The 72089-nt window shown below is 37.6% G+C and overlaps 1 protein-coding gene across 1 annotated transcript; it reads right to left on the reverse strand.

Moving 5' to 3' along the window:
- Window positions 1–14344: 14344 nt before the first annotated feature.
- On the reverse strand, window positions 14345–55851 carry cabp7a (calcium binding protein 7a). The gene is made up of 5 exons (XM_084114850.1): window positions 54848–55851; window positions 21122–21265; window positions 19155–19267; window positions 16480–16630; window positions 14345–15518 (listed from the first exon to the last, which is right to left on the reverse strand). The coding sequence occupies exons 1-5, from the start codon at window positions 54954–54956 to the stop codon at window positions 15388–15390; spliced, it is 648 nt and encodes a 215-aa protein (XP_083970976.1). The 5' UTR covers window positions 54957–55851; the 3' UTR covers window positions 14345–15387.
- Window positions 55852–72089: the final 16238 nt, after the last annotated feature.

Genomic DNA, 72089 nt, shown 5'->3' on the forward strand with positions numbered 1-72089 from the left:
TTATTTTGAATAAGTAATTAGCCTACTTCATGACTGCTAAAAAGTATCTGGACGTATTTGTCATGTTGTCATTATCATGTGACCTACCACCAGCCAGTTACATCGCTTCACTGCCATTCATAAATCCTCTCCTGTGGCCTCATAGGACAGTATAAAGTGTCCATCGTATGCACACTTCAGAATCTCGCCGGAAGTAGTAAGTCGTCCGGGTAGCGATATTTCGGGTACTTTCTGCCGACTCTTTTATGACTACTGTGAATTTGAACATAGTCTACTAATCTTATCACATGCTATTTTTCGCCTATTATAAGGGAAGTATGCGATTTTGACCACTGTCACCCATAAGAAAGTCTCTGACTGGCCGAGTCCTCTTAACAGTTTTTTTTTTTTTTTTTACAGCAAATAGCCTAATTATGTATAAATATTTTACACTTTAAAAGATAGGTCTATATATGTATTTTTATATTAGAATATTTTTAGAGTAGTTACAGTGTTTCAAAGAGAATTTGAAGATTAGATTTTGAGGGAAATGCTCTCAATGTCATGAAAATTATGTCACAATGCAATAACCTTTAAACAGCATTCATTTTGCTTATGTTAAATATTATTTCATATTTATCCATGTTCATTTTGGGGACCTTGACATTGTCTTGACATGTTTCATAAAGTGTTATTTGTGCTCTGGTAACGCAAGCTATATAGTAGCCTAGCTCTTGCATATAAATTATGATCTTGTGTCTCCCATTGGTCACTGATATGTGTTTGTGTTGTATTGAAGACACTCCTTATAATCATGTACTTTGATGTGTTGCCTCGCCTTTCCCTACACCTTCGAGCTTTTGTCTTTTCTCCTTGCCTGAAATGCCTTGTTCTGTAATCCATCCATTATACAGGTCTCATTTTGTCTCTGTTTCTTCCTTTGCCAAGTGCTCCTCTCGAGAGCTTGGATTTGCGGCTTGGTTTTTCCTTCCCACAAGCTTCTGCACATTGGTCCTACCAAATGGATTTGAAGAATTCCCACTTCTCAGTACCTGACCTTGTTGTTTACTGTCACTGTTTTCGGAGTGGAGGGAACAGTTCTCCCTCTTGAAGAAACCCTGGAAGAATGGAAAATTATCTAGTTCTTCAGAATTTCTATTAGTGCTTCTGTGCATGTCGCTGTGACATGACCTCTATTTCATCTTGCAGTGGATGTGTGTGACGCTGGAGCTGAGAATTCCTATATTTTTTTGTCTATACTTCCAGCTCATTTCCAATGCATGCCGCTTCCTTTGTAGGCAAAAGCTTCCTGCTACCTTTATTTCACATATGATTTACAGAGATATGTCATACAGTGAGGAAAATAAGTATTTGAACACCCTGCTATTTTGCAAGTTCTCCCACTTGGAAATCATGGAGGGGTCTGAAATTGTCATCGTAGGTGCATGTCCACTGTGAGAGACATAATCTAAAAAAAAAAATCCAGAAATCACAATGTATGATTTTTTAAGTATTTATTTGTATGATACAGCTGCAAATAAGTATTTGAACACCTGAGAAAATCAATGTTAATATTTGGTACAGTAGCCTTTGTTTGCAATTACAGAGGTCAAACGTTTCCTGTAGTTTTTCACCAGGTTTGCACACACTGCAGGAGGGATTTTGGCCCACTCCTCCACACAGATCTTCTCTAGATCAGTCAGGTTTCTGGGCTGTCGCTGAGAAACATGGAGTTTGAGCTCCCTCCAAAGATTCTCTATTGGGTTTAGGTCTGGAGACTGGCAAGGCCACGCCAGAACCTTGATATGCTTCTTACAGAGCCACTCCTTGGTTATCCTGGCTGTGTGCTTCGGGTCATTGTCATGTTGGAAGACCCAGCCTCGACCCATCTTCAATGCTCTAACTGAGGGAAGGAGGTTGTTCCCCAAAATCTCGCAATACATGGCCCCGGTCATCCTCTCCTTAATACAGTGCAGTCGCCCTGTCCCATGTGCAGAAAAACACCCCCAAAGCATGATGCTACCACCCCCATGCTTCACAGTAGGGATGGTGTTCTTGGGATGGTACTCATCATTCTTCTTCCTCCAAACACGTTTAGTGGAATTATGACCAAAAAGTTCTATTTTGGTCTCATCTGACCACATGACTTTCTCCCATGACTCCTCTGGATCATCCAAATGGTCATTGGCAAACTTAAGACGGGCCGTGACATGTGCTGGTTTAAGCAGGGGAACCTTCCGTCCCATGCATGATTTCAAACCATGACGTCTTAGTGTATTACCAACAGTAACCTTGGAAACGGTGGTCCCAGCTCTTTTCAGGTCATTGACCAGCTCCTCCCGTGTAGTTCTGGGCTGATTTCTCACCTTTCTTAGGATCATTGAGACCCCACGAGGTGAAATCTTGCATGGAGCCCCAGTCCGAGGGAGATTGACAGTCATGTTAAGCTTCTTCCATTTTCTAATGATTGCTCCAACAGTGGACCTTTTTTCACCAAGCTGCTTGGTAATTTCCCCGTAGCCCTTTCCAGCCTTGTGGAGGTGTACAATTTTGTCTCTAGTGTCTTTGGACAGCTCTTTGGTCTTGGCCATGTTACTAGTTGAATTCTTACTGATTGTATGGGGTGGACAGGTGTCTTTATGCAGCTAACGACCTCAAACAGGTGCATCTAATTTAGGATAATAAATGGAGTGGAGGTGGACATTTTAAAGGCAGACTTATAACAGGTCTTTGAGGGTCAGAATTCTAGCTGATAGACAGGTGTTCAAATACTTATTTGAAGCTGTATCATACAAATAAATAGTTAAAAAATCATATATTGTGATTTCTGGAATTTTTTTTTTTTTGATTATGTCTCTCACAGTGGACATGCACCTACGATGACAATTTCAGACCCCTCCATGATTTCCAAGTGGGAGAACTTGCAAAATAGCAGGGTGTTCAAATACTTATTTTCCTCACTGTATATAAATAGTTTTTTCTGTCTTTCTTGCTTTTCTGTCCTACAGTATACGTGTGGCTGCATCTCGTATTGATTGATGGAATAAATTCTTAATATAAACGATAAGCTTTTGTCAGATTTGTTCCTCTGTGCCACAAGATATCAACATGGCAGAGACCTGTGTGAAGCTCATTTCTATTCTTCACACTCAGTCAGCTAGCTTTTTATTTATTTCCTTTTGAATGATTTCATTTCAAATTGTTATTATTTGTTGATTTATTTGTCTTGCAAACCCTGGCCTATAGGAGTTTTGAATTAATAAACTAAGTGAGTAGCAAATACATAAACAACCTGGATATTGGTATGTCTCAATGTTTTCAAAACCCTCAACTCTTCATACATTTTCTGACTGAAAGTGTTGGGGAATATACTTTTAAAATGAATGTTACAATCACTGATCTATAACAGAGAATATACACAGAAGAAAAGGTTCTAGAACCTTAAAGGGTTCTGTCAGGCAATTCATACACAACCTTTTATGGATTCCCATCATTGGATCATTTTATGGATTTAATTATAATTAATTAATTTTGTTCAATTAATTTTTTATTTTGATTATATTTTATGAATTAAACAGCTCATAAACATACTTTATCACTAGAAAAAATAATAATAACCTGTTAAACCTGAAAGTATTAAGCAATCATTAAGACATTTCTCCTTAAAAAGAATATTTTTACCTTAAAGGGTTAGTTAAGTGAACTAAGTGAACTAACCCTTTAAAGGGTTCTAAATATTAGGGTTGTCGTGATACCATAAACATATCTTACAAAACTATACCAGCTGAAGTATCACGATACCAATCATGATACCTTGCAGTATTGTATTAATTCATAATTACAAAATTTTCATAAATACATTGATGTAAACAAAAACTAGTAGATTCATTATAATTAATTACTGGTTATTGTACCAAATGAAGTTAGTGTAAACAGAAATTGCATAAATAATGTTATGATTTTAATATTTTACAATTATAAATATAGATTAATTAAGAAATAATTAGAAAAAAATAATAATAGGCCTACTTTTAAATGGGAAATTAAAACCGCCAGTAGGTGGCGACAAGTCTTAATGATTGAGTCACTTAATCATTCGTTCAAAAGTTCTTTCAAAATGTCTAATTCATTCAGAAATGAAATGTTTTTATGAATGGTTCATTTAATCGTTGGCTTGCCGGAATCTTTAAAAAACACAGATTCAGTGTGTTGCTCGGAGAAGTGTGGCATCGCCAGTATTTTGAAGCATTAGTATTGCGATACTGTACTACCCTATCGGTATACCGTGCTGTGCGACCCTACTAGCCTATAACCGTTGAACCTTTTTTTCCGTGATAGATCACAGGTTACAATGTTACTCATTACAAAAAGTAACTAATTTTGTAGCACATATAACTATTTTAGGAAAATGCATTTTTCATGATATGACCTCCACTACGTGACTGAGAAATAAATAGAGGACCTTAACTTTTATAAAACCTCCTAACTCTGGGCATTTTCTGACAAAAACTTTTTTTCTCAGGGACTAAAACTCCCTTGACTTCTATTTGATACCAAGATTAAACCTGTATGCTACAAAAAGAAAATCTTTGAATTAGTGCATTTGTGGAAACAAAACCCATATGAGAGAGCACTTTGTCTCCCTGATTCCTCCTGAGCTCTCTGATTTGATTTCTCGGGATGCTTGTTTCTGACATTCTCTAGAAATAAAGTGGCAGCTCAGGCGTTTTGTTGGAGAAACACCTGGCACTGAGAGAAAACAAACAGACACAATAAAAACGGAAATGTTCCAATCAGACAGCAAAAAAGACACAAACACTATGAGTTGCTTTCACCTGCTCTCTTTTCCCCCATATTCTCCTTCTAGGTTTCATTCTGTGTTGGTTTTAAATTGTAATATTTCACAATATTACTGTTTTATTGTATTTTTGATCAAATAAATGCAGCCTTGGTGAGCATAAGAGACATATGTACTGTACTTACCCCAGAATTTACACACATTCATATATTTTTATATTTGTAAATATTTCTTTGTCTATAATCTTTGTTGATTCACAGCTCAGATTGGAGCACTTGGGCATTGTGTATGACAAAGACGGATTATGAGCATCATGGGGGCTTTTGATTACTATTTAGCCCCCAAACTATTCAAGATACCATTGATTTATGTGACCAAGTAGAAAATATGTTTTCTATAGCCTGTGGGAGAGAAATGAGAAGAGAAAGGGGACCCCGTCGAGGATTAATAGGTAGTGCTATCATTTGTAGACAAGTTCGCCCCAGTTTCCAATCTGGAATCTAATTGCATGTGGAAAAAGCACCAGAAATAGACGGATCCTCACTGCCACTTAACAGCCCACAGTTATAATAGCAGGCACCCATGATATCAAACCCCATCAATGTTATATATTTACAGGTTCAAAAGCTAGTGGTTGAAGTCCTGAAGGTTTACTCGCAGTATGCTTGAACACACACCTGGAAAGACACATATGAATAGTATGACATTTTTACCCAGGATGCAACAGGATCTATTTTGGTTTGCAGAGAATATTTCATGTGATATTTCCAATACCAGTATCTTCCATGGTCTCACAAAGAAATATCACTATATTGTGATTATTTCATCATAGAGCTCGTGTCAATGGCTATCTTGGACAGTTAGTGTCGTTTCATTGCTATTGATTTTTAAGAATTTCTTATTTCTGACCTCTCGCTCTCCCTTCAGATGCTGAAATGAGAGACATATTAAAATTCTGGCCATACTGAAGGTTGCGCCCCAGTTCTTGGTGTCAGTGCCAATTCAAACCTTTTTTTTTTCTTTTCTTTTTTTGCAGTGGAGAAGCTCTTGGTGACATACAAGTAGTCTAGTCAAATTGTCAATAAATTAGATTTGTCTTGAAGTCTTTTTTTTATGAATCCTTAAAAAAAAGTATCACTGTTTATTATTATATTTATTATATTTACTATTAAATATTTTAAGATCAATATTAAGTAATATTAACTGTTTTCAACTGTTTTTGTTTTTGTTTTTTCATTCAGCTTGGAATGATTTCTGAAGGATCATGTGACTGAAGACTGGTGCTGAAAATTCAGCTTTGATCATGGGAATAAATTTCAAAATGTATTTAAGTTCAAACTTTTATTTTAAATACTAATTTTACACAATATGACCGTTTTACTGTATTTTTGATCAAATAAATGCCTTGGTGAGCATAGGAGAATTTATACATATCTGATCTTTTTTTCTAATTATTTAAAGTTGTTTATTGTCATGCCCTGCTATTAAAATCTTACTTGAATGCTTCTCTACAGACTATGACAGGGCAAAATACAATAGACAGTACTGATATGTGCAAAAATGTACATTTGCAGAGATAATATTTTTTTACAGATGCAACTCTTTTTTTAAACTGTAGGGAGTCATAAGCATTTTCTACAATAACCACATGTCCATCTATAAAGAAAAGAAGTGATAATCAGATCCTAGCAACCATCTAGCAAAGCCCTAGTAACCACCCAGAACAACTTAGCAACCACATGGTAACACCGCATCGTGGCTGTGAATTTTGCACCTCTCAGTTCAAATTAATTTGTGAATGGAGTTAACATAACATGGAGTTGTTTGTAAAGTTCTTGCCCTTGAAAATTAGAAAATACCAAATAAAGAAAGAGAGCAAGAGAAAGATTGAGACTGAGAGAAATTGGGGGAAGGATTTGGGGGGAATTTATTTTTTCTCCTTGAACTGAGTATGACATTGAATCAGTGTTCTGCTTCGATTCGTCTCTTGTTTATCACAATGGACTCTATTATGAGGTTGATCCACCGACTGCAATGAAGCACTAAAGCACTATTTAAAGAGAGTCGAGTTCCTTTCTGTGTTTATTAATTGAAGAAGCTCCACAGCTACGTAAACAACTTGTTTGTTGAGATTAAAGCCATTGCCTCTCAACTCTTCCTTTTCTGTCGTCTCTTTGTTCTCTGCAGTTTACAATCAGATTCCCATTAAGTCAGATCCACTTTGTTGCTTATTCTGGCCATGAACTGCTCCTTTAAAGATTATTTGACCAATGTGTAAACTTAAACATCCAACCACGGTTTATTTTGTTTCATTGTAGGTTTAGGGTTGTTTGTCTGAAATAGTTGATACAATAACAGATTGACGTTCAAATAAATAAATAAGCTACAATAATATTTCAAAACTATTTTTATTTTAGGTATAGGCTGTATTTTTAATAATTATAATATAATCATAGTTTTTATTTTTATATATATATATTATTTTTTTTTAATATATTTTAAGAAATTGTAAAACACTAATTTCTTTTTCACATATGTTGCTTCTAAAATACATCTTATGACTTAACCCCCCCTTTTTTGCATTTATAGTTTTTATTACATGAAAGTAATTCATAGCAAGTAATGTGCATTACGTAAACAGATTACTTTTTGATGTTACGAGTAAAGTAACGCATTACAAGTAACGTGCATTACGTAATAAGATTACTTTTTGATGTAACGAGTAAAGTAATGGATTACAAGTAACATCCATTACGTAAATAAACTTTTTGATCTAACAAGTAATGATTTTAAAGGACCATTAAATCCCCCAATCACTAAAGTGGGCCAACACCTTTGCCTCCAGCCATAGAGGGCGGTGTTGTCATGGAATACCTGAAAAAGGTTTTCACAAAAGGGGACTCTTATAGACTGGGTAAACCCAGCCTGATCTGCCGGCGATTTGATTTCGCCCTGCAGCTCAGGCTGGAAACCTGTACATTTATCTACAATGCTTCCTTTACAAATTTGAAGGAACCAATCACAAACTGGCTTATCCACCTGGCGCGCTATTGGCGGGTTTAATCCAATCCAATTCCAGAGCCGTTACGGCTCTGTCCAATTCCTTTTAACCTCTCGACAAAGCTCAATGGCTTCTTTTTAGCAAACAAATCACTGGAGTGGGTGTAAATACCACTAACTTTCATGTTTTTTTTCACAACCTGCAAAAAACGCTCGATTCCATTGCTGCTTCTGCAAACCGCTGATCAACACGTTTGGTTACACCAGAGAATGTCTAATAAGGCGAGAAGTTTCACTCTCACTACACTTCCGGCTTCTGAACTGGTTGCAGTTCCACTCTGATTCCATATGAGGGCGCTCACAGGACGAGTGCAGAATGAATGGAGGTCTATGGCGCTATACACACCAAAATCCACTTTTCTCAGGATATAATTTTTTTTGTGTCTAGTAATTTGAATGTTGTATTCGAAAGGAGATGCAAAGAAATTACACATTGCGGGGTGTTAGATTTTTTAGAGTCACTTATTTGCTTTAAAAAGTCTTTTAAAGTGTCAATGACGTCATACACATCGTACGACCAGAGATACTGCTTTACGGCAATCCTTCAGTGCGTTCGCGCTCTGCACTTTCTTTTCACTCGAGGCATGGACAACACAGCTGACACAGGTAAATACACATGCTAGAAGAGTTTTTGTTTTGTTTGTTTCTGGTCCCGCTTCGGATGCCACGATGCCATCAAGCGGTATCTCTGGTCGTAATCAGTCCTTCACTGACCAATCAGCGTTCATTAGCAGAATGCTAGCGTGTTATGGGCAACAACAACTCAACTTGTAAGAAATCGAAAGGACATAAGTACTCGTTCATTCAACTTTTGACCTATAACCCATGTTGAACTTGCAAAACCTAGAATCAAATCTGAGATTTCTCAACGGCAATCGGATGAAAGAGACACATTTAGCCGTCTAGCCCCATAGACTCCCATTCATTTTGCACTCATGGGCGATCGCCCCCAGTGGAACTCTGGTGGAACTACAACCAAAATTCGGTACAATAGGACTTAATAGGGAGTGGGCAGGCTCTCCGTAGACGGGCTCTGGTTACACGTTTCCTGCCTGGAGTTTTTGCGTCGCTCTGCAAAGTACGTTATCCGGATCGTTGGTCTGATTGGTTGAGGGACTATCGAATTGCGTACAGAGTCATTTGAACTATGCCCGTTGATCACGAGCAGACTCCCCAGACTAATGTTCAATCTTAAAAGATTGAGCTTGATCTGGTGATAGCCAGACTAGGACTCTTACTAAACCTGAGCCAAATGTTGCCAAAGAACTCTTTATTTGTTTGTGGTTTGGTTGATTAATGTTTCTCGCTGAATACTTAATGTGGACACTTTAAAGGGTTAGTTCACCCAAAAATGAAAATTCTGTCAGTAATTACTCACCCTCATGTTGTTCCAACCGCGTAAGACCTTCGTTCATCTTCGGAACATAAATTAAGATATTTTTGATGAAATCTGAGTGCTGGATCACTTCTCCATAGGCTGCTAGGTGACCGAAACTTGCTGGCCCAGAAAAGTTATTAAAGAGATCGTTAATATAGTCCAAGTGACTACAGTGGCTTAATCTTAAGTATATCAAGCGACGAGAATACTTTTGTGCGCAAAAACAAACAAAAATAACGACTTTATTCCACTATTCATTTCCATCTCTCTGGGCCTCGTAGTGTTTTTGCGCTGCGCGTCTGTGTTACACATCATCACGCATCATACACATGACCAGCGTCGGCCAATAGTGAGCCTACGTGGTGACGTGTAACACAGACGCGCAGCGCAAAAACACTACGTGAACCAAGAGGCCCAGAGAGAAGGAAATGAATAGTGGAATAAAGTCGTTATTTTTGTTTGTTTGTGCACACAAAAAGTATTTTCGTCGCTTTATATACTTAAGATTGAGCCACTGTAGTCACTTGGACTATATTAACGATAGTCTCTTTAATAACTTTTCTGGGCCAGCAAGTTTCGGTCAGCAGCTGCATCAGCGATTGGTTCTTTTATTTAGAAGGCGGGACATATTCCACCATTGCCTATAGCGTGTTGTAGTTTTAAGTAGGAGTGAACCTTCTTCCTGTATAGTATTTGCCCTTAAAGGGATAGTTCGCCCAAAAATGATATTTAACCCATGATTTACTCACCCTCAAGCCGTTCGAGATGCATATGTCAATCCTTTTTCAGACAAACACATTTTCAGTTATTTTAGAAAATGTCTTAGATCTTTCAGTGGTTATAATGTGAAGCTATGGGGTCCACATCGTTCAAGTCCCAAAATGTGCATGCATCCTTCTCAAAAGTAATCCATCCGGCTCCAGGGGGATAAACGAAGGCCTTCTGAGGGTAATCCGTGCGGTTTTGTCGTAAAAATGTACATTTAAAACTTTATAAACGAAAATAACTGGCTTCCGGTAGCGGTCGACGTGCGTTCACGGAGATGGATGCTGGCGTATGACGTAGGACGTAGCGTAGGAAGCGTCGTGACGTAGAACGAACGTGACCGCGCAGCCAGAGAGCAGAGCAAAACAAAACTCTACGTTCGTTCTACGTCACGACGCTTCCTACGCTACCTATGTCCTTTTCCACAACATATAGGCTATAATGACAGCTGTATGACAGGCAGTATTTAATATAATTATTTGTAAATATATAATGCAAATTATCCTGTATAACTGTATAAATGTACAAGCCTAATAGATTTGTATTATTTTATTGATTAAATTATGTTAATGATTTATGTTAATATGATTTAATTTAGTTAATTATCTCGATTTCTACTTTTTTAAATTGTGATTCAAATGTTTTGCAATGATTTCACATTATAGGCCTACATAATTAAATAGCAGCTCCACCATGAAAGCATAGTTCAGACAAACACTATGTTGCACATTACTTGCTGTCTCTTCTGATAAATCAACACCACAATGGAGTTCAGTTATGTAGGACTTTAACCGGGCATTAACTCTCCGAATATCAAAACTTCTCTTTTAATTATAGTCCTGCCCACCAGTGGCTAAAACTGATTAATCTCTGTGCTAGGAAAAGAGAGAAAAATCGAACAGCATAAAGGGAACAGATATATAGTCTCTTGCCTTGGATTGGAAGTATGACAGTGTACTAGAATTAGGAAACTGATAGCATCGTCTATCTAGAACCTGTGATCAGTAAACAGGCAGGTTCTTCACAGAGATAAAGGGATTTTCTCAAGAAAGAAATCGAATATGTCAGATTTGTATTGAGATCAGGATTAGTTATCGTCACTACAGTAAGATGTGGCAACATGTGATTGTGATTATGTCAAAGGATTAGGCTACAACAAACATCTAATTCTGATAATGAACTGTCAGTTATGAGTTACTAATGAAATTATGAATACATTATAGGCACTTTCCTGCGAATATAGGACTACTATGAAAGCTTTCCACCACGGAATAAAAAAAAAAAAGGTAATGTGTGACCTTTTCATACAATTGCAAGGTTAAATTTCATTTATTTATTTTTTTTAGATATAAACTTTTTAATTCTGAGAAAAAGGTCAGAATTACAAGATAAAACCTTGCAATTACAAGAAAAAAAGTCAGGATTGCAAAAGTTTATATCTCGCAATATCTGACTTTTTTCTCAGAATTGTGAGTTCACAAAAAAAATAAAAATGACAAACTGTTACCCCACGAAGCATGAAGCTAACATATTTTTTCCCCTTTTCTTTTACCGATTTAAAAAAAATATTGAATTATTATTATTATTCATTGTATACACTTTGTGTATTTACTTTTAATGTTTACTTGTTAGTAGTAAATAACTATTGTTATTTACTTTTAATGTTTATTAGGAAAATGGCACAAATTAAAGTTTCAAACTTTTGTGAGCAATATTGGTAACAAGGTTCCAAAACTGCAAACATTCTATAAAATTCTATAAAATAGTTTCAGGCTCTATTTTGTAAATATGTAAAAATTGCACATTAACACAACAACATTAACACAACAAAACCAGTGTAGACGGTTCTAGTTTTGTTGTTCAGTATCATGATGCTATTTTTTTCAGTCTGTAAAGGAAAATTTGTTTTTAAGTTTCTTCGTCCAGTGTATTTTGGTATTATCTTTATTCATTTGGAATACAGTACAATGTCACAGGTGGATACACAGATTTTGTGCACTCGGTAAACACACTTCACAAGGTGAAATGAATGTATAACGTTACATTGACCCTCCTCAGAGAGCGCAAGTTGCACTAATAAACATAAGTATGGCACATTGATTATCCACATTCAAAAATAGTTCATCCCAAACAGAAGTATTTTCAGACCTGATAGGAACACCATGTCATCACTGTAAACAATATTCTTTATGATCTGATATGAAAAACAGCATAAGGCAAAGTAAGAAACGTCACAGGACAACATTCAACACGCTTGATGTCTCAAGTATCGAAACAGGCCGAAGGACGGCCAAATACTTGTTTACATAAATTAAATGTGTGCAGAATTTGTGTGCATGTCTCTTTAGAAATACACAGAAATGTGGCTCACATTTTGAATAAAGCCTATGTCATATATATTGCCATCTCTTTAACAAAAATAATGATGCTCTACATGTACAAACATAAACATCTTGATAATTCATGTAATACAAAAAATCTGGCTATAATAAAAATGACTTCAATGCAAAATTACTACAAATCTTGGATACTAAAGTGCTCTACAGATAATAAACTACTGGTCTCTATGACTAATGAGAAAAGAGAACCATCCTTTTTTTGCACAGTCATGTACAAACCAACATTCTCATTAAAATCCACAGTTATATGTAGTTAGCATTTGTCAACCCACATTTCCTAGTCGCTTTCATGTATTGCTTAAATATACACTCGATATTTTCCTCCCCAGGAAACAACAAATCTCATAAAAGTGTATGCGTTTTAGATACCCTTTTTCATGGTGCCAAGTAGACATGAAATACTTACATATAATATATGCTTTAGGATATAATGTACATTATAATGAACCATATATTTTGAATGTTTCATTTGAGTCCCAATTAAATAGGGAACATAAGTTTCATGTACAGGTGTCCCCCAGTAACAAGCATAACGTGTGTCTTTTATGAGAAATGTCTCACAAAGAAGCTTTTAAACAAAATATGTATCCTGTTGACATCAAGCAAGGCAAATCAAGAAGGAATCTGTTTGAATTTCATTTGTCTTGGGTCTCAAGAGAAAAGTAAATTTGAGTTACGTAATCAAATTACTTTTTTCCAGGTAACTAGTAAAGTAACTCATTACTTTAAAATTTACAACTAAATATCTGAGTTACTTTGTCAAATAAATAACGCAAGTTACTTTGTTTTCCCATTTATTGACTGACGGACAGTTGAGAAAAACAAATTCAGTATTCCTCAAAATGAATATGTTGAACTGGATAGTCAAAGGTCAGCAGCAAAGTCATTGGTTAATAAAGTGAGATTAAATACATAAAGTATATTTGTGTAATTTAACATATTTAATTATTACAGGTTTGCTTTTCTCTGTTTAGTTATACCAACAAAAGTATTTCTAAAGGCTAGAGCAAGTAGAAATAGATCCTTAAGCTAAGTTAACACTATTTATAGTGTGATACATCTAAAACCAAGCATTCAGCAAGGCTCTGCTTTTGTTGTCAGTCTTTAATTATTTTCTTTTCTTTTCTTTTTTTTTCTTTTTATAAGCAGCTATTGTGAATAATTCATTCTGTTGGATCTGATTTACTAAGCACAAATAAAACTCTGGGGCAGATGGGGTTACCAGCCAATCCGGTAATGATATAATGAGAATTTCCTTATCAGCCAAGTGCTATTCTAGACGAGTTTTATATAATAGGCTATTCTCTGGTTAAAGCGAGTGCGGCTCGGGAACATTATTAGCTTTCTCATTTCTATTAATTAATAAGTAATCGTGCCTGTATAATGGAGGAAACCTGTACAATGTTGTCCTGTGACTCCTCTTTGACTGTCACTCGATCGTAGTGCTTGAGTGAGCGTTGAGACATGTTTCCATCCATTGCATATTTCATTTATACCTGGACATCCAAATGTAAGAGTTTCATGGTGCTGTAACTAACAGCTAAATCAATTCATGCCCTGGGCTGAGTTGAAAACTAATGTTATGTCCTGGAAAATGCCCTTTAACAGAATGACACACTAGCTGATACATATTCAAACCCTGACATTCACATTTTAAACATTATTCACACCTTAGATACTCTGTTTCGTGATCATCAAGTCAACCTGCTCACAAACTTATGCTTCCCAGGAAAACACTGAACGACGTCACAAATGGCACATTCATATGGACATATGAACAATATATTTTGAAATAGAAGTGAAACACTGATATACCACAGTGTTTGCTGTCAGATTATATTAATACACATATTCCTTATACTGCAAACTAATAGAAACATCATGATCATCCATGTAGGTTAGGCGACAAGCTTAAATGGACATCGATTTGGTTCAGAAACAACCATTAAATAATTTCCTGATATGTCAGAAATCAAATACTCCTTTTATCCTGTGTCTTACGTAATCATTTGGTATAATTGCCTGCCAGTCGTGTCATTTCAATTCAAAAGCTCCTAATTATCATCTCTACGTGACAACTACAGTGCAAATGTTTGCAAAATGTAACAGTTACATTTGCACCGGCGAGCGTTGTTGATCATTCAGAACAGAAAGCCTGAAAATGCATAGTGTATTTCAGGTGAAAAGAAAATCATTTGTATCCACATACTAATACTGTATGTCACTAGTGGTATAGCATCACTTTTGGGTTGTTTCACGCCCCCTTTGACCAGATGCAGTACTACTACAATCATCTCAGGCGTGTGCAACAGGTAAAAATCCACGATAGTTACTCGACAAACACAAGACTAACATTGCATGACATGAGCATGCCCTAAACAGCCCTTATTCTCATGCAAAGGGATCAGTATACTGGATGTAAAATGTCAGAAACGACCTCCGCTCCATATCCAACACTTCACATGTGTGAGACGGGTCCTTCTCCGGAAAAATTTGTTTTGGGATCTAATATATAGGTGAATGGATGCACAGCGGAACTCTACTGGTGCGTCCAGGCTATTGTAAATCCATGCATCGTCATGCATTGAAGAGTAGGATCCTCGGTTGGAGATGTCCATGCGGCCAAACTCACCCAGAACATACTGAAGAGGGAGAGCGGTTGAAGGGGAAACTTTTCAGAGTCCATTACAGTATAAACTTCTTCTTTCGCTCTTTTCCTATACTTTTCATTGCGGGTAAGACACAGTATGTGTGCGTTTACATATTTGTGTGCATTCTGTTTTGAAACTGCTGTCAAATAATAATAAAAAACTATGTCCAGTGGAAGCTGTAGCTCGTCTCAAAAATATTTCAGTCACCACATTTGGATTTCACGTAAATGAAATGAACTTTTCAGTTGCTCCAGTTTGTGTGTGCATGTGTGCGTGTTTTTTTTTGTTTTTTTTGCCATTTTGCCATTTCTTACTGTCATATGTTGAATTGAATCTATGTTGTGAGCGGTCCATACGTTACTTCATGCCACTGCGAAGCACCTGATTGGCTGCAATGAGCATGACACTGATGATGAAAGCAATCGCGAAGGCGCAGATCAGACTCTTCCGTACGCATGTTTGCTTCACCTGCTGGGTTGGACTCTCCGCTGAAGAAACAGAGAGAAAACAAATAAGAAGATCAAGAGAAATAAGGTGGTAAGGCAAGGTTTGGAGATGATGACTTGAAATAAATGAAAAATGTGTGAAGGTTTCAAAAGTGTTTGAAGACTCCCAGAAACCACAGCTCTGTTCCAAAACCTAGCGAGATGCCTACCTAGACAATCTTTTTAGGCAGCATACTGTAGGTAATTTCATGAAAATCCATGAAAGATGGCAGATAAAATTGTTGGAAAGGTCAATTAGAAATGTTCATTTATTTTGCCAAGTACTGAAAAGTAATGATAAAAAGTTTAATTAAAAATAGAACTAAAAATAAATATTTAAACCAAACATTTATGTATTTGTTGTGCTCAATCAAGTGTGAGTTAGTCAAGTCTCAATCATGTTCAGTAAGAAGCACTATGATGTCACACACACTATTCGTTAAATAGTTTAGGGTCTTTGGTTTTTGAAAGATGTCTCTTATGATCACTGAGACTGCATTTATTCGATCAAAAATGCTGCTAAAACAGAAATATTGTGAAATATTATTACAGTTTAAAATAAATTATTTATTACTCCAGTCTTCAGTCACATGATCCTTCAGAAATTATTCTAATATGCTGATTTGATGCTCGATAAACATTTCTTATTATTATCAATTATTATTATCTTTGATCAATTTATTGCATCCTTGCTGAATAAAAGTATTAATTCACATAAAAAATTGTACACTGACCCCAAACTTTTCAACAGTAGTGTATGCCTACTTCAAGATATTAGGATTTTTGGGGGCTTCCTCCAACAAAATTCCAATTTAACCCAATTTTACACCTAACATAATTAATCAAGATGATGAAATGATGATTTTAATCAAGATGATAAAATGATGATTTTGACAGGAAAGTAATAATAATTGAACTTGTATCTCAGCCAGAGCTGTGCATTATGAAAGAAAAAAATTCTCACTGTCAATGTCAACCTGGCAGTCCCCAGGATTTTCGATGTGATTCTCCTCTGTCATGATGATATTCTCAATGTCTTTCATAGACAGGTGGTCACAGAAAGTGTCGTATAAGAGTCTCTTCAGCTCTTCCACAGTCAGCTTCTGCATATCACACTAAAAATAGAAACAAAACTGTAGAATTTCATTCTGAAATTCTTTATGCGATCTTCAATTGGTCTAAATACATTACTTTACTGTACATTAATGCATTCAGTTGACACTTTTATCCATAGAGACTTACCTGGAACCCAGACAGCAACATAGTGTCGGCCCAGATCCGGCCCTCATCTGGTATACGTGGATTCCACACGGCCCAGACATGGGCCGCATCTGGCCTGATACTATGTTGCTGTCTGGGATACATTTTTATCAGTTCATGCATTCCCTGGGAGTCAAACCCATGGCCTTGTTCACGAGTTCACACTTACAAATAATCAGATAGAGTAAAAGAGTATGCAAATTAGGTGTGCTGTCCAAGGAGAGGGCTCCGAGCTCAGAATTTGGCCCAAACCCAGAGTACTCCCCTTGTATCCCTGGCTGGGATAGGAACCAGCTGATAGTAAGGAGTTGGTGTGGTGGAAGGATGCAGAAAACTGTCGAGGAACATGTACTGTGGGCATGTACTGTATATGTAGGCCTTCTCTCGTGCTGATTGGATAGATAATTTGAACGAGTTCCTCCCGAGCTTCGTTAATAAAACATCATGTGTTGCTAACACCATGCTCTACTGTTTGAACCTCACAGTAGACATTTGGTCAAAACTTGATATTAACTTTGACATGCAACCAATTTCACTTCCATAATGTGACATATTTTAAGTACAAAAGGATATTCAATATGAAAAAAATATATATGATTTTGTCTTTCAGAGTTGAAAAGCAGTCTCCAAATGAGAGGTAGTTGAATAAGAGTCGCCATTAAGGGGTGGAGCAAGTTTTGCATGCATTTCGATTATAAAAACAAGTTTATTTTCTTCATAATAACATGTACTGATGAACTGCTGACTATATGTGTAGTAAGAAAAGACAGGGTTGATTTTGATTTCATGCACACATATTAATAGCACTGAACTCATAATTACACAGAGAGACGTTTAAGAGGAAGAACCCTGTAGCTATTTGGGGTCAAACACACTGCTAAAAAATGCACCAGCAGTGAGCTGAGATTCGAGAAACTCGCCCTTTGGGTGAATCACCATATGGCTCTTACAAATGATATTCTGCTCTTCTCACTTGGAGACTCAGTTATAAAATCTATTAATAAATCTTACTTAAAGTCATCATGTCACATCGCAATATATCGGCATTGAAGTGTATTCAGATTTGTAGGTTTTGTAACACTTTATTTTGATGGACATTATACTATAAGCAACTAAATGTCAAGTAACTCTCATTTGAGTATTAGTATTAGACTGCCTGCTTAATATCTGCTAAAACTTTATTTTGATGGTCCCCCAACAGACATTTTACTAACTATAACATCGCAACTACGTCAACTTATTCTACTAACCTGAACCCATAAACTAGTCTTTTAACAGTCTTCTAATTCTCTAACGAGAGTTACTTGACATAGAGTTGCAAAGTTAAATGTCTAAAGTGGACCATCAAAATAAAGTGTAACAGTAGATTTTGCTTACGTTTAAAGGATAGGAGACCAATTCTCATAAGGTGATTCATGTCTGTTTGTGTGATTTCATAGAGAGAATTGAAAGCAGGGCCTAAAATGAACACCTGCCAAGCGCCAAATGCAAATGCAGTGTTGGTGAGTATATGAAATGGTGTCAATCGGCAGTTAGCCGGTTACATTTTTATGAATTCTAACAATGCAATGTTGTGAGAACATGAACGTGAACAAACGTGAACGATGCCTAGGACAGTTGACAGCCAGCGCTGCATGATCACGAAAGTTTAAGCCTTGGCAATTAAAAAATTCAAGCACAAGAAGATGCGAAAGGGAACTCAGTTTGTTACTCGCGCGCTGTTTGGGAAGTTTTCTGTGCGCAAACATCCGAAGCGCGCGCCCACAAATCCGAATCTCAGAGAGCGTGCAATTAGTGAATTGAGTTCTCTTGAACAGACATATTTAAACAAAATGATGTCAAAAGGCCAATATTGGGGAGTATCCTCGTAAACATAGTCAGTTTTGCCTAAAGTGAACATAAACAGTTGAGAAAGAAAACGCATGATGGATCCGTGCATTAGCTCTTAAAGTGACAGCAGCCTAATATCCCTTTTGCTGTCTGTGTTTTTATATTAATCAAAAGACAAAGAAAAATCACTCACTTTTATTGACTGAATAACTTTTATAACTTTGATAATGATTAATCCATGTTTAATTTAAACAGTGAAGACTATGTAGTGTTATTTTTGCATTTGATTCTTTATTAAATTTCTCTAACTGAAAAGTGAATTTTCACTGGCATATAACATTTTTATGTCATAACTGCCTGTTTTTGCCAAAAAAGATTCATGGCTGGTAATTTTTTTAAAGTCACCAGACATTGGCAGGTGTGGCAAAAATTAGTTTCAGGCCCTGATTGAAAGTGTGTGTAATCTAGATGTAGTTTTGGTGTGTGACAGATGCAGCACACTTTGTGCCTGTTGTCACTTTAAATAAGAGGGAAGTGGCTAATAATCACCTTCCAGAACACAGAGTCAAAATCGGTTCCGTTGAACTTGTCAGGCATCCCGGCAGCCGTGAGTTTGGGCCCCAGGAGAGTAACAAATTCCTCAAAATCCACCTGGCCGTCTCCTAAAAAACAGACCGTGAAGTATTAGATGGATTCTAGCATGATATCAAGTTCCAATTGTTTGCTCTTTGAAACAAGTATAGAAATGGATAGAAATATATTTTCTGTCAGGGTTGTGAGTTATTTAGAAATTAATTGAGAATGCCTGCATAGAAAATTCCTGCATTTGAATCAAATTTGCATTGAGAGAATGCACTCTATGTCATGTAGAATAGTAAAATGGTAAAAGTAATTTCTTACGTACCTATAAACACGTTATCAAAAACAATCAAATAGAGAGGAGTTTCCCAACTTGGCATTTGCGAACTGCTGGTGGTTCATGAGTTGATGAAAAGATAATAATTAATTCAATCCTAAAAATAAAATAAGTGAAATAAGTGAAATAAAAATGAAAGGCCCTCTCTGAGACGTTCTTTAAAGCACCGCCACTACAGTCATCAAAGCACCGCTTTCGCCTTCAATTAATTTCAAGACAACTAACTTCAAACTTCAAAACGCCTACTGTCAAACAGTGTTCTCATTATCAGCCCATGCATAATCCGCTTGTCTCCATGCATTATGAGGAATATGATAGTTTGGGGCAATAAAAAGTCACAGTTGTTCAGCTTTTTTATTTGTTGAATATCTGTCAATTGTGTTTAGCATCCTTACAGTGCAGAGAAATGCATCTGATTGGTGACTCATACTATTTGAAAATTTGAATATGTCTCGAAATGTCTTATTTTGTGGTCTAAAGAAGAAGAAAAAAGTCATAGGTTTGGAACAACATGAGCAAATGAGCACATGTTGATTAAATCTTATTGACATTTTTTGGATGAACTATCTCTTTAACTCTTTCCCCACCATTGACAAGATATTTCATAATATATGACACAATGCTTCCCCGCCATTTACGAGGTTTTCAGGCAATCCATGTTCTCACTGTTATACTGTTGGTATGGGGCTGTTATGGATCTTTTGAAATAGTACTACATCTCCAGATCCAAACACAAGTGAAGAAGATTATCTGCATAAACCGGAAGGAGCAGATAGAAGATTGCTTACACACTGTAAGCTAATGTGATCATCAAACATTCAACAGCATATAAATTAAAACTGCCTAACGTTACCAAGCAAAATTAAGAGGTAAATGACTGCAAGCTTTGGGGGTGTTGATGGACTCGATCTACTCCATCAATGTTTTGATCATCGCTCTGAATCCGATCCTCTGAATCTGACAAATTTGCATAATGCCAGCCTATGGTATTATTCATTGGCTGTCCGCAAACAACGCCGACTTAGTACTTTGACCCGCCCTCAAACACTGTAGTTTTAGCTGAGAAGAAACATGTTGCAACATGTCGAGAAAATGTTATGTTCTGAACTGCGAATCCATGTTGCATGCACTTCAAAAGGATGAGGACTCGCGCTCGAACTGATAGAGTAAAACCGACGCCATCGTTATTGTTCACATCACTGTGTATCAAGCGCTGAGGAAGCCTCCAGAGCCGAAATTCAGATATAATGAGCGTTTCGTTTCCAATGCGCAATGTAAGTGGTAGACCAATCACAACAGATTGGGCCATCTGACCAATCAGAGCAGAGTAGGCTCTTAGAAAGGAGGGGTTTAGAGAGACTGAATCCTTTATCAAGCTTTTTTAGACACTGTGAGAAAAGAGGTGATGCTGCAGTATATATTATGAGAAATTGAAGTGTTTGTGACCTTGGATGCATGTAAACCTGTTGTAGGAGACCTTTAAAATAGCATAATATGGGCACTTTAAGCAGCCTGGTGGGAACATCAGCACACCAGCATCCCAAGCTATTCTGGTCTTTTCTCTTTGCAGTCCATTCACAGTTTGTGTATGTCTCCTCACCATCCATGTCGAGTCTCTGAATGATGACCTCTAGCTCGACCTCATTGGGCATGTACCCTAGAGAACGCATGGCCATGCCGAGCTCCTGCTTTGAGATGAAGCCATTCCCATCTCGATCAAACACCTTAAACGCCTCCCGGATTTCTGAGGAAGAGAGTCACACACAGATCTGTAAGACGGTGCTTTATGCTTCCAATTTTAAAAGCATTACTCTGCAACATTGTTATAAAAGACAGATATTAAAATCATCACACCAAAGTGACTCAAAGAAAAGGGATGATTACAGTATATTGATTTTTTAAAATCATTCAGCAGAGCACAGCCTCTTTAATTGATGGATGTAAAACAAAGGAACAGAATGATTTCCGTTACATTCGTATAGGCTTGTTAAAAGATGGGAAAATGCCGCAATGCATACAGTTGGTTGTGCCGACTTATTTCACCGTATATGCATTATACATCATCATTAAGTCATTTGCAATTTTCCACTTGTCACGCCATGATGCCATATTCATAATTATGAAATATGCACCACAGGCTGCAAGATATTACTATAAATCCAGATAATATATTCAATACGGAGTGTGAACAGGAGTATTCGGTATGTGCACGGCTTGCTCACTGTGCTGTAGGTTTGATAAATGGCTATTTGGACATGGGGTCCAAGTCCGAACAAAAAAGCACATTAACTCTATCGCTCCCCTGAGTGAAGGATATTAGGGAGGAAATATGAGAAAAATACAAGAAATGATGGCACTGCGGTCCATAACAACAGCAACAGATGGAGAAAGCAACTTTACTCCACATTACAGTGGAAGTAAGCAGATTTTAAATGGAAGCGAAGTGTGGGCTCTATTTTGCTCATTTCAAAGCAAAACTGTTTAGCTGCAAGCAACACATTTGGATGCCCAAAAAAAGAAATGAAGTTTTAAAGAAAAACAGGATGGTTCTAAGATGCCCTATCAACCAGACGAGAGACAATCAAACAGGATATTCAGCCTCATTTGCAGATTTTAATGATCATTAACATGCTCATGTTATCACCCATCTTTTAAGAAGCTCAGCAAGTAGATCATTTGTGTATGCAACTTTTTTTTAACTTTTCACAGACTTTTTAGAAGTGCCATGAATGCAGTCCAATAATAAGAATCCTCAACTATAAATGAAATTACAATTCTAAACAAACTTTATTAAAAAATAATATAATACGACAAAGTATTTCAAACCATGCCAACAACCAAATGTATTAATATAATTCATGCACTGCATTTTGCAAAGAAAAATTCAAGTTTACCGGCACGTTCATAATTAACTGTGATTGTTTTAATAGATTTACAGAACTACAGTTGAATACTTGAAATGTAACTAATATTGAATATTGTGCAGTATGTTTAAGTGCATCAAAACATTGTAAAGTACAAATAATAGAAATTATAATCTTAAAATAATACAGCTCAACTGCCTGAGTATGTCTGAGCACACCACAAAAATGATCATTATTCAAGTCAAGTCACCTTTATTTCTATAAAGCAGCTTTACAGTGACACAGGAAAATGGTGATTCAGTGATGCAAACCGAATTCAATTCTGCTGTAAAGCAGCTCTAAAAAGACCATACTAAACAGTCATTAGTCAGTTGAAATCACTTGATTCAGTTTGATTCAATAACTGTAAAATACATCAATTTTGAAATAAGTTCAATAAAGCTATAAATCAGCTCTGGAGAAAACAGTGATGTCATTGTCCAGCTCAGTTCAGTTCTCATCCAACAGTGTCAGTGCCAAATCATTAATATTACTGAATATTAAGTGTTCCCAACTAAGCAAGCCAGAGGCGATAGTGGCAAGGAACCCAAACTCCATCAGGTGACAGAACGGAGAAAGAAAACCCTGGGAGAAACCAGGCTCAGTCAGGTGACCAAATCCCCTCTGACCAGCGAACGAACACTGTGTGATTTTGATTATTATGAAGAACAATATAATTAAATAAAGCTTCAATCTAATAAATAATAATGTCTAAGTCTAATAGTACAGAAATAGACAACAGGCCTCTTGTCTAAATATATCATTGACTGAGATAATTACTGCTATGCACTACATACTCCATACAGTGACTCAACCCATGTGACCGCAAAAGTACAGTACATGATTGTATCGACTGACTGATTCACTTTTAACCTTTAGCCTTAAATTGAGCGCGTACAAGATTCGAACACGCTGACTTAAGAAGTATGTTTTGGGCCAATCATAAAGTTCTAATGGACGCCGCACTGTTTACAGTAAGCTCCACTGCTTTTTAATCGTTTTTTTAGGTAAATATGCGCTAGATGGACATCTATGACGTTGCATTGCATCTCGTGAGAAGGGTATAGCTGCAGCCTGAGATCTCCAGATGGGTGTGGAAACTCCAAAACGGGGTGGGAGCTCCAAAATAGGGCGTGGCTTCCTCCCATTGACAGACAGGCATGACAGGTCGCTGCCAACCCACCCCTGTCGCTTAGAGCAAAGTGATACTGTAGAAGCCGCGTTGAGGCGGCTCGTGGGAGAGCTCGCAGGGTATTCCCGCTTATATCGTTGAGCGGAGGTTCAAACTCTAGTCTGAACTCCACTGGCCATGAGCTCTGGGCTTTTCTCTCACAGAACATATTCATTTATATAGGCATATTTATTTTTATAGCAGAGAAGATCAGAGAAATTATGTGTAATTTTCAAACATCTATTTTTAAATGTAAGTCAATGACAATTGGCTGAGGCCAGAGCCAATGGCGAAAGTCTTTGCGCGTGGACACCCTGCCCCCTTTTTGAGGTTCTGCCCATGTTTGGGGTTCACGCCCAGTTTTGGAGATCTCCAGTCTGCAGCTATACCTACTTGGAGAATTTTCAGCCTGTTGTGCTCGAGACCCTTCTTTTCTATTTATCAGAGCTGTGGCTTTGCAGTTGAATACTAGGCCTATAATGCGCGTCTCGTGTTTTTAAGATCAAAAACGCATTCTGTGTGATCATCCCATTACACCTATCACTCAGAACTTCTGTGACAGGCGTAAGAAGTAAAAAATTGTGTCAAATTTAACAGAAAATGAAACTTAAGTGGTTCTCATGTGCGTGAATGAAGACAACAGCGCAACATTTAAAGATTTTAAATAATTAAAGTTTAAAGTTTTTAAAGTTTAAAGATTTCTGATGACTGACATCCCAAAATGTACTGGTATTTTGGTGCTGATGTGTGAATGGTCTCTTAACGGTAAAAAGCCTGAACGTCATTGCTTATGTGAACAGCATGTTTGTGTATCTACGGTAAAGTCATTCTGGTAATTTTACGATAATTTACTAGGATTACTGTGTGAAAGGGGCTAACGCGTAATGATTACATGGCGCTATGTAGGTGTTGTTTGGAACAAAGAATCAGGCCTCTGTCACAACCAAAAACCCCATAATGATGTGTGAAATGTGGGGAATTTTGGGAAACTACCGAGGCTCAATAGTGGACTCAACAATCTTCATTGTGCAACAAAGCTTTTGGGAAACCCACCACTGCCTGTTGCTAGGCAACTGCACAACTGTTCAAACCCACTATTGTAAGGGTTGTGATTAGACCACAGCCCTTCCAGCATGATAGCGCTCGCTTGTCACAGTATATATCAAAAGTTGTACCTGCTCATAAAAATAGCACTCTCTATAAAAATAATAATGATATCTTTGAAAGCCAAGCATGCACCTAAAAATGAAGGGTTAGGGTTACTTTTTAACAAACAGATTTCAAAGAATTTTGAAGCTCATTATTGGGAAAGATAAAAAATAAAAAAATAAAAAAATAATATATATATATATATATATATATATATATATATATATATATATATATATATATACTTTAAGGTATCATATATGACTTCAAAAGACGCACAAGTAAAATGGACAACTTTTATGCTATTTTTATGCTGCTTTATATCATTTTAGGAAAAGGATAAAGTGAACAAATGAACGTGAAAATGAACGAGTACTAGTGCTGTCATGATACTGGAATTTTCACCTTTTGATACAATACCTTGAAAAATATTGATGCATTTTTTCATGCCAGAGGGAAAAATGCCATACATGCTGTCATACAGATAATTTGTTATTATCTCATATTTTTTGATAATGTGGGTAATTTTGTTGTAATAGCTTACACACTTTATTTGGATCGTTGAACTAAATTGACACCAAAAAAAAAGGCAAGTAAACAGTCAGTAATAAAATAAGAACAAATAAACAAATTGCAAACAATAGCACAAATAATTACAATAGAGTAAAGAGACACATTAAATAAATATGGCTTTAAGATTTTCAGCTGGGTCTAACAGTAGTATTCAGATAAGAAATGATACAGAAATGAAAGTATCAAATGTAAAATAACACTGGATAGTTTTCCTTGTAAAAATTAAATAAAGATTAATGCTTACAATTAAAAAGTTACAAAAGTTATTCAGTCAAGAGCAGCAAGTGATTTCTCTTTGTCTTTTTTTATTAACATGAAAGAGCAACAGGTTTATTAGGCTGTTGTCACTTTAAGAGAGTGTGTATGGATTCAATACACTGTTACACAACATGCTTTTTCTCTCAACTATTTTCCAAAATGAGCTGGATTTACCTGAATACTCAGCAAGATGAGCATTTTGACATAATTTTGTATGTATTTGACCGTTTAACCGCAACAAGCAATGAAAAAGAAGTCAACTTAGTACTCGCGAGCTGTTTGAGAGGCAGCTTTATGAGAGCGCTACTTATAGATCAGTGGTGCACGTGCTTTTTGTGTGAAACCTGTGGGAATGACTAAATTTATGCACAATACAAGCACTTTTCAACCAGAGCGAAGAGTGAGAGGAGGTTGGTGTGTGTTATTTCACCGTCGGAGAGAAGAGAGAAGAACGCGCAGCTGGTATCTGTGTATCAATACTGCAGAAAAGGAGTAGGCCTATTGGAAACGTTTCAGATATTTCAGTATTGAAACATATCTAATATTGATATTTCTGACAACACGAGTACTATTTCTTTTTTAAAATGTATCTTTTTTGTGTTTTGCAGAAGAGAGCAAGTCATGCAGTTTTGGAACGATACGTGGGTGAATGAATGAAACATTGTGCACTTTGCCATTCATGTGTGACTAGATTTTAAAGCATTCATCATTCAACTCCATCAACCAGGTGGATCTGAACGGCTTATTTTTTACTGTTTGGTTCAAAACAATCCAACAACCAATGTGCCTCGAACCACACCTGCAGTATAATTTACATAATTTACAACTTTCAGCTCATTGCACTTGCAATGTTCATAAATACACAATTAGCCTTTCTTTTGTCTTTGAAGTGAAACAGAAGGTGTTTTCTGCAAATTTAGGGGCATGAGGAAACAACAACAGCACAGAAATTTTACAAGTCTTGTAAGGAACAGATAGCAATCCGATTAAGGGATTGCCACGGGTTTCCTTGGAGTGAAAAACATTTCGATTGGGGAAGTCCTTGCCAGAGCACAACATGCTGCCAGATGCTGTGCTACTGGCAATGATTAGATTTGTTGGGAAATTTCAGTTCTTTGCCAAATTAACTTTTACCTTCCATATTTCTCTATTATTTCCATCACTTAATTATTATTTTTATCTCAAACCTCAAAATTCATTGAAGCGTAACGGATCTCCAAAAAAGACTTTGCTAGCTCTACTCTAAATGTGTCATTCTCTGATGTTGTTTACTTCTGAATATGAAAACTTTATTGCAAAAATATTTAATAATTTACACAGTTAATGCTTGTCTGATATTATATAACTGTCATCCAGTCACTATGCACAGAACCAGTCAAAACACTGATTTTCACTATGGGAAATATATGGATATATATATATCCTAGTCCTGAACAAAGAGTAGCTATAGAATAGAGATTAATGACGTTTTCTTCAAAGAAAGCTAACTAATCACTTTCCTGTGTTAACTTTCTCTTTGTGAGCCCCTTATAGAGGGATTAAACTGTCATGACAGCCAGTCCAAATCACTGCACAGAAAGAGAGAGATAACATATCCATACTTTTTTTTTTCTGTCCTACAGTGAGATAACGGATGTACAGAGAAGAGTAGAAACCCGTTTAAACTCCCTCTCACGTGGCATTCATATCTGATGACCATATGCTCAGGGGTTTGTCATTGCATTAAGACTATAAGAATTGGTTTCAATGTAATTATAGCGTTTCATTTTACAGCTTTTAATTTTAGTAACCAAATTTTCTTCCATTAAGTCTGCTACTTAATTTTCTAAATATCTGTTCATTAATGGTTTTGCAATTTACATCATTGCTGTTTTGTTCCAAAATAGTCCAAAAAAGTACTGTCAACACTGTCAACCATGTGATTTAAGCAGAGGATAAGCCAAATATTCACTCTGCTCATTTCCATTTAGTGAAAATAAATGGGGATGTTATATGGACCAAAATTTTTACACTGTAAAAAAATTGCTGTAGTTATGCAGCTGTTTGCCAGTAACTTACTGTAGATTTAAATTGATGTTATTTACTGGCAACAGTTTGTTCAAAGTTAAATGAACATTAAACATTAACAAGTCTTTGTCTTTACAGAATAAAACAATATAATATAAAATAACAATCTAATGCAAAGCATTCTGGGAACCAGAAATCTTCATCAACCTTTTTCTTTTCTTTTTCCTTCAGATTTTGGTTCCCAGAATGCTTTGCATGAGGCTGTTATTTTAGTTTTATTCTGTAAAGATAAAGACTTGTTAATGTTTAATGTTCATTTAACTTTGAACAAACGGTTGCCAGTAAATAACATCAATTTAAATCTACAGTAAGTTACTGGCAAGTAGAGCCCGACCGATATATCGGCGGGCCGATATTATCGGCCAATATTAGGCATTTTCCAAACTATCGGTATCGGCATTTATAACGGCCGATAAATGAATATTTAAAAAATAAAATAAAAGCGGACGAAACACCCTGCAACCATGTTATGAGTGTTGGCGCTGCATAGTTTGTCCACCAGAGGGCACTCTACAAGGAAGACTGCTAACATCAATGAGCTTGGAAATCACAACGAACTTATTCTGCCTAAATAAAGTAATGATTACTGTATTTATAACTAGCATATCTGTAGTTCCAGTCCCTGCATTGTAAAACGTAAGTTAGGCACGCGAGGAGTGAACATTTAGACATAGAGAAAAAGTATTAAACATAGCAGCTAGCCTGTGCATAAAAGTTAGCTTTTCTTTTACACGTGTTTGAAATCCAAGTGTGCGTTGCTGTAGGGGTAATTAACACATGGTTACCGAGTCGATCGTTCCCTGGGATGCGTTTTCATGAAAATCGAATGTTAAGAGTTTTAGCTATCTCTAAAAACAGATGATCTTATAACGCTAGTATATGGGGCACAGAGTAAAAGTAAATCGCTAGTTAATACCACTAACAAGGCTCAAAATAGCCTCACACTAACACGGTAACATAATGAGGGTCCCTACATGCAAACCGAAGCATTGATAACTTTGTAAGTGTACAGACAGTTTAATAAGAAGATACTTTATAAAGACAGTACATTACGCGTTTACAGGCATTCGTCATCTTGGAAAACTGTCTTGACTAATCGAGTCACGAACGCCGTGCTAAGTGAGCTGGTCGATAGGAATTACGTTTGTGAAATCTAACGTAGCACGGCGTTCGTGACTCGATTAGTCGTTCGTGACCCATTTTCCTAGATGATGCCTGATACTCTTTATAAAGTATCTTCTTATTAAACTGTCTGTACACTTACAAAGTTCTCAATGCTTCGGTTTGCATGTAGGGACCCTCATTATGTTACCGTGTTAGTGTGAGGCTATTTTGAGCCTTGTTAGTGGTATTAACTAGCGATTTACTTTTACTCTGTGCCCCATATACTAGCGTTATAAGATAACGTTAATCTGTTTTTAGAGATAACTCTTTACATTCAATTTTAATGAAAACACATCCCAGGGAACGATCGACTCGATAACCATGTGTTAATTACCTCACATTTAGAATTAGGAGTGACCTTTGTCTTGTTTAATAATAATACAAATGATGATGATAATAATAATAATAATATCATCATCATTGATTTTTTTTTTAATTATTACTATCAATATTAATAATAATAGGTGATTTTTTTTGTTCAAAGGACTTTTAGTTTCATATCTTAAGTTTGTATTTTTAATATACATTTTATTTATCAGAACTTTAATATATTCTGTTCTGTTGTGACAATAAAGTTAATTTAAAAATATATATATATATTTTTAAACTGCATTATATTATTTTAGTAAGGCTGAGGACTCTTAAATAACTACGAATAACTAATGTTAGGGAAAATCTGTTCATATTTTGTTACACGTTTCTGGATTTTAAAAAAATATATATATATCGGCCGATATATCGGAATATCGGATTTTTAAATCACCAAATATTTGTATCGGTATCGGCCTTAAAAATCCTTTATCGGTCGGGCTCTACTGGCAAGCAGCTGCCAGTAATTACTATAATTTCTACAGATTTTTTTTACAGTGTACTTTTAAAATTTGATCATGAGTTTGACAGCTCCATCCGCATTTGACTGAATGAAAAAGAGCTGTTTGAACACTCTGCCTAACATCTCTTTTTGCGTTCCCGAGAAGAAAAGGTCGAACAGGTTTGAAACGACATGAGGGTGAGTAAATGATGTTCCGATTCAATGATTGTATAATCAAATCATGACATCACACTACCAACAAATCACAAAGTGTTCCAATCAAATTCTGCCATCAATACACTTTTCTGTCCGTTTGTTGTCGTGGGATTTTTTTTCTTATATTGAACCACTGTGTTTAATCCGCTTTCACCTTCTTTTTAAAAGTCCCGGGAGCTTGAAAGGGCTCGCAGGATCTCTATCATCTCAAGGCAGGGTGCTTCTAATACATGCTGAAGCCCTGTTTGATGTATGAAGGTGAGGTTGCACTTCAAAGCTGTAATGTGTTCCCACAGTTCTCATATAGAGATGTTATTGAAAGAGAAAGACATGAAAGTGCATGTGTGGGGTTAAATAATGTTCAAGTCTTCAACACAAGCCTTTTTCTTTCTCTCAAACACACTTGCAAACAAATTATGCAAGGAAAACTTGAATATAATCCATTATGTATGCAATGGCTCACTCATTAGATTTTCATTTAAAGTAATTCATCATGGATGGATGGATGGATGGATGGATGGATGGATGGATGTAGATAGATAGATAGATAGATAGATAGATAGATAGATAGATAGATAGATAGATAGATAGATAGATAGATAGATAGATAGATCTATGATAGTCAATAGTTTAATCCATTTAAAAACAGGGCCGTCACTAACTTCATAAAAAAAGCATTTAAATATATTCATTCCCAGCAATACTTGACTCCAATCCCACACTTGGCAATTCCGGTCAGCTATATTCCATAATCTCTCATTTCCCTGGTGTAGATCTATCAGCTGCGTCCGTTCCCCTTCCACAACAGGCTTCCCTCAAATGAGCTCTTTATGTAAAACTCTTAAAAATCATTTTCTTCAGAGGCAGTCTCCAACTTTGTGGTTTGACAATGAGAGTGTGTCTTTATAGTAGCATGTCTATGTGCATCTAACGCCTGTGTGTGTGTGTCCTCAGGACTATTTTTAAACATCTGTGGCAGGCTTAATCCATCTTGTGTGGTGAGGCGGCCCAGCCGATCTGAATATTACAGTAACCATATTTTAACAAGACTCTGGAGTATTCACATAAGCATTAAATACATCGCAGGGCCACGGTATCGGAGGGGGGTTCTCTCGTTTGGCAGTCTGATCCTGTAAACCTCCAGAGGAGCCTTAATCACACACGGTTTCGTGTTGTGGAAAAGCGGTTGCATTTGCCTCCCGGTCACCTGAATAAAGGCCACTAAAAATGGCAGTTAAGCTGGGAGACATTGGCAGTGAAACTCATCCTTATTCTTATTGTACTTCACTATTATGCATAAAAGATGTTTTTGAAAATGTAGGGTCAGTGAGGATACAACACTATCAAAGCAATTTTCCAAATTCCACCATAAATAAAAAGATTAGGTGAATTCACTAAGGATAAATTGTGTCTGCTGATGGCTCCGTTTATTTGCATGCACTCTCTGCATTGTTTTATTGTCCGTTTCACTAAAAGAATTATGCAAATCAAGTAACAGCAAAACGTGGCTCAAAATCTGCACTGAAAGCAATTTACACGGCACAATTTTTACTAAAAACTGTCCATGCTCATGAACACCAGTGTCCAGGCTGTGATCTATTTTTCTCTCCATTTTTTTTCTGTCACTATCCACTATGTCTTTTGAATAAAAAAGGAGGCAAAAGTCTCCCCAAAAATTAAAGAAAAAGTTGCAAAAGTTTTATAAGCAAAAAAAAAAAAAATAATAATCTCATAAACTTACAATAAAGGAGAGACCCTAGTCATATCTAGAGATGAAAATATCATTGAGACTTAAGTGTGGGATTTTTTATTTGGCCCTGCAATAACACCCTAGCAACCACCCTGAAGGCCCTAGCAACTGCATAACAATATCCTGGCAACTATCCACAACACTCTAGCATTACAACAGTGACTGTTGCTTGGCAATCAAAACTCACATGTTCTTCAGCCACTAGCAGCACCAAAACATCTTACAAAAACCATAGATTGTAAAAAAGATGGACAATGCACCTTCACTCTCTTCCATTGTAGAAAAGTAAAGCCGCCAATGTCCCAATATGCCACTGACATCTTGCGCTGAATCGGAACCCGAGTCTTCGCAGTAGTGAACTCGGAACCCGAATCTGCGCAGTAGTGAACTCGGAACCGCGCAGTAGTGAACTCAGGGACCAAGTCTGAGCAGTAAGGGAACTCGGAACCGTGCAGTAGTGAACTCGGGACCCGAGTCTGCGCAGTGGAGAACTCGGGACCTGAGTCTGCGCAGTAGAGAACTCGAAACACGCAGTAGTGAACTCGGGACCCGAGTCTGTGCAGTAGAGAACTCGGGACCCGAGTCTGCGCAGTAGAGAACTTGGGACCTGAGTCTGCACAGTAAAGAACTCGGAACACGAGTCTGCAGAACCACGCAGTAGTGAACTCGGGACCCGAGTCTGCGCAGTAGAGAACTCGGGACCTGAGTCTGCGCAGTAGAGAACTCGAAACACGAGTCTGCGCAGTAGTGAACTCGGAACCCGAGTCTGCGCAGTAAAGAACTCGGAACACGAGTCTTCACTGTAGAGCATTGGTTCCCAACCTGGGGTCCGCGCCCCCCTTAGGGGGGCACCAGAGTTCACAGGGGGGGCGCGGGAGCGGATATGTTTTGAGGTGAATTTCAATTACAATTTCGTTATTTCAAATGTATAGGAGCGTTGCGCGTGGCAAGCGCGCTCATAATGTAAGAGACGCCGGCGAGACCACAACATTGCCCAACATCAAATGGCAAACGTAATGCAAGCGGAACGAAACTGCTCGTTATTGTGTGGTTGAAGGACCGTTTATCAGTTTGGACCAGTGCAGCGCGAGCCGATCGTGATCATGCGACACTGTTACTACACAGCGCTAATAAGAGATCCAGGTAAATAAAGCATTTCAAATCGCCACTGAAGTAATAACATCGCTGCGAGATCTAGTGAGAAACATTCACATTTCTCCGTTATTAACGGATCAAACAGCGCTGACGTGGAAACCTGGAAGAAACAGTGTCCACAGATCAGCAACATTCACCATGGATTTACTGTAGTAACACTAACTGCACCCATGGAAGTTTGACAGGAATAGGCTATTATGCCTTCAAGTAACATTACATCGGTTTTATTTTTACATTATGAATACAATTGCTGCCCTCAAATGTTAATCTGAAATAAAATAAACCTTTGTTTATAACTACTACAATATTACTTTTAATTTTTTCCAAGGAGCTGTTTTGTTTTATATGCTCATAAGAAGAGTGAATTATAGCTCTAGAATTGCTCAAAGTAAAAAAAAAAAAAATCATACTTTATGATGTTAGTTTTAATTAAGAAAAAAGAATAAAAAAAATGAAATCAAGGAAATTTCTCTGGCATTTCTTTCTTTTTGCTGTATCAAAAACGTACCGAACCGAACCGTGACACAAGTGTATCATATCGAACCGAACCGTGAATTTTGTGAACCGTTACACCCCTAATATATATATATATTGGGTGGGTGGGGGGGGGGGTCCACGGATTGTTAAATATGTACATAGGGGGGGCCCCAAGGAAAAAGGTTGGGAACCACTGCTGTAGAGAACTCGGGATCTGAGTCTGCACAGTAGAGAACTCCGGACCCAAGTCTGCACACTAGAGAACTCGAAACACGAGTCTGCGCAGTAGTGAACTCGGAACCCAAGTCTGCACAGTAGTGAACTTGGAACCCGAGTCTGCGTAGTAGTGATCTCGGGAACCCGAGTCTGCTCAATAGAGAATTCGGAACACGAGTCTGCACAGTAGTGAACTCGGAACCCGAGTCTGGTCAGTAGAGAATTCGGAACACGAGTCTGCGCAGTAGTGAACTCGGAACCCGAGTCTGTGCAGTAGTGAACTTGGAACCCGAGTCTGCTCAGTAGAGAATACGGAACACGAGTCTGCCCAGTAGTGAACTTGGAACCCGAGTCTGCTCAGTAGAGAATTCGGAACATGAGTCTGCGCAGTAGTGAACTCTGAACCCGTTCACATGTTCTTCAGCCACTAGCAGCACCAAAACATCTTACAAAAACCATAGACTGTAAAAAAGATGGACAATGCACCTTCACTCTCTTCCATTGTATAAAAGTAAAGCCGCCAATGTCCCAATATGCCGCTGACATCTTGTGCTGATTCGGGACCGAGTCTTCGCAGTAGTGAACTCGGAACCCGAATCTGCGCAGGAGTGAACTCGGAACCGCGCAGTAGTGAACTCAGGACCTGAGTCGGTGCAGTAGAGAACTCGGGACCTGAGTCTGTGCAGTAGAGAACTCGAAACACGCAGTAGTGAACTCGGGACCCGAGTCTGCGCAGTAGTGAACTCGGAACCCCAGTCTGTGTAGTAGTGAACCTGGGAACCCGAGTCTGCTCAGTAGAGAACTCGAAACACGCAGTAGTGAACTCGGGACCCGAGTCTGCGCAGTAGAGAACTCGGGACCTGAGTCTGCGCAGTAGAGAACTCGAAACACGCAGTAGTGAACTCGGGACCCGAGTCTATGCAGTAGAGAACTCGGGACCTGAGTCTGCGCAGTAGAGAACTTGGGACCTGAGTCTGCACAGTAAAGAACTCGGAACACGAGTCTGCACAGTAGTGAACTCAGAACCACGCAGTAGTGAACTCGGGACCCGAGTCTGCGCAGTAGAGAACTCGGGACCTGAGTCTGCGCAGTAGAGAATTCGAAACACGAGTCTGCGCAGTAGTGAACTCGGAACCCGAGTCTGCACAGTAAAGAACTCGGAACACGAGTCTTCACTGTAGAGAACTCGGGATCCGAGTCTGCACAGTAGAGAACTCCGGACCCAAGTCTGCACACTAGAGAACTCAAAACACGAGTCTGCGCAGTAGTGAACTCGGAACCCGAGTCTGCACAGTAGTGAACTTGGAACCCGAGTCTGCGTAGTAGTGTTCTCGGGAACCCGAGTCTGCTCAGTAGAGAATTCGGAACACGAGTCTGCACAGTAGTGAACTCGGAACCCGAGTCTGCTCAGTAGAGAATTCGGAACACGAGTCTGCGCAGTAGTGAACTCGGAACCCGAGTCTGTGCAGTAGTGAACTTGGAACCCGAGTCTGCTCAGTAGAGAACTCGAAACACGAGTCTGCGCAGTAGTGAACTCGGAACCCGAGTCTGCACAGTAAAGAACTCGGAACACGAGTCTTCACTGTAGAGAACTCGGGATCTGAGTCTGCACAGTAGAGAACTCCGGACCCAAGTCTGCACACTAGAGAACTCGAAACACGAGTCTGCGCAGTAGTGAACTCGGAACCCGAGTCTGCACAGTAGTGAACTTGGAACCCGAGTCTGCGTAGTAGTGTTCTCGGGAACCCGAGTCTGCTCAGTAGAGAATTCGGAACACGAGTCTGCACAGTAGTGAACTCGGAACCCGAGTCTGCTCAGTAGAGAATTCGGAACACGAGTCTGCGCAGTAGTGAACTTGGAACCCGAGTCTGTGCAGTAGTGAACTTGGAACCCGAGTCTGCTCAGTAGAGAATTCGGAACATGAGTCTGCGCAGTAGTGAACTCGGAACCCGTTCACATGTTCTTCAGCCACTAGCAGCACCAAAACATCTTACAAAAACCATAGACTGTAAAAAAGATGGACAATGCACCTTCACTCTCTTCCATTGTAGAAAAGTAAAGCCGCCAATGTCCCAATATGCCGCTGACATCTTGTGCTGATTCGGGACCGAGTCTTCGCAGTAGTGAACTCGGAACCCGAATCTGCGTAGGAGTGAACTCGGAACCGCGCAGTAGTGAACTCAGGACCTGAGTCGGTGCAGTAGAGAACTCGGGACCTGAGTCTGTGCAGTAGAGAACTCGAAACACGCAGTAGTGAACTCGGGACCCGAGTCTGCGCAGTAGTGAACTTGGAACCCCAGTCTGTGTAGTAGTGAACCTGGGAACCCGAGTCTGCTCAGTAGAGAACTCGAAACACGCAGTAGTGAACTCGGGACCCGAGTCTGCGCAGTAGAGAACTCGGGACCCGAGTCTGCGCAGTAGTGAACTTGGAACCCCAGTCTGTGTAGTAGTGAACTTGGGAACCCGAGTCTGCTCAGTAGAGAATTCGGAACACAAGTCTGCGCAGTAGTGAACTCGGGACCCGAGTCTGCGCAGTATTGAACTTGGAACCCGAGTCTGTGTAGTAGTGAACTCGGGAACCCAAGTCTGCTCAGTAGAGAATTCGGAACATGAGTCTGCGCAGTAGTGAACTCGGAATGCGTGAACACTCCTGCAGAATTGGTTAGTACAGTTTACAGCAGAACAAATCATTATGTCGGTGTAAAATATACAGTTATGGAAATGTAGAAATTAAAGTTAAAGCTCCAATCTCCTTCCAAAAAAAGTCTGTTGGTGCCTCAGTGACTACTTTGCTCAGAGAAGCTGTCAATCTCAGCAATCAATCACGATGTCACACCGCCATTTTTATAGCATCAAATAACTAACTAAAATCAAACTTGAACTTACCTAAAAATAACTACCTAAAATGACAGAAACCATCTTTGGAAAAAAAAATTTTGAAGTGTAATTTGATTGTTTAGTTTGTCTCAGCTCCCATTAGTTTACATGAAGAGGGCAGGGTTTATGAGCTATACTGCATCCAGCTACCTAGGGGAGATAGAAACATTTTGGCTTCACTGTTCAGAACTTGTGCAGTACACTTGGCAAAAACTTGTATGCACTTGTTTCCCAAATGCATATGTGATTGTATCGAAAACAGGAAGTCCCACCCCAAACTCCATTGCCAGACATCCACCTCCAAGTGTTCTGATTGGCTAAGAATCTCTGATGTCTGTCAGGTAGTAGTATGTAGTTGTGATAACTGCACAAAATGTTTAAATGCCAGAAACACTTTCAAGAGTTCCAGGAAGTTTGTGTGCAACTTGTTAGCGACGCATCCATTGTAACCACCTTTCTCAGAGAAACTGCCCTAACTCAAGAAAAGAGCTATTTCTCCACTGACGGAGAGTGTGCATGCAGAGTGACATCACTATCACTTTGCAGTTGAGGTGGCGTTTTGGACACAAGCGCTGCGCCCAGTGCTAAAACTCCCTCATTCGCAACAGGCCCATTGGAATGACAGAAACTGTCGAGGCCATCAGCTCTAGAAGACGTAAGCACAGTCTGAATGGAACTCTTCCTTTCTGAAAAAGGGATAGACAGCCATGAATTTACCTGATGCGCTCCTCCGACAGAAATGCTTGATACAGGTCAGTCTGAGACCCAGGTAAATTATCTCCTGTGCAGCTTTTTGTCTTGTTTATCTTGAAGCCTAAGCTCTCCAAATGAGGCAAACCTGAGGAATTTTCTGTGTCGGGTAGATGCTTATGTGAAAATATGCATCCTTCAGATGGACTGACGTAAGCCAGTCTTTAGGATGAATAAATTGTGATAACATCTTTAACGTCAACATTTTGAACTTGTATTTTCTGAGGTGTTTGTTGAGGTTCTGTAAATCCAGAATAGGACGGACGAAAAGTGGGTTTCCTGGGGAGGCAAGTATCAAAAGCCTGTCTATCTTTCTTCCAAAGGTCACACTGCTGTCACATATTTGTCACATATTTTCGGCTCCACTGGAGCATCAAGGAACTCCGCCTTCTCTCTTTCTGACAGGCCTGATAATCCCAACCACAGCGCTCTTTCACCCACCACTGCCAAGCCCATGCTGCGGCCACAGATCTGGACTGCTCCTCTGGATGACCGGAGGTTGAGATCTGCAATGATGCAGATCTCTTCCCACAATGCTGAATCAGGAGACCTGAATCAGCCTGATATGCTGTGAGCAGTGAGGTGGCGTTTAAAGCTCTGACAGCCAAGGCAGATAAGCAGTAGATTTTTTGAAACGGAGAAGCAGAAAGCCTCTTTGTCCATCCTGGGAGTGAAGGAGAGACGGAGGATAGGGCTGTCCGGTGATTGGGGTGGAGGTGACTTGCCACAGACAATTCTACTTTTTTTGACATTCCCAGTTCCTCCATATTGGGGTTGACATCCCCAGTTCCTCCATGTTGAGTACATCCAGTCTAGAGAAACCTTTAACTAGCACTCTATGAGAGAAAGGCTTGTCCCAAAAACGGTGCATCTCTGCGATGCATGCTGGGACGAAGCATGCTTGGCTGGGGAAGTACGTGACAGCAGCTTCTTCCCATCATATAAATCTCTCTCTGTGCCCTGGCCTTCCTGTTGTGATGACCAGTCGATAGAGAGTTAAGTAGCTGTTCTCCTACACATTTCAATAAGTTCCAAGTCTCCCTGTATGGGTTAGGGTGACTCACCTGTCGCACTGCTAGGCCTGGAAGAGAGATTAGGAAGGAGACGAGCAATCATCTCATCATCTTCCTCCTCCACTTTATCCCCAGCCAAGGGACCTGATTCAAATCGAGGGGGAAGTTCGGGAAACATTTCATACATTAACTCTCCCCAGCTATACTGGGTTTGCTGAGCAGGCCCATCTTTCTCTCTGAGTGGCGCAGAAAAACTTGGATCCTCCTTATTCGCGGCCACGACTCACATTCTGCTCTCTAATACCCTTAATGGGAAATGGCCTGTTTGTCTAACTCCCAGATACGCAATACATAGAGGATAAGAGTCCTTGAATGAAATCATAGACCCATAAGTGCACAGGCGAGAGGGATCTTCACCCTTACCTGCGCTGTAGGGTGGGTTCTCAGTCGCATAACAGATATGCGAACACCGAGATGCTAACTTCATCACACCACTCAATGTGGGGAAAAAGGAAAAAATGAGCTGTAATGGCTCAAGATTTGAAAAATGAGAACTCGCCTTGATGCACTAGTTCCACCAGAAAAGACTGAAGAAGAAAAATATTCTCTTTGACAGTGAATATTCCCTCAGAAGACTAAGGAAAAAATAGCCGTGTTCGGAGACGTACCTATATACATAGGCCTATACAAGTGAACTGTTTAGCGGCCACTCCCTGCTGCTCTGCTGAGGATAGCTTCCCAATAAGGATCTTCATGGGGAAGAGAAAGAGAATGAAGTGGGGACAGCTCACAGTGATATATATGAGGGAGGTGGGACTCCCGCATAACTGTTGTGATTGGTCTGTCAGCTGACAGAAGTGGTGAAATTGGTGCTTCCAGGATCGGTCACTCCCGAGGCGCTCCAGTGTTTGAAAGAGAATTAATTATCACAATGCGGCCACGATTTAGTAAAACAAGATAAACAAATTATTACATTGTGCACACGATTTAGTTAAAACGAGGGAACAAATTAGTGAAACGTGCTGACGTATTAGTAAGACTTGGGAACGAATTGTTAATTCGTTGCTATGATATAAAAAAAAATCCACTGCATTTCATTTGCAGGGCTCCTTACGTCACAATGCAGAATAGAGACTATAAGACATAAATCATGGTAAAATGGTGATGAAATGCTGAAGAATAAAAAAAAATAGAATTACAGAAAAAAAAATGAAATTAACAAAAAGAGGCACAAATTGAGTAGCAATGACAGTTCTTAGTGACTTAGCAGTCAAGCTCCCAAAATGGCCAAAATAAAGAAAAGAAAAGAAAAAAAGCCGATGAGGCCAATAGCTACATGGAACAAACCAAAATGTATGTTCTTATCCTCTAAAACTCTTACACTCTAACTCTTACTCTAAAATCCACATATGTGACCCTGGACCACAAGACCAGTCACATGGGTCAGTTTTGAAATTGAGATTCACATGAAAGCTGAATAAATAAGCTTTCCATTGATGTATGGTTTGTTAGGATAGAACAATATTTGGCAGAGATACAAAATTGTCCATCTATGTTCACGATTGTGCTGCATTCACTTACAAAGTTAAATGTTTTACATATTAACGGTAGGAAATTTACTAAATATCTTCATGGAACATGATCTTTTCTAGCTCTTGCGTCTACAGTTGACAACTGGCTTCGAGTTCCTTACCCTAACTTACTTGCTTCCCTAACTAGCTTGCTGCGCAGCAATAATTGACAGACAGACTTTAGCAAATGTCCCCTAAATGCTTTAATCACAGCCGGGAGAGATCCCGAACAGTTCTCAGAGAATCTCCCCCAAGAAGAAGCACGGCCGGATGATCTCAGGCAAATTTAATTGAGAATCCCACCAGCAAACACGAATACAACAGTTTTTATAAAATAGGGTTATGGCAAAAATTACATGAAACATTACATAATTTCCCCACAATTTGATTGGTTCTTCATAGACAAGCCCTCTTGTTACTTCATAATCACAAGGTTTCAAGTTTAGACATCTGTCTAGTTTCATTTCCCATATTTGTTATTTTTACACTCAAACAACCAAAGTCACGAGTTTTCGTCAAATGGGACACATACATTTAAAATTCAAAAGCATATGAATATTGTTCCTGCAAGAAAAACAAATGTTAGCTATGATTAATTTAAAAATCCATCACACATATTTGAATGGATGTGTCACATTTAGTTCAATAAGCAAAAAACAACATGAGTAAATAATTTTCATATTTGGGTGAACTATCTTTTTAACCCACTTGTAAAAGGTGTGTACATTAGAGATAAAATTAAATGTAGTGAATTATCAAATATCTACTCTAATTTGTTTTAAAAAGTGTCTTAGACCTGATCACATGATCTGTGGAAGAATTCAATAAAATGAGATTCTGAGACTGAGAATTGTTTGACTCAGGGCGGAAGGCAGATGTCTGTCTGCAGTCACTGTCAAACATTCACAAAGGAACGCTGATCTGCTGTCTGAAAAACTGCTCCTAAAATCTGTCTCGAGATTTGAAAGAGAAGAGAGGGAGAGAATCAGGCACGTGCACAGATAGACCCCAAGTGACAGGTAACAATAGTGTCAAATTAAAACACTATTACAATATCTAGAGCCAGCCTAAGATGTAATAGCCCTACATTAAGCTTAACAACAAAAAAGCGAGTCTGGTGTTGGCATGTGAGTGAGTGGTCGAAAATGCCACCAAAATGAATAAAAATGCCTGCAAAATTCAAGATATGAATTTTCCTGTATGACATTTTGTCTTTTATGTTTATATCATCTGATCTATTTAAGCAATATTACACAATGTTTTCCCGAATATCAGCACGATCACAAATATTATTTTCACATTTTCATTTTCATACAACTGTTAATTTTAAGTTGATATTCATTTAAAATATGATATTCATTAACACACAGTAATGTCAATTTTTCGAATTTCACGAATAAAAATAGTTCTGAACAAAGTTTAGTCTCCCTGAGCGGTGTTTCGTTCATGCATGAATCAGCTGGTTTGAACGAATCAGTGAATAAATGATTATTTGATTCACTTAGACTTGCCGCCACCTACTGGAGGTTTCAGTTTCATTTAAAAGTATATTCAGAAAAGTGTCAATTCATTTTGCCATTTCAGATTTCCATATTTCTATATTTTCAAATTTTACATTTAAAACACTAATTTCATAACATTATTCCTGCAACTGTAATTGCAGTGTAAATGCATCTAAATAATAATAGTATAATACTAGTAAGGTTACACTTTATTTTAAGGTGACGTAGTTAAATTGGACTTACTCAAGTAAGTACTGAGTAATATTAATTAACTATATGTACTTACTATAGAGTTACGGTTATGGGTTGGGGTTTTGTTTAGGGTTAGTTACTTGTAATTCTGCAAGATTTACTGTTATTACTATAGTAAGCACATGCAGTATCATGCAACTATGTCACCTTAAAATAAAGTGTTACCAATAGTAATAATAAATAGTTTAATTTATGTCAGTAATGCACAACATTAATTTAGCTCATTTTCCAATTCCAGCATTATGCCAACAAAAGACATATGTATTTTAATTGATAAATATAAAGGTCATTTAAAAGTGTTCTACAGTATGTAACTAATTTCATGTATTTTTTATTTTAATAATGAGAGGGGTTGCACCAAAAGATGTTGGTGGGTGCATAGCCCTGGAGAGAGTGATAAAAAGCTTCATGATTCCATAGACATCTCATGTGTTACTTTCACCTCTTTGACATCTTCTGATTTTGTGTATCTGAGCCACCAGCCTGCTTACATTTTTAGACCTTGCTCTGTAAATCCTGAGCCAAAATGTATCACAACTTCATCTCCGCTCCTACCGCTTTGTGGTATTGTGTTACTGTGATTTGAGAGAGTCGTATTTGACCTATATGAACTTACGCCCCCATAACGCCTACCCTCCAAGTTGAGACCTACATTACAAGCGTGAATGTGAATCACAAAGCTCATGCAGACAAACCGTTCTTCTGGATAAGCTCTTAAAGCCCCAATCATGCTGCCAATCAGGATTTCGGCTGACACAGTAACATTGTATTGAAATACTCACAAACATAACGATAAACACTTTACATATTATTCAGATTGTTGGTGTTTTTCAAAGATTTTTGTAGGATTTTATTCAATACAAGCAGGGTGCGAATTACACAATGGCCAGAGAGTTTGGGGGGTGCACTACTTACACACACATTATAGTATAACTATTTCAGTGTTAAGTTGTGGATATTCTCAGCAAACAGTTTGCTTCGTACATACAGTTTAACAGCATTGAAGAGGGCAAATGTTATCATTCAACTGAACTGTGTATATGCATTTTAAACATTGTGTTCTTCATCCATGCAATAAATGCACATCTCTGAAAGAGCACTGTTTTATAACGCATTCAATTCCACTGCAATTACATAAGGATGATTCTATAGTTGCAGGTACATTTGGTGTCCAAAGTCATTATTTTTTTCTGCTTTTTTCTATTATATTTTTTAATTATATTAATAATTTGTTACTCATTGTCATGGATCACAAGATGTTACAGGCCATAACAATATAATATTTTCTGTAAAAAGTGTCTTAGCTGAAAATCATGATTTCTTGTTGTCCGAATTAGTCAGTGTATTTTCTCCATCATGTCTCGTTGTGTAATCAAAATATTTCATTTATAAAAGCCCTAAATGGTAATTTTCCTTATTCTACAACATTAAATTGTTTAAAAATGACTTTTATTTTATAGAAATGTGTCCATAAATCTTGCTCGATGGTGTTTTAAGCCCCCAATGGCTCCTTAGAGGCAGCTAACCCTACCCTCAACCTTAAACCTACCCATCCCCTCGCTGCCTGGAAGGCGCCATTGGGGGCATAAAACACCAAACACCAAACAGGATAAATCTTCAAGCTTCAATTCTGTTACTGAACCAAACTTTGCCTTTAAATTGGTGGAATTATCTCCCACAACTATGTAAGATACAGGAAATTATGTCACTTTCCCTCACTGATAAGATCTGAAGCACTGAAAGGTATGTGATCTCTCTGAGAAAATATTTTAATCTTAAAAGTTCTTACACAAAGAGTTATTTAGTAAAACGTCAAAATTGTTACCACAATGTCAAAAGGAAAACAGAATTAATCACTGAACACACAGTGGGTTGTTTTAGTCTTTTAATCATGATTTCATTAGTACCATGTGCTCTTAGCATTTATGCTAGCAAGTGGAGTTTTTTGGCTAAAAAGTTTAAAATGGTCAATTCTGTTACCATTAAACTCTGTTACCAAGGTAGAGCAACACTGTTGACAGTGTGTAACAGAATGGACAGTAAAGCAGAACGAGCTGTTGCATCTCAGAGCAACAGGCAGTAGTCTACTGGCGCCGCGGAATGAACCAGTGGTTTAGAACGAATCGTTCAGTGAATTATTCAATGACTCGTGAGTAATATACTAGTATGCGGTTCAGCAAGTCACTTGTTTCATTCCAGAATGAACCAGTGCTTCTGAACGAACCAGTTGAGTGAAAGATTCATTGACTCATTAAGAGTCAATTTCATTCCTGAATGAATCTGTGTTTTTGAACAAGTCGATGTAAATGAATAAACTCAGAAAGACAGTCTTACACATAATAATAAAAAATATATTAAACTAAACTGAACTAAATAAAAGGAATGAAAATAACAATTAGAAAATGTGTCTGTAATTTAAAGTTATGGTATAGGCAATTTTCAGAGGCTGGTAATAACAAGCTAGCTTTGAAAGCATGAGATCCCACCCTCCCTTCAGAGAGTCTCCAAAGCCACGGCTCCTTCAAAACACATGAACGCACACAGCAGAGTTTACAAAGCATCACGAGAGACGGCCTTAAATTAACACGTCTCGCATGACATTACAATAACAATGAACATAAACAACTTAAAGAGCACTGACCTGTACCACATGACTTCTGCAGATTCATTTCAGCGTTGGTAGTGTTGTCATTGAAACGCATAAATTCGAGTCTCGAACCGCTCCGATAATAACGTCACGGGTTTCCATCTCTTCCAAATTACAGTAGTTGGGATGAACGTAGCATAAGCTCATTGTTTTGGTTCAGGAGGAACTGTAAAAGGCGGCTGCTGTTTCGTTTGCGGTGCTCGGTGACTGACGTCTGTCTAACTCTGCATAGCATGAAACGCACTGATGACGTGTGATGTCTGCGTGAGCAGGGTGCGCAGAGGTATGGAAATACATACTTTGACAGGCAGGTAGGAATGACCGAATGACCGAATTCAATGATTGGACGAACATTTTATGGTCATATACTCCTTCCACAGACGATATATATATACATATAAATACATTTAGACCACTTAACTTAGTGATTGCTATTAGGATGTGAAGAAACTTTAAACCAGCAACAAAAAATGTTTCTGGAACAAATCACCTATCCTGCCTTTAATTTTATCAATGCTTTGGCAGTGTAAAGCCTTTTACTACTTGAACTACGCCAGCTACTGGTGTAACAATGTAAACTACAGACAATCTGTCTGAAACGCGCATCTAAATACTAATAAAATTATATATATATATATATTTACTGAGCTAATGTGCTAATAAAAAAAATCTGTAGCCATCCTGCTAAAGGTCTAATTAGTTATCATCATCACAAATAAACCAACTAACCAGTCAATTGCAGTTTTAAACATAGTATTAGATGTTCAAAAGCAAGCCTTTAATGGTATAGTTCTATTACTGATTTTGTTAAAAGCTCATAAGCAATTTCATTGTTGCGACTTGCGAGCAGACAGCTTCTATCTAAATCTAAAGTTAAAACAGCAGGTTTGAGCTTGACTACAGCCGACTCAACTGCCTGGACATGTAGGCTGTACCAGGATCCATTTTTCACCCCTCCCAAAAGAGTTGAAACATAACACAAATAAACAAAGCCCTCCATCTCTCAATGGTAACCTATTGTCTCTTGAGCCGCTTTACCTTAAAGTGTCCACAGCACAACTTTGTGCCCATCCCAGAGGGCCATCTGTTGAAAGTGCAATGCCGTCACTTAAATGTCAAGCGTGTTGTTTTGGGGTTGGGTATAATAGTGATTAATGGTATAGGTCAGTGTCAGGTTTTCATATTTGATTGAATGTACATTCAGTTTAAAAAGGTGCATCACACACACACATGCACACATGAGCAGTGACAGTCAGAAGATCTTGTATATTGTAGTCTGAAAACACAATTTATTTTATTTCCCCATAAAACAAAATGGCATCCTATTTAAAAAATAGGGGTTTGGAACACCATTTTGGAAAGCTGCGGGAGCAGAACCCTCGTCTAGTTCTCACCAGTGGATATGTTGGTAATTGAAAGTCAGAGTATGTGTAAATTGACCCTCCTGTCCATGCTCCACGAAACAAGCTGCCCTCACAGAGAAATGCACAGCAGATTTATACAGAGAGATTTTTATCAAGTACATCATTGTTAGGCACTTGTTTAGTTACTTTTATTATGCTATTATATTTTTGTTCCATAATGTGAAATATCAGTATTTAAATGAGAACACATACACACACACCATGTTTAAATTAGAAATGTCACATAAATATCACCTAAATATGTTCTAAGAACGTTTTGATAATGATCCCATAAAGTTATGAAATTTTTATTTTGTAATGTTCTCAGAACGTTCAAAACTTCCATTTTTAAATGGTTGTGAACATTACGGAAAACATTAACATTCTCTATTTTCTAATTTTCTCAATATTATGGGAATGTGACTTTGAGAGAACCTTGACAGAATGCCAAAGTTTTGAAAATGCTCCATCAGGCAATTAAAAACATTAACATGGCTCTCTGGAATGCTTTATTCTGATTGGTCAGTCGTGACATTCTGCTGTCAGGTTTTGTTTTTTGTTTTTTTTGCACAATAAAACAATTTAACTGAATATTTCAGTTTATTTATTTATTTGTGTGGTAGGCTAATGTAATAAGTGTGATGAAGTAAAATTATTCAGCCATTATTGCAAAATGAACCCTTTTACACTAATGCAAGAGCACTTGATCACCCTGTTGGAGTCTGTTAATAACTAACTGTGCAGTATTCGTTACATATTTGCCTAAAAGTGCATATACTTTATGACTAGATAACTGGCCAGTTGATAATACCTAGATATGTACTCGTTATCATCTACGCTAATATTAGTCTCTCTGTTTATCCCAAGGTTTACCGTAGTCAGCCGGATCTGGGCCGTATCCAGATCAGATGAAGGACCTGCGCCTAAACATGACCACAACGCAGCCCTGAAGTGTCAGCAGAGACCGTGTCAACTAGACTATCCCCTGCGAAGGCCTCATCAACACAACAAAAGCTTTTTTTCGTAAACAAAAGTTTTTTCCTATGTACAGATGAAAACGTTATTAAAATGATTCCCAATCCTTGGAAAAACGCTGTATTATCCATGCCAGACAAGTAATTGGCAATGTCACTTTGTAAAGAAAGACTACGCGCCCGCGCACATAAGCATTTAAACGCGCATGCCTATAGACTAAACACCTAATACGCATGTGCATGCCGTCACCGTTTTCACAAATTCACGTTTTTGAATTGTTTACACAGAGATGATAACAGTATCAAAACTCTGCTTCTCGTAAATACTACTGTGTAATTGTGCACAAAGTTTTGGTTGCACAAAGTTGTTTTTATTGTCCCTCATATCAAAAATCTTTTATTCAAACCCATGAAAATGAAAATCCTGTTGTAAAAAATTGTGAAAAATCACTTTTTATTAAACTGTCGTTCCATTATTACACCTTAGCAGATTTTTGACTCATATATATTACATGCATGTTTATTCATATTAACATGCACTGTACAAAAAAAAAAAAAAAAAAGTTTCACAACAAACATTCTGTAAATTTAGCCAGAGGAGTCCATTTGACTTTATCTCTTTGCATCCCTAATGCACATTTATGGGGAAAACAAGCATTTTTACATTTCTAACACTCCGAATATTTTCTGCGTCCTCATTTTTTTGTGACCTACAGCTATTGAATTTCTCAAAAATGGAAAAATATTTCTTGCACTGCAAACAAATCAGATCAAAAAAGTGAGATATGATAATGAAGTTATTCAGAATTTGCATCAAATGAAAGATTCAAGCAGAAAATATGCCAATGTCCCTCTGTTTCCTCTCATTTACGATCCTGCAAAACAGGCAGTGTGTGGAAAGAGAAATGTGATGAAGAAATAAAAAACAGACCTTGCTGGTGGAAGGTTTGTTTGCTCTCATGTTCATCTGTCAGTGAGATACACTCAAGTGAATCACTCCTCTTTCTGTGTGTCTGTTTCTAAACCAGTCTACCTGCCAAACAGCCATTTGATCTTTCTTTACTTGTACTGTGACAGGAAACGGATTTGAACCTTCTGCACTGCGTGCTGAATTTACACAATCCGGGATTTTACTCATACAAAAGCCATTACATTTATACAGAGTCAGAACATTCATATATATTCATTAACAGAGTCAGAACATTCATCATTGTGGTCTAACGCCAATACAAAACGCTGGGTTTCCCCGAATCATTAGGATATTAGAAGCACATAAGTGTTATTTAATATCCGTGGCATGTTTTCCATTATGTATTACTGAGTTACCTGAGTAATACAAACAAAATGTGAATCTTGTATCTGTCATTTAAATAGATCTTTCCACTTGGTTTCACAGTTTAAGAGAGACAAATGGCACAAAATAAACTATATTCGTGTATTTTGATTGCAAAACTGCAGCCAGAACAGACCTGAATTTACATGACAGGGATCACTAGTATTAAAAATTTGCAATATAAGGATGATATTATCTTAATAATAATATTCATTTCAGAAAAACTATGAGACAAACACACAGGCCCAAACACATAAGGCAAATTAGTCTATCTATCTGTAATGCATTACAATGCATTCAATTTTTGGCAAATGGGAAGGCCCTTTTACACCAAATTCAAGTTTTCGTTGAGACCAGATACCATACCCAGATGCAGGTAAATCCAGACTGACTCAAACATGTTGGTAACTGATTTGAGAGTTAATTTTTAATGTAAGCCTAACATCATTCTTTCAAGCAAATAATTGAATTGAGTACTCTTCTAAATTAAAATAAGCTTATTTCTTTATTTTTTGTACTGCCAGAAAGAAAAAATCAATTGTTTGGTAAAAAGCCAAAAATTCAAAAATGTATTCAGACGTCCTTGTCATTTTGATTGCGTCTAGTCGGCATAACTAAATAAATGTAAGATCATGCAACAAGACCAGAACAAATCTGTTCTAATAAAATGCTTAATTTAATTACGTCGAAAAGTTTTCCTCAGTTTAATTAAGTTAGGGTTATTGAACATTTTACTTTTTGAGTGAGGTTCTGTATGCACAAAATGGTCTAAATCATTCTAGAAATTATAAAGCTATTGTGCTTTAATAGCTCTATTTCAACGCACAGTCATCTGTAACGTTTACATGGTTTTCCTATATGCAAAATAATCAGTACAAGTATGAATCAAAAGATAAGTAGTTCTCATTAGTGAGAATGGTGTTAGTTACTATTATGGGCCATTTTTATAAGCAGAAACCAATCTCCTATACTATTATGGCAGTAGATCACTAGAAAATTGGTTGAATTTTCCCCAGTATTGATAGCATCTGTCAGATTATTCAGTTGGTTACACTGCTGTCAGCCAGATCAGACAGATCTGCATCCATCAGTAGATGTCACACCAACATTGGCCTACAACACATTCTCTCTAAGATACATCATGTATGTCAAGTTCATCATCCAAAGTGTAGAAACTTCAAAGATAACACCATATCCAATGCCTTGAAACATAAACACGGAACATAAAAACAGGGAAATATAATTTAGTAACATTGCAAAATAAATGAATGTATAACTCCAAGATATCAGACATAGTGTCAGATTAAATATTTTACAAAAGTTTTACAATTTAAAATAACTAAATATATTTTAATTTATTCCTGTGATGTAAAGCTGAATTTTCAGCATCGTTACTCCAGTCTTCAGTGTCACATGATCCTTCAGAAATCATTCTAATATGCTGATTTGCTGCTCAGGTAAGATTTATTATTATTATTCTGAAAAGAGTTTAATATTTTTGTGGAAACTGATATATTTTTCCCAGTATTCTATGAATATAAAATTCATAGGTACAACATTTGTTTCAAATCTAAATATGTTGTAACATTATAAATGCCTTTATTGTAAAAAAAAGAAAAAAATCATCTTATTATATCACTTATAAAGTTCCGTTTCGGTCCAAAAATGAAAATATCATTCTTGTGCCATTTAAATACCCATTTGGTTTACATTCTAAAGATGTTGTAGTTTTTTATCCTGAATTTTCCTGCTATATAAATGCCTCATTCATTCATTCATTGATAATCTTTCCCATCTAATTCCCAATTAATTTTATAAGTTAGTGATCTCTGTTAGTGAACAACGTAACTTGCTTAACTACCATAGCATGATGCATCATTGAAGAAATCAACTAGCTAGTCACGACTGTTTCCCGAAACCGTATTGTCGCAAATCTGTCGTTCAACTACATTGGTTAATGATGTCACACAGGTGGTGGAGTAATAACTTATTTTAATGAATCCATCTGAGATCAAATTAAGTGCGCATTGAACGATTTTGGGCTGTCCCAGATGAAAGATGACTAATCGTGGCGATTTCTGTGGTCGTGGCTCCTAAACTGTGGTCCTACGTCCTACAGTGAGAGAGGTTAAAAGACGGCGGTTCTCAAAGATAGCCTGCGATCATTTTCTGACAGTGTTAGAAATTTAGCATGATCATCTCAGAGTGTTTGCTGATATGACCTCTGTCTACTGGCTAGCTAATAAGATGCAACATGAGATGGCGTATTGATCAATGCAACATGGTGCTAAAACTTAAAACTAAGCTCCATTTGGCATGCCAAGTTGACCAATTTTCGCTTCCTCCTCTTTTTTTCAGCGCACATAAAAACCACAATTGCCAAATCGCGATTCATCTTGTTTTATTTGGGCAGGCATTAGGGAAACGCACCCATGATTAGTTAGCCCCTCCATACTGATGTAGTTCACACCGTCTGTCACCAGGGTCTGTCAAGCTGCTGAATACTAAATAGGCTTTGATATGAAAACATGCAAATTTGCTCATGTTTGTGACGTCAATAACATGATTATTTCTGAAATAATTTTAAAGTTAAAAATAAAGTTTCCTTTAGAGTGGACTTATTGTCAGAGTATTCCAACAAAGTAAATAAGACGTGCAATGAAATTCCAGTTTTCCATGAGACACCCTCTTGAGTTTCATACATTTTTTGACTGAGAAGAAGGAGCTTTAACAGTTTTTTAGACCCTATGAACATGACTCTGTGTGTAAAACATCAGTCCAGCATGTGCTGTCAGTGTGGTCTTGATCAAGAGGGGCTGGCATGCTCTCAGAGGCAGCAAATGGCACCCTTTCTATCCCTGGCTGGGACAATGGGCTCTGAGATTGCTTTCTGAAATCCATCCACAGTACCAAATTTAATCACAGCTTTATTTGCTTCCGTCACCGCAGCCAACCTCTTTTAATGAAATTCCAAACAAGCTTGATGTCTGGTTGTCATGAACTGCCATTGAAATAGCATGTGGCGCCTGACGTCGGTGTGGTTAACAGCTGGGTAATTCCCGGCGCACAGAGGACCCTGAACATTAACTGAATTTCGCTCTCACGGCTGCTGGTTTGTATTGAACGTGCATTCAGTAAAAGCCTTACCGGTAATGGATGTTTATTGAGTTCATGTGAATCATATGGGTCACCGTGAATAAAGGCCAACAAAAAATCCTTTTCATGAGGATCCAACTGAAATTCATCCTCGCGAGAGAAGTAACAATGGGTCATTCACTAACCGCACATACTCAAATGTGTGCATGAAATTTGCATACAACTGCCTTGATGAATAAACCAAGATTCACCGTTAACTTTCAACTTTACTAACATTTATTCTAAATTGAGGAACAACTGAGGAAAAAAGAAGAGTATACTTGAGAAATATTCCCAAGTCAAGATGTGCCGAGTAAATAGACTCCTATCCAAATAAACTGAGTGCTGTAATAAATTCAAAGGGTGCTACAACAAAGTATTAATTATGGAGTTAGTTATTCCAAGTTTTTATCTCTGAAATATGTCTGTTTGGTTTTCAGTGACAGGCACATTTGCAAATAGATTGGCTGTCACATTCACATTTTGGATATGATTTGGATCATTTACTACAAGAAACATCCATATGTGATATATAATTAGGTATAAAAAATTTTTGTGAGAAGTTCTCCTGTGCATATAATATGATTAATTCATGCTACTATCAGTGAATGTGTTCCGATCCTTCTTTTGAATCAGATATTTTCAATGAATCAATTGAACCGGTTCATTAAACCAGTCTGAATGATTTTTTTCACTAATCTGTCTCAACTCACTGACTTGATTCCTAATGGTTAACAGCCCACTTAAACGGAGGATTATCAGTGAATAATGAATTACACAGCAGTTTGTTCTTTATACAAAGCTTTCGTATGGCAGAAAACTTTGAATATAGCACACGAGTCATCTGGATGAATTGGAAAGCTTGAAAGCTCAATTCTCCTTCCTTTATTGTTCCGCTGAAGAAAAAAAGTTCTACGTGTTTGGAGCGGGTCAGAATTTTCATTTTGTGTGTGTGAACTAATCTTTTAAGGGATGTTATTAGCGGGTTAAGATGTCCAGTGTGTGAGAGCATAAAGTCAGGAGATAATGTCTTTTAGATGAACCAGACTTTAAGCATTCTTCAACTGAGAATAATAATGAATTCTTCTAGCTTTGTCAGAGGCTCTTATCCTCATTCTTCATTTTGAATAAGGACGGCTTTATGACGAAATATAACTTGCTAACTTAAATAAAGATGCACGGATCTAGCTCACAATCTCAATTTCTGCCCCCAGCGTGCCGTATGAGTTCAAAGAAAAATATAAAAATCTGGCTCAAACTCAAGATTCACAAATAAACAACTATATCCTAAGAGTGAGAAAGAACATGGCCTACTTCGTCAGTGTGAAGCACTTCAACCAACAGTGTGGTCCATGAGCTGTTTATATTTGATGAGCAAATCTGTGGAAAAGCAAAACTGTTGTCCGGGGATGAAACCCAATTGTCTGTTCATCTTTCCTTTCTATTTTCCATCTCTGTGGAAATGCTATGCAGACTACCGTATATGATCTGGGATGTGGCACAGTTTTCCTTTGTGAACGTGTAGGCACATTTGCAAATAGATTGACTGTTTGCACACGATCATGTACTACAAGAAGCATCCATATGTGATCTCTCATCTCTTGCATTTGTCACTTTTGGCCACTTTGTCAGACTGCCAGTGAAACTTTTTTTTGAAGACTTTTTGAAAGTCTGGACAGGAACTTTCTTTTTTTCTTTTTTTTTGGATTCAAATGATGTTTTATTAACAAAGTTCGGGAGGAGCATGTTCAGATAATTAAAATTCCGAGCCCGGAGCCCTCCCCCGGACAGCACGTCAAATACGCATAATCTTTACTCTGTTTAATAAGATGTAAGTGTGAACTCGTGAAACCACAGTTGGAGGTGGTTTGAAATGTGATTCCAATCAGATTTTTACAGATCGAGTCTGGACGCTCTGGCTGCTCAAATCGGATTTCAAACTGTCTTTTGCCTCACTCTTAATGTGATACACAACGATAACATCAAAACGGAAAAGCCAGAAGAATTCATAGAGTGTTCAAATGGCATGTCCAAAGATTTCGCCATTTTTCTGTGTGACGGAAGTTCTGCACCGCGATTCAGCAGGGCGCTTATTTGGAGAGTGAGATGATGCACCTCCATTTTTTGAAAGCCTCGTCTCATACGTGGGTACACCTTTGTCATTACCAAAGCAACACAAGCAGATAGGTTGGTTATGTCTGGACACACACATCCTATTTGATAACTTGCAATTAAAAGTGCAGAAAGTCTGCCTGAAAAGATCTAATTTGGGAAGCAGTCTGAACATTGGCTAAATCATCATTTTAACTTGTGTTTATTCAGACCATCAGGTTTTTAAGTGTTAAGAGCATGAGAATCAGCCTTGAGATTTTGGGTTATTACTTATAACTAGATGTAATGATAGAAAACATCCCTTGGTGAATGGAATTGCAATGAGGTACTGACATACTTAATTAAACCTTAGTCACAAAAGATTGACCTGGAAAGACACTTTGAACTGAGCCAACAATCACACCAGTCAGACGTCAATATACAATGTTTAATATCAGAAACAGACTTTAATAGAAAAACAAAACTAGAAAATCTGAATGAATGTATTTGATTGCGCTGTCATTCACATTTACAGACCCTCACGTTACAAACTTTTATATTTTTGCAATTAAGAAATAAATTGATTTTAAATTTGATTTAAAATTGTACAGTATATACACAATACATTTAAAAAGCATGGGATTATGATGCAATATGATTACACTGAGCTGTCTATGGTTTGTATTTCACACGTAGCCTACCTAAAGCATTTCGGTGGTGGAAAATACAAAAAAGCCATTAATTTGTGTTTATTATGTGTCTAGTTCAAATGACATTTTAATGCTTTTATTTAATTGGATACCTTATCAAGGTAAACCAATTGTTTTCAATCCTGATCCTGTAGGTCCGCAGCACTGCAAATTTTGGATGTCTCTCTATCTGACACTCATATTTCATGTCTTGGTGCCAATGTGCTGAAATCAAGTGTGTTATTTAAGAGACATCCAAATTGTGCAGTGGAGGGATATTACAAGACTATTATTGGGAAACTCATGGGGTAAAATGTAGTTTATGAAGAAAAAAATCAACATGCCTATTCATTTGCATATGGTACAATGCGATATGTTTCAGATGCTAAAAATGAAAGTGTTGGTTTTATGCTTAGAATAACATGGTATTGAAGACTCTGAGTCATTACTCCAAATGAGAGGTCCACATTAAAGAGAGATATTAATTGCTGCATACCAATAACAGGTGTTTTTGCTGGTTTATGACAGCTACTCTCCATAAATCACAAAATATCTGAATCAGAAAAGCCAGTTGTATAAAGCAAGTGGATAATGTGACCACTAGTTGTTTTTATACTAATATTCAGTTGAATAATCATCAGGGTAAACTCTCTGACACTGATGACTAAGATCATGGAAATACTCTGGCGAATTGCATATACATATTTAGTTTAATATGTTTCAGAATCTAAAAACAGAGCTATTTGCTTTATGGATTAGAATGGCGTGTGTCAAAGACTTCATATTTTGATTTACTTCTTATTTGTTCACTTGCTTCAAAAAGCCAAAGAGATGTCTCAACTGCAGCATATAACTCAGGTTGGCATGTGATAGACCTACTTTCAATACATCATACAATCAGATTTATCCACTTCATAGAGAAACACATGCACAGGTGACCGGATTTTCACGCGTTTTAAATGAACTGCCCTTACAAACTTGTTCTAACAAAACAGAACAAAACTGGGTCACTCGGATACAGAAAAAAAAGAAGAAAAAACAACAAACAGGTGCGCAAAACACCGAGTTTCTGTCTAGGAAACAGGCTGAAATTAGACTAAAGCAATGCAAGCGTTTAGTCATTTTATATAGAATACAACAGAAAAGGGGCTTAAAAACCATCAGGACCCTCTCACTCACCTTCCACCTCATCCTCAGGCAGGTTGACCGGTGCCCGATACGACAGGATATCTGGAATGGTGCAGATCCCCCGGTACATCAAAGTGGAAGTCACCGGATGCATAGGCATGTTTGCGCTTTTTGTTGACCAGCACGTGTGTATTGATCCTCATATATGTGATTTACTGTCCAGACGGCAACTTTTTACCCCACATCAGATCGGACCGAAACCTCAGTGGAGATCACGGGTGGAGTGGATTCCATGGAAAGCGCCGATAGTTCTCTTACAGCGTGCGCAATTGCGCAGCCCTCTCCATGAAACCAGATGTGGGGATTTACAAGTCTTCGCAGGTCAACGGGTGGACTAGATGTAGGCTAAGGCTTTTGGGGTTCGGACAATCAAAATATAAGCGAACCGCCCGGTCTCTAGACTGTTGTAAAAATGAACAAAACAACGAATTACGGCGTTCCATCGGCGGGGAAACTAACAGATCCACATAATCCACCAGCTCATTCGACGCGCATGAAACAAACGCGCATTTTTATCACTGCGACAAAGTATGTGCGTGTTGGCGAGGTTGCGTGAATCGATTCGAGCTCCAGGTCGTTAGGCAGGCATCTCCATCTGTTTGCTCTTCAATCGCTTCTTAAGACACAGCAGTTGAGCTTCGAGCATGCACTTGTTGGATATGCGCACCGCCAGGAACAAGGAGTTAAAAATGCGCTTTACGCGTGTGTAGTTGAGAGGTTCCTCTAAAGAAACCGTGTGTTTTTCCCTTTAGCAAACAAATAGAGTATTTAAAAAATGGGTGGGATGCCGAGATGCGAGCAACTTTCCAGCTGCATGTTCCACAACATGCAGATAAACACGCCGTGCGTGGCGAGGCGCGGTGACCGGGTTCCCTCGCGATGGATCTATATTTAGTCTGAGTGTAAGCTGCTGCTCTCTACAAGGTATTTCCCCCCGCAGGTGTTAGGAGGCATTCACACAGGATGCGTTCTTGCGTTTAACAGCCAGACGGAGCGTTTCAGATTTGACGCGTTTTCAAAAGTTGATCTGTTTTTTTGTTTTTTGTTTTTTAACTTGACAGGCTGTCTTAAAACGCCACGCTTATGGCGCAAAATACACCCGCCTGACTTGTAGCCTACAACAGTGCAAGACATGAACTTTTAACATTATTTGCTCCTTGTGTTGATTCTAAAGGCCATTGTTTTATCTCTGTTTTTTTTACCTCATTAAAAACACAAAGTGTCATCATTTTATGTCTACATTTCAGTCTGAACAAATACCCATTAAATCAAACATGCTATAAATTAATATAAAATCATTATCAGCTCAGATTTTATGATAACTCTAGGCCTACACTTTTTAGAGTATTTTACGCAATAAATTTAGAACAACATCCCAACTACAAATGTTGCTTTTAAAGTCCCCATGAAATCAAAATGGAAGTTTCTTGGCTTTTATTATGAATATGTTAGCCTTATTGTTATCTATAAGTCAGTGTGCTCCAAAACAATGACAAAATTCACATTTAGAAGATGCATTCAAAACTCACAACCTCTCACTTCCGCCATATGGATCAATGATTTTGATCACATTACTCTGCGCTTCTGCTTCTAATCAGATTTTCTGTCCAATCAAATGCTCTCTAGAATCTAAAGCATTCCGCCCACAGTATTATAAATAGATGCTGAAACTGCAGCTAAAATCGGTCACTTGTTCACACATTTACTATCTTCTACATGGTGAAATATAGGGGATAGGGAACGGTTCAGAAAGTGTAAATATGCTTTCCATTGGGGCGAATGAAGTCTGGTTTCACGTTAGTGTCACGTGAACCGTAGTTCCATAGTTCGTAATCTGAGGGTAGCGGATCTGCATCTCCTGCCTGAAGACGAAGGCAGGGGCGCAGCCGACCCCCCTGGAAGGTATGGACAGGACCATCCTGGTGGTGGTGGGGAGGGTGGAGGTTGTCGCGTCGGCATCTGCGAACTCAAACATGTGTGAGGTACCGATCTTTTATACAGAAAGTATAAAGACGTGATTGGAGATGAAGGTAATAAGTGACGTAGTAATTAAGTCTTACTGGCAGAACTTAAGCTAAAGCTTTCATTTCCCAGTATGTATACGGTTAGAAGATGGCTGTGTCTCATGTGACCTTGTTATTTGTACACGCTGTGACTATACAAATCACAACATGTAAATAGGAAAATGTTGGCGTTATTTTGTCACTTATTGGGAGCAGTATGCTAGCTGGAGCCGTTTACCTCCAGTCTTTGTGCTAAGCTAGGCTAGCGGTGGGTGCGTCAGACAGAGTTACAGCACGCATGGAGATGAGAAGGGTATGTATGGACTTATCTAACTCTGAGGGATACGGTGAATAAGCTAAAGTCCCAAAAAGTCGCCGTGTTCCTTTAAAAATAAAAATTGACTCTGCATACAGTTAAAACATGCACGGATGGAAGAAAGGAACACGTCTTTAGTGAAAAATAGCACTGAACGAACATCCTTTGTGAACTCCCCCTTATGCTGCATTCCATGCGGGACACCACTATTGAGTAGATAAAAGTTTCATTTATTCCCATTCATTTCAGTGTATTTCTCCACGGACAACTACGATCGGCATGATTCCAAGAACCCTCTTGAACAAGAAGATATGTGATTAATGTTTTCTCAGGGCAGGGGCAGATCCCATTCCTTTTGGCATTTCTCATCATTGAAATAAAATCTCATTCAGTTTGATAACCAGTGAGTTAGGCTACTGCTCTTCTTAAACTCGAAGGCTTTGTCAGATTTGTCCAAACAAGAGAGACTGAAAGCATCCGAGACCCCAGTGCGTGACAGCATGCCAACATTTCAGAAAGAGATGCTTATTATTTTGCATTTGTAAGAGCATCCTGGTGGAAATGCATTGCACTTTGCAATGCAAACATATTAATCAAAAGGTGCTTGGCATGGTGGAAGTCATCCACTGCACACTAATCTGTCTCAGTGTGGGTGGGTTATCTTTCTTCGCTTTTCTAAATTTCCTTCTCAGATTTCTGACATATTCGCAGCAGGTGTTTGATTCCCATGCAGGCATTTTCTGCATACATCCTTTGTCAAATACACTTAGTAAAAAAAACATGTGCATTCTTTCCGAGACATATGAGTCTTATTATGGGTTATCTGCAGCTGTGATGAATTTGGGTGATGTAATGACATCATTGTGTCCTCCAGCTGTGGACCGGAGCTCTTGCGACAGGACCCAGGTGCACACATCAAGACTTGATGGCCTATTATGACCAGTGGACTCTGAACCTCCAACACACAGATTTGGGGGCATTTTCTACTCCCTCTGTGTTTCCACATATAGTGACAGGTGTCCTGTGTTATGCACACACACATACGCACACATCTCAGGTGGAGAGCATAAACTTTTCACAGTGTCACCCACGTCTAACACTGAGTGACGGAAGGAGAGAGAGGGGCTTCTTCCCGTCTCTCTTCACTGCTGCTGGTGCTCTCCTGGGTGCATCATCTGCTTTGACAGAGAAATACTCCTCCAAGAGATTTTCATCATATTCTATCTAGATCAGGCCCATTGGCGGGAGACATCGCCTATGAGCTTAATGTCAGAAGTCCAATTCTTAGTGGGATCAAGGGTTTGTTCACACTTGTAGTTCGGTTCGCTTTGTTCGTTTGGTCCTGACCGGAAAAACAAAAACAATTTTAGTCCTGGTCCGCTTAGCATTCGTATTGGCATTTTTAACACCAAACCTAAAGATACTGAACCGAAAGGCACAGGGATATGTTCACAAAACGGTTTCAACAGTAACACACCGTATTTTTACATTATGATGCTGGCAACTACAGCTGCCAGTAGTTTACCAGTTTTTTACAGGATTCTTTTTTTTTTTTTGTCATACATTTTGCTGTTATACAATCCTTTTTTTTTATTTAAATGAAAAGTTCATCCAAAACTGAAAATTCGGTCATTATTTACTTACCTTCATGTCGTTACAAACTCATGACTTTCTTTATGGAACACAAAATGAGAATTTAAAAAAAAATATTCTGGTCATTTTTTATATAATGTGGTAGTTGCTTTTTAATGCAATTACAAAAAGTTTGCAAAAGCATAATGAAAGCGATTCAGTGAATCATGCATTATATTATAAGTCATACAATAACTTTGTAGATCATACCAAAAGTCATTATTTACTGCTGATCTTTATCTGATATTCTGATATTTACTTCTGAACAAGCGAGTTGAACTTGAGAACCAGATCAGTCCGATTCATGAACGAATCACACTTTATCATCCAATTCACCCAAAAAAAAAAAAAAAAAAAAAATCCAACTAAAAAGAATGATGCATAATAATTCAGACATATAATTCTCTCTTTTATGATACTTTTATGATGCTTTTATAAATGCATATAAAAGAGGGTCTTGTTACATGGAGGAAATAAAGCAATATACATTTGAAATGACATGAAAGTGTGCAAATATGTTTTTCCTTTAATTTATTTATTTAAGTTAGCATAAATTAGAATGTATAGATACTTTTTTAATTTCAATAATATATTTGTATTTATAATGTAAAAATTATAATTTTTTAACAAAAAAAATCAATAAGAGGCTTCTTTTCATTATACAAAGTAATAATAATAATAATAACAATAATACAAATATTAATTTTCCTATTTTCCCAAAATAAGGCTGTAAAACATTATTACTAGAATGTATAAATACTTTTAAATCTTCATAATACTTTTATTTATAATTAACAAATTACAATTTTGCATTTAATAAATAATAATTTTCATTAAAATAAGGTCAAAATGTATCTAAAAATATCTCAATGGTCAAAAAAAGCTTGTATTCACTGAGCAAAAGTAATAATAATACAATTTTTCCTTTAATCTATATTCCCTTAAATTGGTATAAGGCTATAAAACAAATATCACTTTAATGCATAAATACTTTTACATTTTTATAATATTTTTATCTATGATTTACAAATTATAATTTTTCATTAAAATAAGGTCAAACTACATCTAAAAATATCTTAATGGTAAAAAAGGCTTATTTTCAGAGCAAAAGTAATAATCATATTTTTTCCTTTAATCTATTCCTTTAAATTAGTATAAGGATGTAAAACAAATATCACTATAATGTATAAATAATTGTATATTTATATATTTTATTTATAATTAATACATGATCTTTTCATTTAATAAATAATATATTTCATTAAAATAATGTCAAAATGCATCTAAACAATTATTTTTGAAATAATAATTGATTTTACTTTTGATTTCAAGGTGAAATATACCCCAGACAGGCTTCCTAAAATTCACACTATTATATCATTGTTGCATTGGCCTATAATGAATTTTGTCAGCACACAATGCCTTCAGGGAGAGCCGGACGAGCCCCTGCATGGGTTCCCTTTCACTCCGGTCCTTATTGATCCCTGTATTGGCAGTGCCCACTAAATAAAAAAAGCAAACGGAACCCTGAGTAAACTCCATTCAGACATCAGCACAAAACGTCCACAGCACAGAGCAGCATCCAAAAGGTCACTCAATAGCTTCCACTGGACTTTATTAGGACACATACTGATGATTCTGTTGTTCATAAGGCATGTTTCATTAGTGTACACAGAATCGAATAGCCCGCCCAACAGTCTGTCTGGAGGCTTTACAGATCATCCTCGCTCTTAGTTTGCATGTCAGTCTCTAGAGGGCAATATTGAGTGCCCGTGGCTCCTCTCTGCTGGTGGTCGAGAGACTCTAGACATTGGATTCAAGTTGCAGAACATTTCTGTGGACACTGAGATAAATTAGAAAAACAGCATGTTGCCCGTTCACATATTTTATTCATCATCTCAAGTTTGCAGTGTGCTCTCTGAAATTTAAAAACTTGTAAAAAAATAAAATAATAGTACTATTTAAGTAGTCAAATATCGAATGTAGTGGATGGTTTTAATCTGAAGTCAGTTAGGGGCAGTTTACATGACACCGTTTTCAACTTAAAATTTAAAACTTTTTCGATGTTTTGGGGGCCTGAAAACTAAACTTTTGAAAATGGGTTTCAAAATGGAAGTTTTCGAAAACGATACTGTTATCTTCTCCGTAAACACAACAAAAAACAAACCATGAATTTGTGAAAACGGTGACATCATGCACATACACATTAAGTATTCAGTATATAGACACATAGTGTTTCTTTACAAAGTGACATCGCCAACTACTGGCCTGGCAACAGAATACAGTGTTTTTAGTCGTTTTCGCAGGGATTGTTTTGAAAACATTGTCATCTGTTGTCATCTGTCATTGTCATCACACAAAGGGAAAACCTTTCCGTTTTTATTACATCATTTTCATGTAAATGTACCCAAAGAGTGACAGTCAATCCCTCCGAGACAATGCTAATGGTTTCTAAGAGACTTTAAAGTAATAAAGTAAGATTATTTTTTTCAAGTTCATGAGTAACCACTGCTAGAGAGTAAATGTGCATTTATTTATCAGATTCTATTCTATTCTATTCTATTCTATTCTATTCTATTCTATTCTATTCTATTCACCCTAATTATGAAATTTCAGATCATACCTTGTATTGCACAATTTACATTGTGTTATCAGACATACAATTTTCATGTAGCTTACAAAGATGTTAAGAAATGCGAACCAGATACTGTACCATAGAAAGACTTGAGGGTGTGCTAAAATTTAGGGCCTAAATTTAAGATTTCCACCACTTGTCAAATTTTTGGAATTTTGTTGGAAATGTTTACGTTTTTAACAACAACAAAAAAAAAACATCTCTTATTCTGCATACTGTAAATCTGGCTTAAATTTAGGCCTAAATAGTTTGAATTGGGCTAGAAAGTATCCACCTTTTTCCCCCAAACGCTTTGCACAAATTATTGGAGTAACTTCTGTTAAACTGTAAACAATCAGTGAAAGGTTCGCTCTATGAACACAATAATAAGTATTTTCAAAAACAGGGTACAATGAGATGACATTATTCTACTCACCCTTCAACCACTGAACATTAAAAGGACATTTGAAAGTGTAGAAGCATTATCAAATTACTACTACAGACCTTGAATAACCCCTGATTATTTCCGCAGCAATATTACGGATATGTTAAATGTCACTGTAGCAAAATGTCTGTATTACGTAACATGTAAACGTAAAAATGTGATTTCCCATCATTGTGACAGACAATAAATATTGTATTTACCTGATTTAGAAAGATTCCAGTAAACATAAGAATTAGAAATGAAAAAGGGAGACAATTACATTTTAAAGCATTGGGTGAAAATGAACCTGGAAAGAGACGTGAGGATTTGGGGAGAAAACAAGAGATTCTTAATGCATTCCAGTGAATTATTCATGGGATATATCGTATATTAAATCGAGAGAGCAGACCACAAATGCACAGTATGTTGTCCCTTTTCATACTGTTACAGCGGAATACAAATGAAAAAATACAATAATGAGGAGGGAAATACAGATATTCTTGTCATATTTTCTTGAAGTTTGAACATGAGAACATGAAGGAAATTGTACAGCTCATTCAGTCAAACTGACAGATAAGGATTATTTGTAGCGCAACCTTATGATTTGAAATGATTCCCTTTCGAAAGGGAACTTGCACTGCGTCCTAGGGCGATAATGGGAATGCCTCCGGCATGACTGGTGTCTGATGCACGTGTCAAAACACGACAAAAACATTGGCCAGTGACAGCCTATGACTTCACTACTGGTGTATAAATAGGGCACCTATAGTGCACGTCATCCGCTTTCATGTCTTCAGGTGCCATTTGTTTTGGTTGTGAAACGTGTCAAAGGCAATATGGCAGCACGAGCTTTCAGCAAGTGTTTTCATCCGTGTCAGCGCTTTCTGACGCAGGATGACACACATGAGATGTGCGTGATATGCTTGGGCGAGGAGCATGCTCGTTCAGTCCTCGAAGGGACTGAATGTGAGCATTGCGAGAGTCTCTCTATGTAGAAACTCTGCTCTCGTTTTGTCCCTTTTCTCAAGGGGAATTGGGACAATCATCCGCCGTGGCGGTGTGAGAAATGCGAGACGAGCGATGGCACTCCGCCATAATCGCCCAGCACTCGTAAGCCTTCCGTTTCTTCCCGATCTGCACAGGTGGAAAGATAACAGAGGAAGCCATATTTTGGCCCGTATTCACCCATTTCAGCGTGCTAATTATGCTAAAGTGAACGGGATGCGTGATGCCCCCAGTTGAAGAGACGCTTGCTAGCTATCTCTCGCCTGGGAGAGGCATCATTTCAAACACAACACATCCTAGCGCCAGATAGGATGCCTCTTATTTAACACAAACAAACGAATTGTTAATCAACTAGAGATGTTTTTTGTATTAGATACATCTGCCATTAGATATTTCAAAAAGTGGTGGGGACAATATGAGAGAGAAGGAATGGGGGAAGGGGGAAAGAGATGTAGATTAGGATGACTCTGAGGTGAGACTTGCGTCTCGAGTTCAAATGTTAATTTCCTTCGTTCTCTCAGAGAGTTGCCCTCTCTTCCAGTTTTTCCAGTCTTACAGCTATTTTAAATGATACCAAACATGTATAATTACTTATTGTACACATTTAACGTTGCAACATTTATAGTGAGTTTTAGGTGAGGAGGAGAAGAGGGGGAGCAGGGGGAGATGATGAGACTGTAAAAGTGAGGTGTGAGCTGCACTGTGTGGTGCGTCTCGGATGTTGCTGTTACATATGCAAGAGAGAGTTCAAATGTTAATTCTCAGGAGAGCCTTTTGCTTTCTCACGGGGTAGCCCAGACTTACTGGCACCCGCCTTACAATTCATAACCAGAGACGTTTTAGGTCTTTTTGAGTGGAACTTCCCTAAACAGGAAGTGCCTCCCATAATCTAAAACACAGTAAGCTGATTAGGAAGAGGGTGGATAACTCCCCAGAATACCATAGCAATCATCTAAGAATGCCCTACCATTACCAACCACTTAAAACATCCTAGCTACCACATAGCCACAAGCTAATAGCAACCACCCACCGTACAGGCAAACACAACTCATATTTTCTTCAGAAATGTTAAACCTAGTTTGAAGTGCTATGTGAGGATGGATGGTGCTGATGCTGCAGGCTGCATGCGGGGATCCAGGGAATGTTCAAAGTCAATAATATCACTGATGTCTCTCCGGCATTGGCTGGACACTTAATAGACTGGATCAATGAGAAGGGTCTAAATGGCAAATCTGCCATCTTGTTTACATGCGTAAAGACATTATAGACTTCATCAATTAATTTGGAGGAGTAGAGAATTTGGAGTGCAAAGCCAGTCACAGTTGTTTCTCTATGCTATATAGTATATAAAAACACAAAGACATATGTCTTTACAGCAGAAGCTCACAGAACGTTCTCTGTAACGGCATTTTCTCTGAGGAGGGAAAGGTGAAAATAATCAACTAAAATAAAATAAAAAAACAAATATTTATAAACATGTAATAGAATAATAAAGAAGATACATTTTTATAAAGTGATATTGTCAGTGACACAAGTGGATAACATTTCAGATGGAGGCTGCATTTCTTCTGTCTTTTCTTTGTAAAAGAAGGCAATGCAATGTTCGGAACAGGTGCACAAATCAGTCTGAATGCATAAATGTCATGATTCTGCCCTCGTGTCCTTGATTTTCTCTAGTCTTGAGGCAGGATCATGACAGACCCGTGTTTTGTGTGCAAGCACATGGTCTTGTGTTTGGGCCATGTGCTTGTGTTGTCTTGTTACCTTGCCCCGCCCCCTTGTTATCCTCGTTTTGTCATTATTGCTTTACCTGTGTCACCTGCCGTCATTATTAGTTTCTCCCTATTTAATCCCCTTGTGTTTGCTTCGTGAGTAACCTGTTGAAAGTCTTGTCTAGAAAGAAGAGTTTGATCCTGTCTTAGCTGTTAGATTATTGTCTAGTTTATTGTCTGAGTCTTAGTCTAGTGTTGTCAGTCTAACATAGTCTATCCTGCCTTGTTTTGCCCCCTCGTGGGTTTTGTTTTCTGTTTTTGTCGTTAATAAACCCTGTGTGAAGTATTTACTGTCTGCGATTGGGTTCATCTCCGCACCATCGTAACAATAAAATTGGTGAAAATTTATAATTGGTGAAAAAATCATCAGTTTTATTGCAATCAACTTACTTGCAGAATTTACTGAGAATTTGACGACTAATGATTTAAAAAGAAGATGAATATTTATAATAATAAGTGAACGACTAAACAAGTGTTAATAATTTATGGTTTGCAAAATATTATTGTTGCAACATTTTTGATGTTATTATATATAACTATATAATCTATTATAGAAAAATAATAATCTATTAGGCCTACAGAATTTACCAAGTATTTGGCAACTAATGATTCAAAAAGATGACTATTAATAATAATGAACAACTAGACAAGTGTTAATAATTTAAGGTATGAAAAATATTATTGTTGCTAAGTTATTATTGTTTTTCTATATTTATATACTGTATATATATATATATATATATATATATAGAAATAGAGCTTAACGCCATATATATATATATATATATATATATACAGTATATTGTTACATTTTTGTTTTTGGATTTGTTCACGTCATGTTTCCTTGTCTGTCATGTGATCCTGCCATGTGTTCCCTTGTCTGATGTGTCATGCTGTCATTGGTTCATTGTTTCATTGTTCACAGGTGTCCCTTGTCTAGTCATTAGTCTTGTGTGTATTTAAGCCCTCATGTTTGCCATGTGTCTTTGTCAAGTATTGTTTCCTGTAGACCACTGTATGTTCATGTTCATGTTCATGTTCATGTTCATGTTCATGTTCATGTTCATGTTCATGTTCATGTTCATGTTCATGTTCATGTTCATGTTCATGTTTTTTCATGCCACGCCATGTTTTTGTTTCATGTTTGGTTTTGTTTATAATAAACTGCACTTGGGTTCTCATGTACACTTGCCTCCAGTGGATCACATTTTACAGTATACAGTATATGTATGTGTTTTGTCTAAGACATTGCATTTCCACTCAGTTCCAGGAATTCCTGTTAAGGACAAAAATTGGAGACTAAAAAATTTTCAACCAAAAAATAGCTGCTAAAAAGTTAATGTTGAACAAAATCTTTGAAAATGAAGAAGAATGTCTTGAAGGACACTTCAAAAAATCTGTTAGAACAACAAGAAAGGGCTTAATTTACCAAAACTTTTTTTTTATTGGCAGCACCGCTGACTGAGCGTTGTGTTTGAACAAGACAGGGCTCCAACTGCAGTGACCCGCTCAACAAGATTTAGATTAAGCCGCCAAACCACTGATGTATAATATAACCTTAATATAACCTTGGTGTGTTTTAGGGAGAAAGAAACAGACTTTTTATTTTTCTGAGATCAATAGCCAGTAGAACAAGGCACGTCCAGGGGCGAGGTTGTGTCCTTGAGGCTTTCTTACCCAACTTTCTGAAACCAGCAGAGCTTGTTCGTAAGCATCTCTGCTTCTTACAACCTGGTCGGTCATATTCACAGCAGGGACGCGGGGAGATAAAACGCATGAAAGCGTGGCTTAAAGATGACGCATAGAGCTGCCAAACGGTGCTCGACTGGGCTGAGAGCCTGCACAATCCTCTGGCATCCATGCATCCCTTTCCAAACACTTCCAAACTTTCGCTTTTATTATCTTAATGTAGTCCTTTCTCTCCCCAAGAGAAAGAGTGTGCTGTTGGACGGCGTTAAGCTCTATTTGAAGTGTTGCTCGGCTGTTATGGGACCTCCACAGAGATAGGAAGAAAGTAAGAGAGGGAGGAAGGGAGCAAAGAGATAAAGACAGAAGGTTGTACAAACGAGAGAGATTTCCTGTTGCTGAAGGAGAATGGCCCCTTTTCAGGATGTAAGATGAACAGAAACGGCAACTATCAAAAGAAAATTCCCTTATGAAGACAACTTCAGCTGCTCATCTAACATAATGCTACCGTTGGATATATTTACACTTAGCAAACAGGAATCTGTGTGCCAGTTTTTTTTTTTTCTTCATCACAGCTTAGTCATTAACAAAGAAACTGAGACTTCACAATCGCTGCTTATGAAAAACAGCTCTGACATTTAGATGCTATATATAATTAAAGCTGCAGCAAGAAGTTTCTGAGTATTGTTGTTGAACACTGTTGATTTTTGAAATGTTGACTCTTCATTGCTCCGCCCCCAAAATGCACAAACACACAATGCAAGAGCGGATGTCTCTTTTCACGAAAAATAAAGCAAAGGTGATGAATGAATGACAAGGAAGAACAAAAAAATGAACATACAGTACACAGGTTCATTGTTAGTCGCAATCAGCACAGCAGCTCCTGACAAACAATGACACTCAAAACTGTTCTGTAACTACAGCTAACATTACAACAACAGCATATCTTCATTCTGTGAAACAGCTAAACCTGTTACTCATGTATGGAGCAGAAATGACGCAACCTCAGCGTCCGTTTTCAGGCCTTCCCGCTTCGGTCTCTCCAGCGCTGGAAAGCTCTTCTAATATTAACGCGGGTCCTAAAGCTCTTGTCAGATCATAACTCTTCTTTTCCCAGTGATATTCCTCTGAGCTTTTCTCTTTTGTAATGTCTCTTTTTGCAAAAAGGTTACAGTAAAATCTCACTGGCAGCTGCTTGGGAGGAGCAGGACCTGCAGAATGTTTTGAGCCAATCACCTGAGCTGTGAATGCATCCAGTATAAAGGTAACCTATAGCCTAAATGTGCTTCATGAGGTAAAACATCTTCTACTGAAAAAAAAGATTTTGGGTGCTTGTTCAAGCTACCTAATTAAAATGGGATAAAGCAACACGATAGCTGAACATTTTGTCACTACTTAATTTAATTGTGTTCAATCCACTTAAATATGTTAGGCTATATCAAAGTTGACTTAATCCAACTGAAACTGGGCAAAGGTTTTTTTGTTGTTGTTGTTGTTCTAGCATGCTTTGGATAGGGCTGGTTCGGGATAAGAAGATATTGAAATTAAGTGTTATTTTATACATTTTTAGTAGGTAAGACTTGTCAGTTAGGTGAATAACATCAGAACTGAACATTAAATTCAACAGGGCTGGATTTCCCGAAACCTTCTTAACACTATGTCATTCTTAAGTTATACCTTTAGCTGTACCTTATCGTTAATACGCGTTTCCCGAAATGTTCTTAGTTAAGTACACCTTCTGTAAGTAATACATTCGGAAGGTTGGTCTGGACCACTCTTAGCTTTACCTTATCACTGTTGACAGTTCACTCCACTAGTGGCCCTTTTCCCTTTAAATAGACTCCTAAGCCTTCATGCCTAATGGTTTGCCAGCTGATGTAGCCTACCTTTGGTTAATATAATTAAAAAGCTAACAACAATCAGTGTAATTAAAATTTTATTCTGTGCATGAAAACACTTGAATTAGCCTAATTCAACACTGTGTGTATTAACTTCATAATTATATTCGTATACTGAGATGTAAAGAAGTTTTTTGTTTTTTTTTGCAGTGGTGGCCACCTGTTAACAGTGATAAGGTAAAGCTAAGAGTAGTCCAGACCAACCTTCCGAATGTATGATTTACAGAAGGTATACTTAACTAAGAACGTTTCAGGAAACATGTATTAACGATAAGGTACAGCTTAAGGTATAACTTAAGAACGACGTAGCGTTAAGAAGGTTTCGGGAAACGCAGCCCTGGTCTTTACTCAGAAATACAGACTTGTAAACTGTCTGACACTTTACTATCCCATGAGGATTTGTGAATGACAGTGAAACATCATTTTCTCCTTCAGGTCAACAATAGTCATGACAGAGCATTAAGCTAGCACCACTAATAATGAACGATCACAAAACTTTACCTCCTCAGGATATGATTACCATATCAGTCAAAATTTAAACATAATCGGTTGTTGACAGCAGAGAAAGGCCAATTTAAGTTCTAAATAATAACTTTTACTGCTCTGTAAAGTGCTTCTGAAACTACATGCAGCAAAATAATCAGGGTGACTATCGTGCTTTGCAGAGAGCTTTCTCATTAGCAACAACTGGCTATGAATCCGAGTTTTATCCTCATCATAAATCTGTGCACAGTCCATCAAGCCATAAACCTGCCACAGAGCCAATGACCAATAATTGAGAGTGAACTCAAGGCTTTGCAGCTCTAATGGGATTCTGATACTAGAGATCAATCTCTCTCTTCCCACAGCTCATTAATGCTCATCTTCCCACATTTGGAATGCAGTGAGTGTCTGCTCTCCGCTCTCCTCTCACCTGCAGGCCATTTCCAAGCCCTTCCTCTGCATCTGTCAGCCCACCGTTGAGATGCTACATGACACGTGTGCTTCTTTATCCTGCGTGCTCTCGCTGCGTAATGATGGAGACAAGCTGTGCGCTTTTAAAAATATATTAAGCATTTGCCCCGGGGACCTCGCCCCTCCGGCAGGGAACAGGGGAATGACCGTTATGCATGGCAGCTGGTTCACAAGACTCGTATTGGGAAGCCAGGCTGAGTTAATAGGATGGCAGCGCTACGGTGAGATCGAGAGAGTGTCGAACACGGAGCGATCTGTGTGTTTGTAAATATAACCTGTGTATCTGCACTCCTGGGCATCAGCAGCAGAAAGATGCACTTGTTCCAGAATATTAATCAAGCAAGGAAAAAAAAAGGCCTCCTTCATATCAAAGTGGGAGAAAAAAAGGACAAGACAGGATGGCTGTGTCATGCACTCATACACCCTCACTCTCTCTCTCTCTCCATCCTACTGCATCTCGCCTTTCATCCATCCACCCGCTCCAATCTGTTTTTGGATATTTTAGTGCAAGCGCTTATGACACATCAAAATTGGAAGCTTACTTTTTCTCATTTTTGTTATGTAGAATGTGTAAAAGCAAGTGGTAAATTGAAAAATGTATGTATGTATTTATTTTAGTGCTGGGCAACGATTAATCGCTTCCAAAATAAAAGTTTGTGTTTAGGCTACATAATGTATGTGTGTGTACTGTGTATAATTATTTTGTATATATAAATACACACATATGCATGTATGTTTTTAAGAAATATTTATACTGTATGCATATTTATACATTATTTATATTATATATAAATATTTTATATATAAATAATTGTAATAATATACATACATGTGTGTGTATTTATATATACAAATCAATTATACAGAGTACACACACATATATTATATAAACACAAACTTTTATTTTAGATGCGATTAATCACAATTTTTTAAAAGTCTTTATTTAACCCTAGAATGCATGTGGCCTTTCTCTACTTATCCACTGCATTTGAAATTGTAGCTAATTGCATCAGTCTCAGTAGGTTCTACAATGTTTCTATTGTGCTTTACATTAGTATTAGTATAATTTGTAATGATAAATACTAAATAAAGAATGCTGAATAAGAATTAGCCTAAATAAATAAATAAATAATAATAATAATAATCAAGATTTTAATCACATAAGAATTAGAGACATTGATCAGGTGCTTTAGAACATTCTCAAATTATACACATTTTTACAGTACATTTTTTACTTGATTTGTTAAGCTGTTAATACAATTTGTACTGATACATTCTGTATTACATTATTACAAGAATGTAAAATAGAAGCATTTGCACATGTGGTCTCAGACTTTTAGACCTCAATTGTATTTGTCAATCAATTGTATTTGTCAATCAACTCAATTGTCAATCTTCCTGACCTTACCCTTAAAATTACTTTCCTCTGTGTATTCTAACATCAAATCAATAGCCAGTTTTCTTGGCTTCCATGAAAATGCCCTTACAAAACAAGTTGCAGTGACTCAAATCTATTTTCTTAACGTGTTCAGAGAATGAATAGGCATGCTTTCATTCTACACAGAAAAATTCATTCGAACCAAACATTAAACATAAGTAAGACCAATTCCACTCCATAACAACAGAACAGCACCCAATAAGGTTAAAGAAAACATGATGGCATGTGATGTATTGTGAATGGAGGACATACAACAGCAAACACACGGCATTCACCGGCAACACTACATGTTTGGATTTATTGGGTCGATGATAAGCCTAATTAAAGTTGTTGTTAAGCATCAAGTTGTTAAGATGGTTGTTAAACCATCAAGGACACCACAAACGATGATTGTTTGAGCACAACAGCGCATAATACAGAATCTCTCATCTGTTTTTCATACTCTAAATGCATGTCGTCATGACAAAAGTCATTTTTAATATTAGAACGATTAACGATTGTATATTTCTGAATCCGATAAGACAGATACAGAAAAGAGAATTATGCATCCTTTGAGGAATAAAGAAATCGAACGAAAGTTGATTATTCTGTTTCAAAAAAACTATATAAAAATATTGCATATGAAATAAATAATCTTTTAATGTTCCTTTTATTTTTTCATAAAATGTAGCATACAGTCAAACACATTAACTTTTCTAATATTAGCCAGTCGAGAAGCAAGATACCTAACTATTTCTTCAATGTTGCTTGCAAGCGGTGATTCCCAGCCAGCTGGTTCTTGAAAAGATTTTGCTTTTGCTTTGTTAAACCTGTAAGTCTTTGTAACTTCTCATTAAAATCTGCACTGATTCATTCGTGGCATATTTCCTACTTGTTGAACTTCTGTGGTAGCCTATTTATATTCCACCATACAAAGAATGAAAATGACTTTACTGTTGTTAACCCAAGTCCCATCTGGATTTCATTTAAAAATAAATTCACCATTAGGTCTTTCTCTGAGAAAGATTGTGCCCAGAACTGTCAAAACAGACAAATAAACTCAGGTGTCTCATTAAAGTGAGAGAAATATACTTTACCAGCCACTGTTTTTTAGTCTAAAAATTATTGTAATAACAGCTGCTTTAATAATATTATTGATTTTGCTGAATGAGTCAAAAGGGGAAAAATTGAGTTTGGTGTCAATGAGCCTATTGACGGGGTAAAAAAAAAAAAAACTATATACAGCATCCATCCTTACACTTTTCAGTGTTGGTCATGCAGTTTTAGGTTTAGTAGCCAGAAGGTTTTTTTTTAGAATATAACATTGAACCAGACCATTCGATCATCAGGACACAATGAAATCTGATAATATCACATCACTTTGTCAATGACTGAGTATGATAGACTTCTCAATTTGCCACATTCAGACACTCACATCTGAAGAATGTCTGTACGAGCAGGAATGTGTTCTGGTGCTCTTGATTTTGAGTAATAAGAACTAGATGTACTACA

Source organism: Abramis brama (assembly GCF_963993115.1).
Source record: "Abramis brama genome assembly, chromosome: 5".
Classification (NCBI taxonomy): Eukaryota; Metazoa; Chordata; class Actinopteri; order Cypriniformes; family Leuciscidae; genus Abramis; species Abramis brama.

Coding starts and splice junctions, on each gene's coding strand:
- cabp7a (XM_084114850.1), bottom strand. CDS start 54,956: ATGCCTATGCATCCGGTGACTTCCACTTTGATGTACCGGGGGATCTGC. Junction 21,266..54,847: donor GCCTGAGGATGAGGTGGAAG/GTGAGTGAGAGG, acceptor TCTCTTCCTCAG/AAATCCGGGAGGCGTTTAAG. Junction 15,519..16,479: donor CTGCCAGGTTGACATTGACA/GTGAGAATTTTT, acceptor CTGTTTCTTCAG/CGGAGAGTCCAACCCAGCAG.